The sequence below is a fragment of the Miniopterus schreibersii genome (genome assembly GCF_964146895.1).
Source record: "Miniopterus schreibersii genome assembly, chromosome: 8".
NCBI lineage: Eukaryota > Metazoa > Chordata > Mammalia > Chiroptera > Miniopteridae > Miniopterus > Miniopterus schreibersii.
In genome coordinates, this window is record NC_138109.1 from 4,678,636 (window position 1) to 4,745,738 (window position 67,103).

The 67,103-nt window shown below is 56.2% G+C and overlaps 4 protein-coding genes across 12 annotated transcripts; 2 read left to right on the plus strand and 2 right to left on the minus strand.

Moving 5' to 3' along the window:
- Positions 1-2,464: 2,464 nt before the first annotated feature.
- Positions 2,465-14,710, plus strand: MAD2L2 (mitotic arrest deficient 2 like 2). Of its 2 annotated transcripts, none has more exons than XM_081145475.1 (9): positions 2,465-2,652; positions 10,280-10,331; positions 10,431-10,549; positions 11,572-11,643; positions 12,186-12,286; positions 13,033-13,127; positions 13,419-13,492; positions 13,991-14,083; positions 14,328-14,710. In XM_081145475.1, the coding sequence occupies exons 2-9, from the start codon at positions 10,292-10,294 to the stop codon at positions 14,367-14,369; spliced, it is 636 nt and encodes a 211-aa protein (XP_081001601.1). In that variant the 5' UTR covers positions 2,465-2,652; positions 10,280-10,291; the 3' UTR covers positions 14,370-14,710. The 2 variants fall into 2 exon arrangements, with proteins under 2 accessions (XP_081001601.1, XP_081001600.1); XM_081145474.1 differs by lacking the exon at positions 2,465-2,652 and adding an exon at positions 9,498-9,829.
- Positions 14,711-14,783: 73 nt separating this feature from the next.
- FBXO6 (F-box protein 6) lies at positions 14,784-21,689 on the minus strand. 3 transcript variants are annotated; one of them, XM_081145461.1, is made up of 6 exons: positions 21,541-21,689; positions 19,042-19,429; positions 17,124-17,250; positions 16,533-16,628; positions 15,529-15,664; positions 14,784-15,370 (listed from the first exon to the last, which is right to left on the minus strand). In XM_081145461.1, exons 2-6 carry the CDS (start codon positions 19,304-19,306, stop codon positions 15,197-15,199), a joined length of 798 nt encoding a protein of 265 aa, XP_081001587.1. In that variant the 5' UTR covers positions 19,307-19,429; positions 21,541-21,689; the 3' UTR covers positions 14,784-15,196. The 3 variants fall into 3 exon arrangements, with proteins under 3 accessions (XP_081001587.1, XP_081001586.1, XP_081001588.1); XM_081145460.1 differs by lacking the exon at positions 21,541-21,689 and adding an exon at positions 20,747-21,028; XM_081145462.1 differs by lacking the exon at positions 21,541-21,689 and adding an exon at positions 20,747-20,831 and having other exon boundaries at positions 19,042-19,336.
- Positions 21,690-21,813: 124 nt separating this feature from the next.
- LOC308561019 (F-box only protein 44) lies at positions 21,814-27,371 on the minus strand. 2 transcript variants are annotated; one of them, XM_081145453.1, is made up of 6 exons: positions 27,262-27,371; positions 25,765-26,053; positions 24,326-24,452; positions 24,083-24,178; positions 23,841-23,976; positions 21,814-22,944 (listed from the first exon to the last, which is right to left on the minus strand). In XM_081145453.1, exons 1-6 carry the CDS (start codon positions 27,358-27,360, stop codon positions 22,762-22,764), a joined length of 930 nt encoding a protein of 309 aa, XP_081001579.1. In that variant the 5' UTR covers positions 27,361-27,371; the 3' UTR covers positions 21,814-22,761. The 2 variants fall into 2 exon arrangements, with proteins under 2 accessions (XP_081001579.1, XP_081001580.1); XM_081145454.1 differs by lacking the exon at positions 24,083-24,178 and having other exon boundaries at positions 24,355-24,452; positions 27,262-27,365.
- On the plus strand, positions 27,295-33,197 carry FBXO2 (F-box protein 2). 5 transcript variants are annotated; one of them, XM_081145459.1, is made up of 8 exons: positions 27,387-27,455; positions 27,921-27,944; positions 28,318-28,431; positions 30,971-31,345; positions 31,716-31,845; positions 31,923-32,018; positions 32,400-32,538; positions 32,762-33,197. In XM_081145459.1, exons 4-8 carry the CDS (start codon positions 30,976-30,978, stop codon positions 32,894-32,896), a joined length of 870 nt encoding a protein of 289 aa, XP_081001585.1. In that variant the 5' UTR covers positions 27,387-27,455; positions 27,921-27,944; positions 28,318-28,431; positions 30,971-30,975; the 3' UTR covers positions 32,897-33,197. The 5 variants fall into 5 exon arrangements, with proteins under 5 accessions (XP_081001582.1, XP_081001585.1, XP_081001584.1 ...); XM_081145456.1 differs by lacking the exon at positions 28,318-28,431 and having other exon boundaries at positions 27,295-27,455; positions 27,870-27,944; XM_081145457.1 differs by lacking the exon at positions 28,318-28,431 and having other exon boundaries at positions 27,402-27,455.
- The last annotated feature ends 33,906 nt before the right edge of the window (positions 33,198-67,103 follow it).

Consider the following 67,103-nt stretch of genomic DNA (forward strand, 5'->3'; position numbering starts at 1 on the left):
CATTCAATAGAACAAGTGTGTGCAGAGCACCTACTGTGGGTCAGGCACTGGGACCACGGGTGGAATGAGAACCAGCCCAGCCCAGGGAAAGTGAGGACCACGAGAGACAGGGAGGCAAAGGGGAGCAGGAGGGCGTCCCCCAGGAGGGGACATCTGACCTTGGCCTGCAAAGATGGGCAGCCTTCAACTGAACACAGGATGGGGGGGACATTTCAGATGGAGGGAAGAGCCCCAGCAAAAGCTCAGAGGAAGTCAGGGCATGGAGATGGTTGGCCCTTCATCACCGCTGAAACCCCAGGTGTGGCAGGGGGCAGGCAGTTAATTCGGTGGCAATACGGAGCCATGGAGGGTTTTAGGGCTGGGGAGAGGGGCGGATTGAATGGTGAGGAAGGCAGAGAAGGTGCCATCATTTTCATGTGGGCGAGGGACAAAGAGGCTATGAGTGAGGTTCCTAGAGGTTGCAGGGGCTGCTCAGCTGGCTTTCCCCAGCATGGCTATGGCCCAAGAAGGGAGGGGACCGAGATGGAGCAAGGCTCTCGGTTGCTAGAGTTGGGCCTGTCTGCCAGGCAGGATCATGAGCCGAGGCTGAATGGGGTGTGAGTGTGTCCCCAGTCCCATTCTTGCCCACATCCCTGTGGACAGCTGGGGAGGTATGTGATCGTCTATGATGACACAGACGATGGTCAGAGGGTTGGGGCGACTACACAGAAGGCCCAGGGTCCAGCAAGACGACCCCCTCAGAGGAAAGAAAATGGCTTGTGAGCTAGTGCCAGGGAAAAAGCAATCAGTGCCCAGGCAGAGGTTCAGCATTGGGGGCGAGTCACCTGGATGCCTCATGATAAATGACCAGCTGCCGGCAACACCGACAGCCACGAGGATGGATCTCATTTTGAAAGCAGAGGCCTTTTTTACCCTGATTTTTTGAAACTCTGATTGTAGGACAAACAGGAAGAGGGACAGAGAGAAGGGTCTGTAAGAGTGCAAATGCCTGTAGGGGTGGGTGGCTGGGGGGGGGGAGCGATGTGGGAGGGGGCATAATCTGGTTTCTCTGCAGTGTCTCTAACCTTGAAGTTTTTATAGATCTCCCCTTTCAGTGGAGCCCCCATCCCCACCCCACCAGGGGCTGCAGACTCCCTCCCCACCCGGAGTGCGCACTGCGCTGGCGTCCAGCAGGCTCTTTTCACTGACTCCCTCCCCCCCTCCCCCCCAGCTAGGTGCTGTTATCTCCGTTTTATGCAGGGGACACTGAGGCTCAGAGAAGTGCATCCCTTTGTCCAAGTCACTCCCAGCACATGTCTGCCCATCCCCTGAGGCATGGTACTGAATCAGGCCCTGGGCACTTTCTTTCATGCCACCAGGCTGGGAGGTGGGCAGCGAGGAGTGCGCTGGGCCGCGGAGACCAGACGGCGGTGAAGGCCCAGGGGGCACCCAGGGGAGGCCAGCAAGGAGACTTGGCGGGACACCTAAGAGCCCGCTAGGCTCAAACCGTGGCGCCCACAGAAGGCTCAGACCCCAGCTCGGAGACGGAGAGGACGGCGGTGGGGAGGGAAGGGGTTGCGCCCGGGGCGGACGAGGGGAGCTCAGCGCCGTCGGGGTCGCTAGGGCGCGGCGCTGGCCCGGAGCCCAAAGGGAGAACGCGGGGCCCACCCCGAGGCTGGCGGGGGGCGCACCCCGAGTCCCCTTTCCCTGCAACACACCTCAGCCCCCTGGGTGGCCTCGAGAGCGGCGGGAGGGCACACCTGCCAGCTCCGTCCAGGGCTCGGGGAGTCTTCCAAGCTTCTTGGAACGGTGGCGGCCTGGGGTCCCCGGCCTGAGAGACCAGCCAGGCACTCAGAGACAGAGAGACAAAGAGAGACCGGGCCCCGGAAGGGGAAGGCCAGTGCCGAGGAGGAGAGTGGGCGAGAGCCGGCCCCCGGGGAGGGCGGCGAGGGCGCGCGCCAGGCGGAGTGACGGAGCGTGGAAAAGTGCGTGTCCGGCGAAGGTGGGTGCACGAGGCGCGGGGAGCCGAGGGGAGACGCGGCGAGGAGCGCAAGCGGCGGACAGACGGACGGACGGGTCCGAGGGCCAGGAGGGCAGGGAAGAAAGCGGCACCCTCACCTCCAGCCTGAGTCCTACGAGCGCTCCGCCCCGGAGCGCGCCAGGTAGCCCACCTTTGTCCCGGGCGCCGCCAGGTGAGGCTGAGGGCGGGGCCGGAGGCGGACGGAGGCCGAGCCTTACCTGTCCGGCGGGCGGGGCGGGGCGGGGGCAGGGGGCGCTGGGCCGAGAGCCTGCGGGAACCGAACGCAGCCGAGGGCCGAACCGCGGAGCCGGGAGGTGCGCGGTTGTCAGGAGGATGTGCCCAGGCTGCGCGGGGCTGGAGGGAAGGGGGCGGGGGCGAAGGGGAGGGAAGGGGGCGGGAGCGCGGGGAGGGGGCGGAGGCGGGGCGGCGGGAGCGGGCTCCGAGGCCCCCCGCGGAGGGGCAGCCCCGGGCCTGGCCGGGCACCGCGCGCTCTCCGCCGGCGCGCCCTCGCCAGCTGCACTCGGCGTTCCCGGCCCGCTCCCCAGAGGCCTAGCCGCCGCCGCAAGGGCGCGGGGCAGACAAAGGAGGCAGACAAAGGCGGGCGCAGCCCGGCGGCCGTGCGGGCACCGGGCGAGGCGGGCCCGCTCCTCCCGGTGCGTAAGAGCCGCCTCGGCGCGGCCCGGGGCGCGTGGGACGGGCGGGGCGCGGGCAGCGGTGGCGCATCTGGAAGGCCCCGCCGGGAGGGGGGACAAAGGGTCACGGCAGGGGGTCCCTGGCGGACCCCAACAATGGATCTGAACTGAGCGCTCAGCTGCTGCAGCATCTGGCCGGGTTGGGGCCGGCGGGTCCCCAAAAGGATTATTCCGCCTAGGCTGTCAAACGGGACGGAAGAACTGCAGGGTGCGCGGGGGCGGGACCCGGCGCCGCGGGGCCTTTGTAGCCGTGGAAAGTAGGTGAAGCGGGAGGCGGGGTTCTAGGAGCGCGCTCCAGGGTGTAGGGGTGTGGGGTCCTCAACGCGCTACCTGGTGAGATTCCGGGGCGCTGAGGGCCGCACTAATTCCCCCCACCCCCCGCCCCGCCCCCAGGAAAGGAAGCCAGACGATCCTTCCACCCAGCGCGCGCGCACGCACACACACACGCACACACATTCACACGCACTCACACACACTCACACACACGCACACACATTCACACGCACTCACACACACTCACACACACACACTCACACACACGCACACACATTCACACGCACTCACACTCACACACACACACACTCACACACACGCACACACATTCACACGCACTCACACACACTCACACACACACACACACTCACACACACACACGCACTCACACACTCACACGCACAGGCGCACACACTCACATTCACACACAGTCACACTCACACGCACACACGCACATTCACACACACACTCACACGCACACACACACGCTCACATTCACACACGCTCGCGCGCACACACATGCACACACTCACATTCACACACACACACATTCACACACGCGCGCACGCATACACACACACACACTCTCACACTGTCAGCCTCTCGCCACGCCCTGTCCAAAGTCTGCCTGATGCTCCCAGCCCGGCCCTGCGGGGACAAAGCCGGCGCTGGGACTGGCTCATCCATCAGCGCGCGGGCGCCGTGTCCTGCAGACCCCGGGAGTCCGGGAATGCTGCGTGATGGGTCCCGCGGCCCCCATAACTCACGGCGGGGTCAGCGGGGCCACCGGCGCTGCCGAGATCAAAGAGCGGTGGGGTGGGACTGGCGGCGGGAAGCAGCAGTCGCGCCGGGCGCCTGGAGCTCCACCGCCGCTTCCATTCCAATTTTTTTTTTTTTTTTTTGCTTTCTCGAGAGTACGGCAAGTTATGGCTCCGAGGTGGAAGAGCTCTGCTCATTAGTCAGGCTGCATGCCTGGGCTCCTTCTGATGCCGTTCGCTGTCTCTTTGGGCAAGTCTCTTAACCTCCCCGAGCTCATTAGCATCCCTGACTCTCAGGGTTCAAGGATTAAGTGGGACGACCTGTGTACCGTCCTGGCGTCATAGGAAATGCTCTAGAAAAGCCGTCTGCTAGTGCTATGGTATTATTCTCAGCCTGATGGACGTCAGGGCTAGACTGCTTACTCACCGGCCTGTTTGAATCCCTTAACTCATAGACACCTATTGAGCACCTACTATGTGCCAGCTCCGTTCTGGGCATTGGGGCTACAATAATGAACAACACGAACCAGATTCCCTGTTCTCATGGAGCTTACGTTCTGGTAAAGGAGACAGATAAGCAAGTGAACAGATATCTATATTACATGTCAGGTGGTAATGAGTGCTACAAAAAAAAAGCATGGTAAGGAGAGAAAACATGAAGGGGAAGAGTTGTTTTACACAAGGTTCCCAGGAAAGGCCCGTTTGGTGAGGGAGTTTTTTAACAAAGAATATGAGGTAATGAGCCACGTGGCTGTGAGAAGAAGAGTGATGCAGGCAGAAGGTAGGGCCAGTGCAAAGGTCCTGAGGCAGGAGAGTGCTTGGTGTTTGAGGCAGAACGGCAAGGCTGGAGCACAGAGAGATGACGTCAGAGAAGGAGAGGATGGTGGGAGCATGCAAAGGCCAGAGTAAGGACTTCGATTTTTGGTCTGAGTGAGATGGGAGCCATTGGAAGGTTATGAGCAGAGCAGAGACGTGATCTGACTTGGGTTTTAACAGTGCCTCATTCTGATAGACTGTAGTGGGGCAAGGAGCAAAGCAGGGAGACCAATTAGGAACTGTGGCAGAGAAGAGGTGATGGTGACTTGTGCCTGGGACAGGAACAGTGGCCACGATTTTCCTTTTCAAGAATGAGCTGTGGCCAGGCATTCAGACTGGTTTGAGTGCTGCTGCTATGATCCAGCAGGGAACCTTCTGCCAGGTTGAGAATCTCTGTTCCTTGTGTTTGCCCAGAGCGATGCAGTGGGAGAGGTGGATGTTAGGGGAGGCCCGGACTCCTTTTCCACCAGGTTATAGTAACTATGGGCCTCCGTTTCCCCATCTGGAAAATGTGGTAGTTGAATGGCCAAAGTGGAAACAACTGAAACATCCATCAACCGATGAATCGATAAACAAAATGTGGTATATGCATACAATGGGCCGTTCTTTGGCCATCTAAAGGAATGAAGTACCAATACACACCACATCTGGATGACTCTTGAAAACATTATGCTAAGACATAAAAGCCAGACATTAGAGGCCACATATTGTATGACTGAGTTTATATGAAATGCTCAGAATAGGCAAGTCCATAGAAACAGAAACTAGACCTGCCGTTGCCAGGGCTGTGGGGAGGGAGGCTGGGGAGTGACTGCTAATGTATGTGGAGTTTTTTGTCTTTGGAGTGATGAAAATGTTCTGGAATTAGACGGTGATTGATGCCCAAACTTGTGACTATATGAAAATCCACTGAACTGCACACTTTAAAAGGGCAAACTTTATGGTTTGTGAATTGTACCTTAATAAAGCAGTTATTTTTTAAAAAGTGGCAGTTGAGCCGGATCAAAGATTTTTACCCTGTGGTCCAGGATGGCTTCAGAGGGCCTGGACACTCCTAAAATTGTGGAAGATATTTAGTGTCTCTGTGCATTTGGGCAGAGGTTCAGAGTTTAAGAAGAGATGATCTGTAAGGTCATCTTGACCAACAAGGGGTCAAGGACACTGGGGAGTCAGCTGAATCCTGCGGAGGGAATGGCAGGTTGCACTCTGGCCGGGCTGAAGTGTTACTGGCCTAAGTTGGGCTTTGGCTTGGGTCTGAGGTCAGCAGTGGACCCCAGGGTGTGGGGCAGCTGTGCAGGTCAGGCCTCAGACCAGAAGAGGGAGGAGAGAAACTGTCTGTCTGTCTGCTGCAGTCCCTTGCTTAGGCACCTCGGGCCATGACATGCATGTTCTCCCCTAGGGCAACTTGAAAGCTGCCTGGTGCCTTGGGAAATGAAAATGGGGCAGGAGGGGGCACAGCTAAGGCTGTTTTGGATGCAGTTTTGAAAATCATGATGGCTAGTCCAGAGTGTGTGCTTTAGGGGCTTAGATAGTATGTATCAATTTTAATATCACCGTCATAACAGCCATTAACTGAGCATTTATGTGCCGGGTATTGTGTACTTTATATTTTTGCAAACATTATTTCATTTCCTGCTGCTCTACCCTATGGAATCGGTACCACTGCTCTCCCAGTTTACAGATGAGAAAACTGAGGTTCAAAGAGAGGAGGGCCAAATAGTTGGTTCAGGGGCAGTGGTGGGAAAGAAACAGCAGGTTGGTACATGAGCAGACCTTTGGGGGCACCGCAGCGAGCATTCCACATCCTTTGCTTCTTTTCTTAAAAATACATCTTTATTGACTTCAGAGAGAGGAAGGGGGAGGGAGAGGGAGAGAGAAACATAAATGATGAGAGTAGTTGACTGGCTGCCTCCTGCACGCCCCCTACTGGGGATTGAGCCCACAAGCTGGGCATGCGCCCTGACCAGGAATCGAACTCCGATCTCCTGGATCCTAGGTCGATGCTCAACCGCTGAGCCACGCCAGCTGGGCCCCTTGCTTCTTTTCAAAAGCAGCTCTTCTCTGTGCCCCACACTAAGGCACTGACATCAGAGGTCTTCACTCCCCATCCAGACTGTTAGGACTTGAGTCTGCCATTGTTTGGTTCCTCGGTTCTTTCATTCACTTATTTAACACACACTCACTGAGAGTCCGGGTTTGGCCAAGTACTAGACTAAAATTACTAATGAAGCTGGGTCTCTGCTTAGGGGTTGTCCCAACTGGCTGGGTCCCTGAGCAGTGCAGTATCCATGACACTGTCACCAGGCTGTATGTGGCTGGCTCTGTGACCCCCCCACCTCCCTGTGTTTGGTGTCCTGGGAACCTTAGGCAGGGTTGGCTCCATGATTCAGCCTGTGAAGAGCCTGGTGGCTATGGGAGCCTTGCAGCTGTCTGGACACTGTTGTCTGTGGTTTCCCCCAGTTCCCTCATTGTGTGCTTGCTCGGTGAACCCCAAGAACCCTCCTTTGCCCATGCAGGCTTTAGTCTTTGCAAGACTTTGTTGCATCTTGCCTTCTCTTAGTTTCCATTTAAATGTCCCCTGGGAGTGATTTTCTCTCTGTCCCCATTGCAGACCCTCAGGGACCTGCTCCAGTTGGCAAATAAGCTCTCCCTCCTCCTAAACACCCACCCTTCCCTCCCAGACACCCTCCTACATATTGTTATGGTGAAAAATATGCAAATAACTTTGAAAAAGTCTCCCAACAAATGGGTATTCAAAAAATGTAACAAATTAACCCCATAATGTAATCTGGGTCCCTCCACCATCCATCATGCTGATGTGATTAAGGTATGAAAAACCAGATGCTGCAGAGCCCTGTGGATGGAAATGACAGATGAGTTTTCATAGAGCTCCCCTACAGCCCCCTGCCCCTGCCCCATCCCAGCCTCTTGGTCCCCATGGAACCCACTAGAGGTTTAGGGAATATCTGTCCAGCCTGTTCATTTCACAAATGAGGAGAGGCCTTTTTGGGGTTAGGGGTCAGATTAGTTCGGCTCCCTCATCTGTCTCCCACCTGCTTTCCTCTGCTTATGGCTGACTCTGAATCCAAAGCCCCAAGCCAGGCATTGTTTTAAAAAATATATATCTTTATTGATTTCAGGGAGAGGAAGGGAGAGGAAGAAAGACACAGAAACATCAATGATGAGAGTCATTGATCGGCTGCCTCCTGCACGCCCCCGACTGGGGATTGAGCCTGCAACCCGGGCATGTGCCCTGACCGGGAATTGAACCGCGATCTCCTGGATCCTAGGTCGATGCTCAACCACTGAGGCATGCCTGGATGGGCAAGCCAGGCATTTTTATCTATGGGTTTTGACCAAGCAGGTACCCCAGTGTCAAACAAAGACTGTTGGCACCTCAGTTTCCCAGTTGGAAAAATATAAGTGTTGGGTTGTATGTCCTCCAAGGTCTCTGGAGTTTTTTAGCTGTGTGTCAGGAGACCTTTGGGTGGCTTGCACTGCATCTTCTCAGGGAAGGGGGCCTGGTGTGAGCCCCTGTGCTGCTCACACTATGCCCTGGAGGCCACCCCACAGCAGTATCTGGGCTCTGAGCTTCTCTACCCATTTTATGAAATGCAGACTTTCCTAGGGAACAGTTTAAACCGGTTGTGGTGATTCCTACACTTTCTTGGGCATCAGGGCCCCTGGGGAGCTTGTTAAAAAGCCAGTACCATGCTGTGCACACAGGCTGATCTGGTAGGTCAGGGAGGCCATGGTTCCCAGTGTTTAATGGGCTCCCCAGGGATTATGATGCAGATTTCCCAGGACTCCTTTAGAGACCTGCTCTGCTGGCATTCCTGGCTTAATGGGCCAGGTTATGTATTCTCTCCTCTGCCCCCACCCCATCAGAAGTGTGTAAATGAAGATTTGAAGGCTTCTGGGGTGAAGGGGGGCTGCAGGTCTCCAATATTCCTTGCTAGATCTGTGTACCCACAGATGAGCATGACTCCTGACAAGATCTTGGAGGTCATCGACAAAGTCTCCCGGCTTCTGGTCCTGACTTGTTTCCCATAACTCCACAGCCACTTCTCTGACCTTAGTTTTCCCACCTGTAAAATAAAGGGGCTGAAAATAAGTTGAAGTCCTGGAGTCAGAACAGAAGTCAGAACGGGGTTTGTATACCACAGGTGTGATTTTGGCAAACTGGAGAACACCTCTGTGCCTGTTTTACCATCTATAAAGTGGGGCTGAAGAATGGGCGCTTAGCTCCTAGAGTTAATGAGGGAATTAAAGAAATCAATGCTTGACACATAATCAGTACTCAATCTATGCTAGTAATTATTTTAGTATGAATATCATTATCTCCCTGGGGTCTCTCAGCCCTTCCAGAGTCCGAGGGGGGCAGGGAGGGGATGACTCCAGAGCTGTAAATCCTATTAGTGGCAGAAGACACCTCTGCCTGCCCCTTTCTTAACTGTGTGACGTTTTACTTCACCCCTCTAAACCTCTCTGGCTCATTTGTAAAAGGGGGACAGTTACAGTAACTGTCGCGTAGACCTGTTGTGAGAATTTAGTGAGATAATCCACGGACACACTTAGCCCAGCGCCTGGCACACGGACGGACCTTTGTTAAGGCCACCTATTGTAAGGATGCGTGGGCCCGGGAGGTTTTAACTTCTTCGGAGGTTAAGCCAGGCTGTAGAGGTTCTGGGTGGGGGGTGGGGACGTCCCAGGTGCACCCTCGCCCGCCCCGCCCCCGCCCCGGGGCGGGCGGATTCGCTCTCGGTCGGGCAGCTGAGCCCGGAAACCGTGACCCCGGAGCTGGCAGCAGGTGTCGCTGGCCCCAGTTCCCAGCTCCGACCTCCACCTGCTCCGCACCAGCAACGCGTCCCCTTACCGCCTCCTCACCGCGCCTCCTGAAGCGAGAGAAATGCCGCGGGGAGGGAGATTCGTAGCGATCCCACGTGCAAACCAAAGTTGGCTGATTTTCCGCGCGCACCCGAAACTGGAAAGAGGCCGCGTGGCGCAGGCCGAGCGCCCGGAGCCCGGACTTCCTGCGCGGAGGCCCGGCCCCGCCCCTTCTCTCAAGCCCCGCCCCTTCCCAGGCCCCGCCCCTCGGCGCCGCTGCCCTCCCGCTTCCGCTCCGGCCGCGGGGAAGGGGAGTGGGCGTGGCCCGAAGCCGGCACTTAGCACCGCCCGCGGCGGCGCGGACGTCACGAAGCGGCGCGGCTTGAGCTGGAGGCGCCGGGGGCCGGGTCCGTGGTTCCCCGCGCGGGGGCCGGGCCCCGAGCCGGGAACCGAGGCCGGAGCGGGTACGATCGGAGGGGCGAGGGGCGGGATCCCTCCGGGGAGGGTCCAGGGGAGGGACCCAGCCAGCCAGGGGGTGGGGCCTCGTTCCAGCCTAGTTTCTGTGACCGCGCGCACGGCTTTACGCGCCCGGCCCTGCGCGTCCGCTGTTCCCTTTGCGGCCCTTTTTGCCCGCACAGCTCTGGCCTTTCCTACCCGCACCGCCTTAACTCCCCCCCCCCCCCGAGACATCGGGTGAGGTGGCCAGTGAGCAGAGGCTGATCGAGGCGCAGCTGATGCCCCGGAGCTATGACGCCAGCGTGGGGGGTCGTCCCCAGCTGCCCCGATTCTGTGTTTGGGGGGGGTCCTGCTCCGATCTCCCCCCCCCCGGCGGAGGGGAGGGGCGGCGGAGGCGGGCGGGCCCCGTGGCTGCCTGGACCTCTGGAACCAGCCCTCGCTTCTGTCCCACCCCCTAGGTGGCGGGAAGGATGACTACGCTCACGCGACAGGACCTCAACTTTGGCCAAGGTAGGGAGGTTGGGCCCGCGCGCCCGGGGGAGGGGGGAGGGGGCGCGAGGGGCCGTGCGGGCCGACCTCGCGGAGCGCACCCGCTTCTGCCCCCCGCAGTGGTGGCCGACGTGCTCTGCGAGTTCCTGGAGGTGGCGGTGCACCTGATCCTCTACGTGCGCGAGGTCTACCCGGTGGGCATCTTCCAGAAGCGTAAGAAGTACAACGTGCCTGTCCAGGTGAACCCCCCCCCCGCAGCCGGGCTGGGGCCACTGGGTCACCCCCTAATCACAGAGTGGATTTTAAAACTCGATTCCACCTTCAGGCCCAGCCCCCTCGTTCTCCAGCCTCCCAGGCCCTGGCAGCTGCTGGGAGCATGACAGTCTCCCACCCCTCACTGCAGTGGCTCCTTCCATCCCGTCTGAACGGAGAGTCTCCCTCCAGAAGTTAGGGACCAGGCCTTCGGGTTAGAGTTGCCCCTTGGGCATGGTTGTATTTTAAGAGTTCCTGAAGGCGGTCCAGGGTTGGTTGGGGAAGGGGATTTCTGTAAACCTCAGGCACCTTCTCTCTGCCTTCACTCTCCCCAGTTGTAGGTTAAAAGGGAGACAAAGCCACAAGCTACTCTGTTCCCAGTCTCTAGAAGGGCCTGCCCCTTACAAGGCACCCAGTAAACATTAGAATAAATGGCTGAGTACGGGAAGGTGGTGGAAGCTTAGGGAATGGACAGGGAAAGGAAGAAACTGCACTTACCAAGCAACCGCTAGGTACATATCTCATTTAAGCCTCACTTTTTTTTTTTTTGAGATCTTAACAGATGAAGTTTATTTAAAGCTCAGCGAAGTGATGTGCCTTCTTAGTTCCTTAGTTCCAGGAACTAATGCTCCTTAGTTCCAGATTCTTAACTTTTGAAAACTGATTAAATTTCTGGATCCCTTCTCTTGAAAAATGCCAATATACTCAAGTAAACACAACTTAGGAGTTTCTCAGATTCTGAAGGAGCCAAAGGCCCCCCACATTAGGAAACCCTAATGCTGTAAGTGCTGATGTTGCGCCTGAATTCTTATCTTCTAACTTCTCCCCCTCTGTGGATAACTCAGAGTTCTGAGCTCTGTGATGGGAAGTTGGTCGCTTGGGTAGGAAGGCCTAGGAAACTGCTGGGCCTCTATGCAAAGGCAGACAGGGCTGGGTTCCTGGAGGGGACGTTGGGTGGTTTCCCCATCAGTGCTGCTGGCCTCACCAGCCATCACGGCATTGCTTGCAGATGTCCTGCCACCCGGAGCTGAACCAGTATATCCAGGACACGCTGCATTGTGTTAAGCCGCTCCTGGAGAAGGTGAGGGCGCGGGGCCCTGAACCCACCCCCCGGCCCACCTCACGCCTGATATGGGATGGGGGATGCTGGGACCATGCAGCTCCCTATGACTCTCACATCCTGAAGTCTGTTTCTTGCCCTGGGACAGGCCCTAGGGCACGTGGGCCATGTGCAAGGTGTGCTGGGCCCAAGAGCCCTGGCTAGTGGATGGTTCTATGAGTGGGGCCTGCCCGGAAGGATTCTGGGTTCTTCTCACATCTGTTTCTCTCCCCCCACCCCTGTCTGGGCTTGGGCCCTCAGGGTTTCCTCCTCCTATCTAGTCCTGTTCTCTGGGATGTCTTGGGATACCCAAGGCTGCCCAGGTAGGCTCTCCCCTTAGCCTATGCCACTCATTTCTGGGAGTGCCTACTTGAACTTCTCAAACCTCTCCCCAGGCTCTCTGGGACCCTCGGCCTAGAGGCTGAGCAGGGTTGTGAGTGTGCCCTTTCCCATCCTTCCTTGGGCATGGTGGATGGGGTGGGGCACCCAGTTCTGGAGTAAGGAAGGGATTCCTGTCCTTGCAGAATGACGTGGAGAAGGTGGTGGTGGTAATTTTGGACAAAGAGCACCGCCCAGTGGAGAAATTCGTCTTTGAAATCACCCAGCCTCCGCTGCTGTCCATCAGGTGAGCTGCCTCTCTGCCATCCACCTGTTAGATGGTGTGAGGTCCCTAGGAACACCCCACCTTCACTCCTTTCAGGCAGCTCTGAGAGTACCTTGGAGAAATGCAAGGTGTGCCAACCTAACAGGCCGCCAAGTGGTCTCCTCTGGACATCACACAGGTTACATGGAGACCCTCCTATGTCACACTTGGAAAACCACAGCACCGGTGAATGGCTAGTCCCAGCCTCATTTTATACAGATGGAGAAACTGGTCCAGAGATGTGATGTGAACTACCCAGGGTCACCCAAATGGTGGCAGAGCCAGGACACGACCCCCCCAAGTGTCCTAACTTCCCAGTCAAGCAGTGTAGTCCATAGTCAATTAGAAGTTGACCTTGGGAGGTATGTTGGCTGGTCAGCTGCTAGCTTCCTTTGATGAGATCAGGGCAATAGAATCTGTCCCCACATGGCCTTGGGCAAACCCTTTCCCCTCAGGCCTGGGGTCCTGGTTCTCAGACTGGGGGGGACGTTAGCATATTAGAACCACCCATAGGGGCTCCCTATACCCCTTTCCCCCATCTTGACTTAACTAGTCTGGGATGAGGCTCTGCATTGGTTTTAAACTCCCCAGACGATAGGTAGCGGCACTTAGAAGCCAACACTCAGAAGCCTTGAGAGGCTTGGGACCCCCATGTCTGCTTCCAGGGTTGACTGCTTGCTGGTGGGAAGGGGACACCAGGTGATGGGAGACCTTCCTCTCCTTCCTAGCTCAGACTCCCTGCTGTCTCATGTGGAGCAGCTGCTCCGAGCTTTCATCCTGAAGATCAGTGTGTGTGATGCTGTCCTGGACCACAACCCCCCAGGTGTGCTCACCTTCTACCACCTCTTCCCTGGGCGTTTCCATTGCTGCCTTGGGTTGGTCTGTGTTCTCAAGTTCCTGTTGGGTTGCACTGAGCTTCATCTCTTCCTGCCTTTTAGAACTTTGAAAGTCCACCTCTTCCAGGAAGCTTCCCTGATGACTCCACCCTGGCTTCCGTAACCCTGTTGACTGTCTTAACACTTGGCTTACACTCTGATCTGTGGGGCTGCTGAGCCAGCTAGGGAGGTGGCAGGCATGGTGTGGCCCAGCCTTGACCAAACTCTTGCCTCTTCAGGTTGTACCTTCACAGTTTTGGTGCACACGAGGGAAGCTGCCACTCGCAACATGGAGAAGATCCAGGTCATCAAGGTGAGATGAGACTGGTCAGGGCTGGTGGGCAGGGAGACAGCTGGGAGGCTCTGATAAGCGGATGCCACAGTTCCAAGTGGGCAGAGGTGCTGCCTGTGGCCACTGCACTCATAACATGGCTTATGACAGTGCCTGGCACCCAGTAGGTTTTTGTTGTGTGTCAGCCATGCATGCTACCCCTGGGCACTCAGCACTGAGGAGGGTGGGCTGTGTGCTGGGGCTGCCAGCTCAGTGGAGCTTCTCTAGGGAGAGACCTTCCCCACAGTTTCAGAATCAGTGCTGGGGCGTATTAAATTACTTAGTGCCCAGCCCAGCTCTGACCTATAGACTGGGCCTGTCTAGAGCAGGAGATGGGAATCTGTCCTTCCCTGGTGATTCTGATGCTCCCCAAAGTCTGGAGGGGATCGCAGGGCCGGCTCTGGAGGGGGAGGGGGAAGCACAGGGCCGGTGGGCCAGGGTGCAGCCTCCTCCCACCCAGTCACCGTGATCCATCCCTAGGACTTCCCCTGGATCCTGGCAGACGAGCAGGATGTCCACATGCATGACCCCCGGCTCATACCCCTCAAAACCATGACGTCGGACATTCTAAAGGTGAGCTGCATGGGGAACAGGTCTGCTTTGTTTAGGGTGTACTTGAGGCCTTGTGGACAAGGCTTGGGAGGGGATTACCAGGGAATACCTGGCGTAAGGTTCCTACCACCTCCCCTTTCCCTTAATACCTGGTTGTGGCCACGCAACCCAACCCTTGGCAGAGATCTGCCTGCCAGGGGCTCGCGGGCCCTCCATAGGTGCCCTGACTGTCCACCTGACATGGCTGTTTGTTCCTGTCCATTAGATGCAGCTCTACGTGGAAGAACGAGCTCATAAAAGCAGCTGAGTGTGTGTCTGCCCCCATGGATGCCACAACTGTCAGACTTTGGGGGTCCTCAGCCTCGGGCAGCGCTGCAGGGCCACCCTGATTCCAAGTGCTCTTATTGCCTCTGTGTACGGACTGCTCACCCTCCAGCCCGGGGCTCCTCAGGTCTGGTTGCCTTCGTGGAGGAATTCCCCCCCAGGAGGGCAGGAAGGGTGCTGGGACCTCAATTTCTCAGCCTCCCGGGGTTCAGCTGGTCGACACTGTCTCCAATACTGTGCTGTGAGTTGTTTCAATAAAGGGCCCCAAGGGCTGATCTGGGCTCTCACCAACTGCAGTGGGAGGGACAGGTGCAGCCAGATTAACCCTGGGGAAGGGCTGCTTCTCTACTAAAGGGCCCGGGACACCCTAACCCCACCCCTAGCCCAACCCCAGGCTGGTTTTACTGAAAACATTTATTATGACGAGATGTGAGAGCTACATGACAGTAAATTACTATCAGCTGATACATTTGCGCAAGGTTAGAACTGTGGCAAGAAGTCCCGGGGCAGGGGGCCTCCCTGCCCCACCATAGGCTCATCTCTTGCCTGGAGGAGACCTTTGGCACTTGCCTGGCAGGGACAGAGGACAGGTGAATGGCTGTCAGATACTGTCAGGGGGGGGGTGTCGAAATCAGGTGGGGAGGGTAGGTCGTCACCCTCCTGCTCCTTCCCCTGCCTCTGCCCTTAGAAGCGTTTGTAGAAACGAAGCAGGGAGGGCAAGTAGTCAGTGCACTCCTTCCCCTTCCCCTTCCCCTTCCCCCTCCCCTGACCCTGCCCCCCGCCCCCACTCCTGCTCCTGATCGGTCAGGGTCACCGCTGAGCTATGGAAGGCGTTGGGTTCCTGGTCATCTTAGGGCTGATGATGATGCTGCTGTTGGTGACGCGGGGCCCATACCAGCCTGCCCAGAACTGGGTGTCTTTGCCCCCGTGCTGGAAGAAGACATGGCGGACGCCTGGAGGGTAGTCTGAGAAGGTATAGGAGACCTGGAAGGAGGGGAGAGGAAGTGACCACCAGGACTGGGGGGGGCTGAGAGGGGGTGACCACTCAGCTGGAGAGGAGAAGGAAGAGTCCCAGGTGGGAGAGCTGGCAGCACTCCAGGCCCTGGGGGCAGCGGATGGCAGGCCAGCAGCTAAGGCCTCACCTCTGTCCACGTGGCATCGCTCCACTGCTCGATGGTCACAGGTGGTGGCTCGAAGGAGGCCAAGGGCATGTTGTTGGCTGAGAGCAGCTGTACTTTGATGTTATAGGTGCAGCCACAGTCTGCTCTGGCGGCAAACCTAGGGGAGGCTGGGGCTCAGGACTGTGCACCCCAAGGCAAAGAGTGGCCCTGGCAGTGGGAAGGCAGCAGGCCTACAAATTGGAGCTGAGTTTCATTTTCCTGTGCAGCCTCTGAGGCCCATCTTCTGTGTTCCCTGAACCCCCAGGGTAAGCAGTCTGTCTGTACTGGGCCTCAGTTACTCTGTCTGAGAAAAGGGTAACCCTTTTGGGTATTTCAGAGATTTCACCTTAAAAAGAAAAAGGCTCTCTACAGAGATAAAGGCCCGGGCTGTGGATTCAGTGGGAGATTCCAGGGGTGGCTTGTGTGGCAGGGGCTGGCACAGAGCTCACTCTTTGCTCAGCCCTGCTGTCCCCCCTCCCAAAGCTCTGCATACCCCTTAAACCTCACCCCTCCACCCTGAATCATGGCCTTGGCTGAAACCAGGGTCCTGCTTCTGCCATGGGCCGAGGCAGAGCCTGGCACAGCTCTGCAGAGAGGAGCTTGAGGAATAGCCGTGGGATGAATGGTGAAAGGGGGCAGAGGAGGTACATGAGAAGGCATGTGCACATCTGTGAGGTCCAAGAAGCCTAGGTCTTAGTTGTCTGTAGGCCTAGTGCCTGTTCGTGACAACTCATCTGTAGGCCTCAGTCTCCCCATCTGTAAACTGGGGTTAAGGTTTCCTGCTGATACGGTGGTGGGGAAGCCAGGAGGTGCTGCTGGGTAAACAAGTGCTGGGTCTGTCCACGGGGGTGGGAGAGCCAGCTGGGTTGGCCTGGCTTTAAGAGCCACCTTTGCCTTAGGACACTGCTGGGCACAGAGCAGGCACTCTCTCCAGGTGCTCGCAGGAGAAGGGAAGGATGCAGAGTATGGGACCGAGTCTCACTCACCAGTCCTTAACCACAATGTCAGGCCGGAACACGTCCATTAGTTCCTCCCAGTAGCCCTTGGCTTTGAGGTCCACCATCTGGGACTTGAGGCATAATCTGGGGACCAGAAAGAAAGGCTTGTATTCCTAGGTGGGCTCTGCATAGCCTGGACCCAGGGAGGTGGCTCAGGGGACCCAGCAGTGTCCCCTGACCACTGTAGGACAGCTGCTGGCTGGTGCTGACTCTGGCTCCTGCCTCAGTATAGGCCCATGAGAAACATGCAGGGAGTCTGACTCCCTTGTACCTGGGTGGCACCTGATCCCAGTCCATAGGCCCGTCTCCTGGGCCCCAAGGAACTCCGTGCCTAGGTTATGGACAGCCCGTGGACACCCTGAGCCTAACTGCCCCATGGGTTCCCAGCCTCCTTATGTTGATCCCCACCCCCCAGTCACTGAGTTTACTTCTGCCCCAGGAGGCAGTAGCCTCTGAGCTGGTGTTGGAACCATCTCCCTTGAGCTTCACCGAGGCCCTGATGTAGGTAGGCCTAGGATTTGGTGGATGGTGTCCTGACCCTCTTCCTCCAACACATCGTGCTCGTTCAGTTTGTCTTACTCATAGGATGTGACAAAGTAGTTCCTGACTTTGGAGTCAGGAAAATCTTTCCCATGGGCTCCAGGTAAGCTCTCCACCTTCCAACAGTCCCCTCCATTCTCGTCGATTTTCCAGGATCTCATGCCCTCTAGGAAAAATAGAAGCCGAGTAAATATAAGTGTACAGCCTGGTCCTCCCCACTGGCCCTGGGAGGGAGGGAGGGATGGAGGGTGAAACACAGGGCTTGCTCATGCTCAGATCCCAAGGTGTGTACCCCAACCTTGCCTTGGAACACCCCGACAAAGTTCAACTCCTCCAACCCTTTCCCACCCGTCCCCACCATATCAGCTCTGACCTCTCCTTCCCACTTTGTCCCTGACTAGCTTGACTTCTAACGTGAGCTGGGGAAAAAACCAACCCTTCCTCATTCCCCGTTGCTGAGGATCTCTGGGAAATACCCAGGTTTCAGTTCTCAGAACACTGAAGTATGAAGGGCCTGTGATGGTACTTCCATTCTTACTGGCTAATGTGAATTTGTCCCCATGGGGACCACTAAGTAAGTAGACAACTGACATCCCCCCACCCCCGAACATCCTAACTATGTAACAGATCTGAGGGGGTGTGAGAACCATTCACAGGTTTGCTGGTGGTCATAGGAACCTCTGCCCTGGGTGGGAGGGGTAATAACTGGGAGAGTGGGCGCCTTCTGGTTGGTGGTGTGTAGTAACCCCGTATTTGTGGGAGGATCCCCACCAGGTTGGCTCAGCAGGTTCCTGCCTCCCTCTTCAGACTGAGATGAGAGGACCTTAGAAAACAGCAGAGTTTCTCATCAAGGCTTTCCAGAACAATCACCAGGGGAGCTTTTCCAATTTACTCCCTTGCCCCCTGTACAAGGAGCTCATACCTATTCCAGGGTGCCCACGGTCCCCCAGTAGGGAACCAGGTGGGTAATACAGAAATCCAGGAGCTGGGCTGCACCAAGCATGGGCCCAGTGCCCAGTACGCGGCTGCAGGGGGGCTCTGTCAGGCTGTGTCTGACCCAGCTGGGCAGCTTCTGAGGGGAATCGGGGGCCAGCAGAGATATCTGACTATGGGGCTTCTGAGAGGCGCCTTCAGGCCTTTAGCAGCTGGGCATTTCTGGATCTTTGGACAAAACACTCATTCTGCTTGGGGCCTAACAATCCCATCTATAAAATGGAGCTAACCCTACTCATTTGGCCAATTCCTGGGATTCATATGAGGCTAAAGAGAAAATAGACAGGGTTCTAAATATTACAAACAATGCCTCTTAATCAGCTGCTGCCACAGCCCCAATAAGGAGCAGGGTGCCTGCTATTAGTAGGTACTGAACAAAGGGAAAAAACCCTGGCAAATACCAGAGAACTTGAGCTACTCAGGTGCCTTAAATGACGTGCTTGCAGTTGCCTCTCAAAATCCTGTTTTTCGTCTGTCTAGTTGGGATAATGGGAGGATAATTACATTTGTGGAGAGCTCAGGCTAGTGCCTGGCCTGTACAGAGGAAGCCCTCTATAAATGACAGGCAACTTGCACTGAGCTCAAGGGGGAAAGGTAGACCTGCAGTTTGTTTATTCATTCAACAAATGTATATTGAGCACCTGCTATGTGAAGGTATCATTGTGGATACTGGATATAGTGTGGCAAGTGAGATCCATCAGGCCCCTGGAACTTGCACGTAAAAAGAGAAAAGGGTAGTTCTAGGTTATGGAAAGTGCTATGAAGGAACTAAGTGATAGGACTGAGGTAGGGAGCACTGTTTTTAGATGGACTGGGGCAGGTCTCTGAGCTGAGGCCACAAGAATGAGGTGGAACCAAGGGAGCGTGGTGGGTGTTAGGTTTTGAGAGAACATTCCAGGTAGCATGGGCACAGAAAGCGCAAAGGCCCTGGGGTTCCAAGAAGGGAGGAAAGGAAGCAGCCCACCTTCAGCACATGGGTTGCGTAGGAGGTTCCTGCGGACGCTGCATAGAAAGTAAAAAATCTTCCAGTCGGCCACAGGCTGGTCCCAGTCCTCCGGGATGAAGCCCTCACGCAGGCATTTGCGTTTCCAGAGGGTCACGAGGTCTATGAGGTCGCGCCAGAGGGTGCAGACCAAGCGGCAGCGCAGCAGCAGCTGGCGGGCGGGCAGGTATGTGAACACCTCCAGCAGGATGTTCTCAGGCAGTTCATTGATGCTGACCAGGGCCATAGCTGGGGTGGGTGGGGGGCACACACAGGCCTGGGGGCGGCAGCAACAGTGGTTATAAGCCTTTACCAAGGAAGTGGAGTCAGATCCCCAGGGTCCTGGGCCAAGGACTTCTTAATCCTGCTTCTGTTGTAAAACAAGAGGGGTTAAGACAAAAAGCATTTGAGCATCTTTCCAGTACACAGCAGGCCCTCAAAATACAGATTAATTTTTTAAGAGGCGTTTTCTGCCATTCAGAAAATAATTGCTTAGTTTTCAGTTGGCGGGCCTGGTGAACAGTAAAATCCAGGCCACGGTGTTGTCTGTGAGCTCTGTAAGGGTTTGTGGCGATATTTTAGTGTGTCAATTCACTGTTATAAAAATCTTTATTACATCCCCAGACTATTACAACTTAGGCAGGGCTTGTATTGAGGAACCACTTCTCTCCAAATTGCTTCCTTTGGCCTGGAAGCCAGACGTGATGAAACAACCAAATTAGGAGCCCCTCTCCCCCCAGTCCTGGGGGGTGTGTCAGGCCAGAGCCCACTTTGTTTTTAACTTCCTTATTGGTATTAGAGGAGGGGGGAGAGAGAGAAAAAGAGAAACACTGATTGGTTGTTCCACTTACTTATACATTCACTGGTTGGTTATTGTATAGGCCCTGACCAAAGATCGAACTGGCAACCTTGGCCTATCCGAGGATGCTCTAACCAACTGAGCCACCCGGCCAGGGCCAGAGCCCACTTTGAAATGCCCAGAAACTGAAAAGCAGTTTGAGGGCCCAGGATGCTGTGAAAGGGAGGTGATAACTGTCCCAACCTCGGAGGGGCTGGGGTGGCTGAGGACAGCGTTCAGCACAGGACATTACTGTGCTATCAGGAGAGCAAGAGCGAAAACAAAAGCGAAAGAATCTAAGTCGCCTACGCTTTACTCCCTCTACATCTAAATTGTAGGAGGGTTTTGAAGAATCTACAGCCCACCCCGGCAGCGGCCTGGATCTTGCCTGGGGGGCTCCGGTAGCGCAGATCGCCAAGCCCTGGAGGGACATTTCCCCCCGAGACCGGGCTTCCCGCGCGCCTGGCCCGAGTCGCGCGCGGGCCCCGACTCCCAACGACTCCTCCAAACACTTACTGAGCCCATTCCTCCAGGGCAGAGCGCGAGGCTGGGGACGGGCGCCAAAGGCAGGGTGCCAGCTCCCAGCGCCCCCCGGCGAGGGTGTGGCCCGCGCTTCCTGGGCGGGCCCCCTCCTCGGCCCGCGCCCCGCCCCCCACCCCGGGAGACGGCCGGGCGACGCGAGTTCCAGGGCGGCGCGGGGACAGCCCCGCGCCCCGAAGCACCCCACCCCGCGGCCTCGGGAGTCCCGGCCCGGCCGAGACGGCGCCCCAGGGAAATGCCCCGGGTCCCCTCCCGCCCGGCGCTGGACACTCCCCCCTCCCGCGCCTGTCGCCCCCGCCTGTCCTTCACCTGGGCTGCGACCTGCGCACCGGGCAGGACACCCCCGTGGGACGGGATCTCCGCGTCTGCCCCGAGCCAGGGGCCTGGTCCGCTGTCCGCCCCGCCCCGCCCCGCCCCGCCCCGCCCCGCGGTCACGCGCGGCCCTCGGCCGGTTCCCTGGAAGCTGCGCCACCATCTAGCGGCGCTGACGTCAGGACACCGGGCTCAGCGACACGCGAGGGAGTCGGGAGTCCTCGGGACCGCGCCGCGCCTGGAACCCGGGACGTGGCCCCCCGAGCCCGCCTTTCCCGCAGGCGGCGTGCGGCCGCGGCCGGGACCCGTCTCCTCCCCGTGCTCCCCCCCTGCCCCCGGGGAGCCCAGGCTCCTCCTAACCCAGCCCCAGCACCCCGCCCCTGCACCAGCGCGGCTCCGACCTCCCCACCTGCTCCCCAAGTAAGGACCCCTGGGCCCTGCCCTGGAGGGCGATTGCCGGCCGTGAGTCAGCCTTAGCCTGGCTCCCTCCCTCTCCAGGGCTTGACCGAGGGCGGGCCAAAGGTAAAAATATCTCTGCATGTTTGTCCCATTAAATTCATTAATCCTTTCTTCACTCTACAGTTAATTATGGTGCACCTGGTACTTCAGGAGCAGGCTGTGCCTGGCCAGGTCCCAGGAACTCGTTAGGGCTGCGTCTCCTCCAAGGAAGGGTGTCCTCTGCTAACTTGCCTTACAGCCAGTGAGTGGGGGTCCCTGCCCTGGTGGGGGCCCTAATCTAGCTCACTGTTGAGTAAGATAAGTAAGTTTTCCAGTATTTGTTGAGCACTTACTGTGTGCCGGGCACCATTCTGAATGCCTTGGCTTCAGCCCTCGCCTGGCTTTCGGCCAAGCCACACAGGAAGCTAGCAACCTGGTGACTGCTGGGGCAAGGTGTTTACAGCTGAGAGGTCTGTCCCATACCCTGGCTCCACAATGTTCTGGCTCCTGAAATGTCAACCCTTCTCTGTACCTTGGACAGAAGCCACACATGTTGAACCTTCTGCAGGTCTGGGGCCTCCTCTGACGTCTCCCCCCCCCCCCCCCCAGAACCACAGGGCACAAGTTGGGCTGGGAAAACCTTTTATTTGGTTGCATGCAGCAGGGCAGGATCAGAGCCCTGCTGCCCTTTCAGCAGGGGGCAGAGACATAGGGCAGGGTGGGGAGGTCCTGAGAAGGGCAGTTCCAAGGATGGGGTGGGGGTTTGGAATGCTCTCCAAGCCACAGGGAGCCTAGTCTAGGTGGGTCCTTGAAAATCCCCACCCCACTCATCCTGTGCTCACACATCGTAGCTCTCAGAATCAGAGCCCAATCCTGCACCCACCTGCCCTGGGTTACCACACACAGGATTCCCGAGGTCTCCTGAAGAGCCCCACCCCATTTGGCTTCTGGGCTTCATTGCTGGTGAGGACAGTCCAGACCTGGCATGGACTCCACCCCACCCTGGGCCTGCCCATCTCAGACCAGGCCTGAGCCTCTGGGCCACAGCCACCTCTCTGAGTAGGTAGGCAAAGGGAGAGCTTGGGGGCAGCTGAGAATGGGACAGAGGACAGGCCAGCAGAGCCCTCCTTCCACTTCCAGATCTGCCTGAGCTACAGTCACCTTCCAGCATCCGCAGCCACAGGCTTGCCAGATGTCCTCCACACTGTCCCTGCTCCAAGGGCCCCCCAAAAAGACAGGGTGAAAGGCCCAGGAGGGGGAAGTAGAAATGCAGACTGAGGTTACCATCCGAGCTTGGAGACCCCCATCAGAGGAGTGTGGGGGGAAGGAACCTGGGGAACATCCTGTTCCTCCCTAACCTCAGGGGCCCCCTCTCTTAAAGGTACACCCAGCCCTCCCCCATCATTATTCAGGTCAAGCCCTCGGGCAGAGAGCTGACTGTCCAGAGCATATGAAGGCTGCACCAACGGAGAGGCTCCCCAAAGGGGCGCCTGGGGGGCAAGGGTGAACTAGGAGGTCTGGGGAAGCCTCGCCCACCTCCCCTTCTCAAGCCCAGCCTTTCTCTGACAACAGTTTTACCAGTCAGGGTTCTGCGGATGGGGGCTCGGGGGCATCAGGGCAGCGGGGGGCCCGATGGTGATACTGCTGTTGGTGACCCTCGGGCCGTACCAGCCGGCCCAGTAGTGAGTGTCCACGCCGCCGTGCTGAAACCATATGTAGCGGACGCCAGGTGGGTAGTTGGAGAACGTGTGGGAGACCTGGGAAGGGGCAGGTAGAGGGAGGTAGAGAGGTCAGGGGAGCTGACCCTGAGGGTGGCGCTGCCTGAGAGGCAGGGGGCAGGGAAGGGGCTGCTATCTTAGTGCTGGACCAGGAGCCAGCAGAACTCAGTTCTAGTTCTATCTCTGCGATCTGGGCAGACCACCTCCCCTTTCTATGCCTTCGTTTCCTCATCTGTAAAATGGAGTAAAACCCATAGGATTATCTACGTGTGGTGCAGAGCAACTGAAGGAAATTTCACAGGCTGCCAAAGGATGTCCAATACAGTCATCACTGGGCACGTGTAGCTATTTAAAATTAATTAAATTAGATAAATTAAAAATTCAGTTCCTCAGCCACACTAGGAACTGGCTCTTAATAAGTGTTTGAGAATCAGAGGTGGCTACTGGCAGCCACACCAGACAGGCAAACAGACCTGTTAACTGCAGGAAGTTTTACTGGAGAGCACTGGTCTAGATCCAGATTTGGTAAACTATGGCCTAGGGGCCCCCTGCCTGTTTTTGTAAATTAAGTTTTATTGTAACAAAGCCACGTTCACTTGCTGAAGCTGCCTTCTCAGCACAGCGGCAGAGTCGAATACTTGAGTTGTGACGGAGACAGCAGAACTTCCAAAGCCTGAAATGTTTCTGTCTGGCCTTTTAAGAAAACGTTTGCTGACCCCTGGTCTAGATAAGAGTGACAACCAATATTAGTAATTAGTAAGGCTCAACCTTTTTGAATGTGACTTTACCAGCGTCACTTCACTGAGGTCTTTCAGACCTCAGAGCAGCCGAAGCCCAGGTGAGAAGCAGCAGAGCTGGGATTTGAACCCAGGCCTGTCTGGCTGTAGTCTCAGCCTTGGGCAATGAGCCCACTGCCTCCCTCCTGTCCCACACACCTCCCTCCACTTGGCATCGCTCTTCTGCTGGATCGTTGCTGGGTCTGGCTGGAAGGTTCCCAGAGGCGCATGCGCTGACGACAGGAGCTGAACGCACAGCTGGTACTTGGACCCGCAGTCTGGCCTTGCTGCGAACCTGCAGGCAGAGGGAGGGCCCATGAGGGCCTTGGAGAGGGGGGGCAGGGTAGGGGTGGGGCGCCTGAGTGGCAGGCCCCCCCCAAACCCTCGCCCCAGGCACTCACCAGTCCTTGACCTTGATGTCCGGCCGTGTAGTGTCCATCAGCTCCTCCCAATACCCTTCGGCCTTGAGGTCCACCACCTGGGACTTGAGGCAGGTGCTGGGGGCGGGTGGAGGGTGGGAGGTGCTGGGGCTCACCACTGGGGCACTGGGAGGCTTGGACTGCACTCCCAGAGCAGGAGAGACCCCAGGGTGCAGTGACTTGGGCTTCCCCCTCACCCCGAGATCCCCTGATCTTGGATCTTACTAATAGGAAGTCACGAAGTATTTCTTGACCTGGTCATTGGGGAATTCCTTCCTCTGGTCTCTAGAAAGATCTTCCACCTTCCACTCATCGCCTCCATTCACATCCAGGCTCCAGAACTCAAATCCCTCTGGCAGGAAAGAAAGCACAGTTCACATCAAAGGGAAGCCCCTCAGTGGTCACCTTCTCCCAAGGGCCCCTTCCTCCCGGTTCTTCTCCCTGGATCCTAGCAGTTGCTCTCAAGCCCTGTGCCATGGAATGTTGCAGATCAACAGTGCCTGCCTCAAAGTAGGTGCTTCCTGTGTCAGGTGCTTCCTGTGTCAGGCACATGGTAAGTAATTTCCACTGGGAATCCTGAGACATGTGATGATATGAATCCAGACCCCTCCTGTGATTCAGCATGCTCTGCTGCTGGCGAGATCTGGGGCTAGTCCTACCTCTACCAATACTGGGCTGTGTGACATTAGACAAGTTGCTTTCCCCCTCTGAGCCTTGGTTTTGTCCTCTAGAAATGGGTCAAGAATAGGGACTGGCAAACTCTCTGTAAAGGGCCAACATACTTTAGGTTTTGTGGGCTATATACTATCTCTATCACATAGTATTTTTTTTTAAATAACCCTTTAAAACAGTAAAATCTATTTTTAGCTCCTGGGATCAGGAGATCGAAGTTTGATTGCTGGTCAGCGCACATGCCCGGGTTGCAGGCTCGATCCCCAGTCGGGGGCATGCAGGAGGCAGCCGATCAATGACTCTCTCATCATTGACGTTTCTCTCTCTCTCTCTCCCTCTCTCCCTTCTTCTCTCCAAAATCAATAAAGATATATTTAAAAAAAACACCACAAAACATGGCTGTTGGGGAGTCAAGTGAGGCGGGCATCTGAAAGCTCTAGAGAGCCTGGAGTTGTCATTTTGCTCCAGAATTTATCCAAATAACAGAGCATGAGGCTCCCATCCCACCCCATCCCAGTGTCTAGCTGACGAGTTACAGCAAGGGAACAAGGGAGCTATGGATGACTGTAGAAGTCTTGTTGAAATGTGATGGAAAGAAGACAGGATCTCTCATTCTTCCATAAGCAAAGCCCCCTTTGACCTCTGGGACTGTCCTAGTAGGCCTAGCCCTGGAGTCTGGAACTAGGCCAACAAAACCTAGCTGACTTCCTGCTCTTATGCCTGGGGCAGAATTAGTCCTAACTGCCCAACATTCCCTCTCCTAGGAAAGGTCACCGGGGCACTCATCTTAGGGGCTGAGGAAGAAATGCCACTCTTGGCCTCAGTCTGCTTATCTGAGAAATGGATACACTTACCAGTACCTATCTTTTAGAATTATTGTGAGAGGATTAAAGCTGTTAAGCCATTCAAAGTACCTAGCTCATAGTAAGTGCTTAATAAATGTTAGCTGGTATCCTGACAGTGTTTGTGTCGGGGGCACCTCTGCACCCCACCTTCAGCACATGGGTTGTGTAGGAGGTTCCTGTGGAGGCTTCGTAGGAAGTAGAAGATCTTCCAGTCGGCCACAGGCTGGTCCCAGTCCTCAGTGATGAAGCCCTCACGCAGGCATTTGCGCTTCCAGAGGGTCACCAGGTCTATGAGGTCGCGCCAGAGGGTGCAGACCAAGCGGCAGCGCAGCAGCAGCTGGCGGGCGGGCACGTGTGTGAACAGCTCCAGCAGGATGTTCTCAGGCAGCTCGTTGATGTTGCCCACCGCCATGTCTCCCCGCTCCTGGCCACTCTCCTGTGGGCATTGAAAAGCTAGGCTACAGACCGGGCCCTGTCCCGGGACCTGGTATTCGCAGCACCCCATGGTGGTGGAGGTTCCCATTCCAGGTCTGTCCTTTACTCTCAGGAAAGTCACTGTGCCTCTCTGAGCCTCAGTGTCCTCCTCTGTAAAATGGGGCCAGGGAGAGCACTTACCACCTACCGGGCAGGGTTCAAGGAGCTTGTGACACAGCAGAAGCTCAGGAAAACGTGAGCTCTGTGTCTTTTTAAATTTTTTTTTTTTCCTGGTACTTCACAATAGCCTCTAAAGGAGGCTACAGAGGTCCGCGGAGAGGTGGCTGGATCTGCCCAAAGTCACACGGACAGGAGCCCGAGTCTCCTCTGCTTCTCGAGTCAGCCCTTTTCCAACAGGCCAGACGGTTTCCAGAGTGGAAGCAGCAACGCGCTCCAGCCAGGCCGGTGCCTTGTCCCTTCTCTCCCGAAAAGGGGGGATGCTGGGGGCCGGGATAATTACTGTCTCCCACCGAGGTCCAAAGGGCTCAAGTGACTTTCTCAAGACCGATGTGGAAATGACCTGCCCAGCTGGGCCTGGCGCTGGGGTGCGAGCAGGAAAGGCCTTCCCCGTGCCCGCACCCCGATTCCCGCGGCCGGGCTCCAGCTCCAGGTCCCCTAGCGCGACTCCGGCCTCCCATTCCCCGTCGTGACTTTAAAATGACCCCCAAAGTCAGGGCTCGGAGCCCTGCGCATCGACGGAGACCCCAGCCCGGGTTTCCGCTCGCACCGCCGCGAGAGACCTAGCCGCGCAGGCCCCCTCCCCCCCGCTGCGCGCCCCCCGCCAGGCCCGCGCCCCCGCCCCCCCGCTGCGCGCTCCCCGCGCCCCCGCCAGGCCCGCGCCCCCGCCCCCCCGCTGCGCGCTCCCCGCGCCCCCGCCAGGCCCGCGCCCCCTTCCCCCCGCTGCGCGCTCCCCGCGCCCCCGCCAGGCCCGCGCCCCCGCCCCTCCGCTGCGCGCTCGCCGCGCCCCCCGCCAGGCCCGCGCCCCCTTCCCCCCGCTGCGCGCTCCCCGCGCCCCCGCCAGGCCCGCGCCCCCTTCCCCCCGCTGCGCGCTCGCCGCGCCCCCCGCCAGGCCCGCGCCCCCGCCCCCCCGCTGCGCGCTCGCCGCGCCCCCCGCCAGGCCCGCGCCCCCGCCCCCGCCGCGCGCTCCCCGCGCCCACGCCCAGCGGTCACCTGCGCTCGGCCGCCGCTGCGATGTCCCTCTCGGTCGCGGGAGCTGAGCCGGCCTCGGCCTGCGTCCGCCGGTGGATGTGGGGCCGCCCCGGCCCGCATGGCTCCGCCCCAGCCCCGCCCGCCCAGCCCGCGGCCCTCCCAGCGCGGAGCGGCGCGGGGGTGCACCGAGCCTGGGACGCGCCCCCCATCGCCAGGTAGGAAAATTACCCCGGGCGGGGGGTGCCGGGAGGAGCCTCTGCCCCTCCCCTTCGCTGGGCCGCTCGCCCCGCACCCTCCGCATGACCCAGACTCTTCCCTACCCTGTTGCCCCCCCCTCCCGGCGGCCACCCCACGAGGGAGCTGGGAGCAGGCTCAGATCCGACCCCCCGCCCCCTTTAAGAAAACAAAAAACAAAAACCGACTCTTGACCTTTCCCGGCCTCCTGGGTCCGCGGAGGAACCTGCAGCCTCAGGCCTCGGACCCGCTGCTCGGGACTGCGGGGCGCCCGGGCGCGCGGCCAAAGGCGGGGCGGGGGCGGGGCGGGGCGGGGGGCCTTTAAGAGGCGCCGCGGGCCGGGACCCGACCCAGTCGCGGGCAGCACCGAGACTGGCCACCGCCGCGGGACGCAGGCAGCCCCGCAGCGCTCCGGCTTCTCTCCCTCTCGCGATCGCCCACCGCAGCGATGGACGGAGACGGTGACCCAGGTAGCCGCCGCCGCCCGGACCCACGGGCTCCGCCGGGAGGGGAGACCGGCACCCGCGAGCGAGCGCTTGGGAGATGCGGGGGGCGGGGGCCCAGCTGAAACCCAGCGCCGCAAACTTTTACCTAAGCAAAGTCCTTGAGACAGCCTCCAAAGAGCACGGCCCTCTGTCTGGCGTTTTGGTCTGGCGGGAGGCCTCAAGAGGTGACAGCCAGGGAGGGAGGTCTCCTGGGTCCCATTTACCCAGGAAACAGCAAAGGAGTAACCCCACGTTGCCCCCTCCCAGCTTGCTGAGGGGCTATCGGGGTGGGGTCTGGAACGCATCTGGGATACAGGAGGCTACAAGCCCTTTTCTTCCATCATCTTCTATTTCCCAGCTCTGGTCCGTGAGCTGCCTGAGTCCCCCATGGATTTCTTGGGGTTACGGGCCTCTACCCATCCCATCCCAGCCTTCCTCCTGGGTTCCCTTGTCTGGAGGGGCCACCCTTCATGTGAGTGGCCAGATGCCCAGTGGGGACCAGGCCAGCAGCGAGGGAGGCTTGGGGCACCAGCTCTTGCCAATGCTCAGGGCCCTCAGACTGCCCAGTCATGTTGTCTGGCACCAGAGACCCCCCCCTCCCCATCCTCTGAGCTGGCTGGGCCTGTAGGGGTTGTCAGCTGAGTCAGGGTGGGAACAAGTCCTGCCTGCAGACTCCCCCATCCCTTCCTCAGTGGGCCCGTCTGAGAGTGGGCACTGCTTGGGGGAGGCACAGCACACCGATGCCTGCTTACATAACCAAGCCCCCTTCCAGCCCCGAAAACCCCAGCTCCTTCGGCCCCCGCTCCCAATCCTCTGTGGCCCCCTTGCCACACCTTTTATAGGGCCCCAGATTGGGCTCCTGCTTTTTCTCAGGGCTCAGCTATTCCCTGGACTCCAGGGCCCAATCCAGGTGAGTGAATCAGCCTTGGAGGCAGCTTCCAGGGGCCAGATAACTTTCCGACAGCAACAATGTGGGGAGTTGTGTGTGCTTGAGCGGCCGGTGGGGGGGCCTGTAATCAGATCTGGGGCCTCAAGTGCCAGGCCTGGGGCCAAGAGAGGGGACTGGGCGAGGTGCACCTTTCGGGGGAGCATCAGGTGTCCACCAAGGCCAGGGCAGGGCAGGGGGAGGGGTGGAGAGGTGAGGACACTGGGCCCTGCTCCCCAGAGAGCTGTGGGCCGCAGGATGGGCAGGTGATATGGCTGTGGGGCCTGGCATTTTCCTCTCTCACTTACCACTCTTCTGCCGCGTGACTTGGGAGAACCCAGGAAGGGTCTCTGGGCCTTAGTTTCCGCTTTGCCAAAAGGGGAGAGGTAAAGTCCCACATAACAAAGATGTGACCAAAAAAAAAAAGTTAATAATGAAGGGAACAGACCATGCTGAATAGTAAGATTCACTAAATAAGATCTACTGAGGACTCACTGTGTGCGCTGGGCTATGAAGAGGTAAACTCTGATACAGTTATTAAGGGTCTGACTGTGTGGGGGGAGGGAGAAAATGCTGCATGTGAGGAGGTAAAGGGCTGGCAGGCTGGGGTCCTGGCAGCACCCAGACTTGGGTCCAGCCCTGCCTGTTCCCTCCCCAAGTGCCTGGCCTATTTCCACCACCTTGGCTCTCCAGGTTTCAGACCTTAGGAACCCCCCATCCTAAGTCTGAGAGCTGTGGCACCCCCATCACCCAGAGTGGCCCCGTTTCCTCCCCACTGTCTCTCCCTCCTGCAGAGACACTGGGCACTTGGTATCTGCTTACTCAAGGCTTCGATGGCCTAGCTGAGGCCAGCTGGGATCCAGAAGATAGCCCAGCCTGTAGCTCCTGATATCTGTCCACCTCCTTACAATTCAGAATGTCCTTGCCCCTCCTCAGGGGATTTGAACATCAGCACTGTCTGAATGGCCCGGCACCAGGATTACCCCCATTTTATAGACGAGAAAACTGATGGCCAAGAGTGAAATACCCTTCCTTTCCCAAGCACTTATTACATCTCCCTGTCTGATACACGCACACTCACAAAGTGTTTTTTAATGAACCCCCTCCTCCATCCCCAAGTCAAAGACTCCTGTTCCCTTCCTTCCCCTCAGGCCTCAGATTCCCATGTCCCCTTTACTAATACTAGCAGTGTGACCTTTGGCAAGTCACTTCACATCTCTGAGCCTGAGCATTTTCATCTGCAGAATCAAAATCATAACAGTGCCTCCTAATTCAATGAATTATTTTATTGATGTGTGACGGTTAAAGGTCGCTCTGGGGCCAGGCTACCTGAGTTCGAGTCCAGGCTCCAGCCACTCATTTGCCATGTGATCCTCAGGTGTTTCACTTCTCTGTGCCTCAGTTTCCTCATCAGTGAAACAGGGACAGCAACAGGAAAAACCTCAGAGATGCCGTGAGGCTTTAAAGAGTAAATGAACGTAAAATGCTCAGAATAGGCCTATACTTGCAAAGTGCCCAAGTCAACATTCGATGCTGAGGGAGTGCCAGATGCCAGGCACTGGGGACGAAGCAGTGAGTTTCCCAGACCTTGTTCCTGCCCCCATGTCCTCAGTCTAGTCTCAAGAAAGGTGTTTTATAAGCCATCACACATTAGGACAAAACCTGGGAAGGACTGGAACTCGGGGTGAGAGGATGTAACGGGGAAGTCCAGGAGGGCTTCCATGAGGAGGTGACCGGAGCAGGGATCTCAGAGCGTGTTTGGAAGGATTAGAGAAGTTTATGCGTGAAACCTGAGGCAATCCTGTTACTATTACCGGTTGCTGTTATCTGCTCAGGGATGGGGTGTCCTGGCTCTGCAGGGGAAACAGGCCTGTGAGGCTGGTCTTCCGCACTTGGGGCTGGTCTGTGGGCCTGGTCCCCTTGGTTCTGCTCCACTTGGCACCTGTTTCTGGTCAGAGACTCTCTGGCCCCAGCTGCTGAACGTCCGAGGGTGGGTGGCCGGGGGGATACCTGATGCATCGCGGTTCTGGGGCTTGCAGGGGGGCGGTCTGGGGGAGTGACCGCCTCCCCCCTGCACCCCCCGCAGAGAGCATGGGCCAGCCTGAGGAGGCGAGCTCGGATGAGCAGCAGCAGGAGGAAGGGTGCCCGGGCGCGGCGGAGGAGAGCGCCGGGGACGAGGCGGAGGCGGAGGAGGCGGAGGCCGCCTACCTGGCCGAGCTGCCCGAGCCGCTGCTGCTGCGCGTGCTGGCCGAGCTGCCCGCCTCGGAGCTGGTGCAGGCCTGCCGCCTGGTGTGCCTGCGCTGGAAGGAGCTGGTGGACGGCGCCCCCCTGTGGCTGCTCAAGTGCCAGCAGGAGGGGCTGGTGCCCGAGGGCGGCTCGGAGGACGAGCGCGACCACTGGCAGCAGTTCTACTTCCTGAGCAAGAGGCGGCGCAACTTGCTGCGCAACCCGTGCGGGGAAGGTGAGGGTCAGGCCCTATTACCCCATGGCTGCGGCTGGGGCGGGAGGTGGGGAAGGGGCTCAACTCAGCTTCCCCCTCTGGAAAATGCGCCACATGCAGTGCCAGCCTGCTTGGAGGGTTAACCGAGATAAAGCGCTTGGCACAAGGCCCAGCACGGAATAGCCCCCAAGAAACTGCATTATCTCCCCGCCCGCCTGCTCCTTGGGGGTCTCTATCCCAGGTCGTCCCACCACCCTCCCAGGGGGGGAGAATCTGGGGCAAACAGGAAATGCCTGCCTTTCACCCCACCGTGCCCGCTGGCCCAGCCCCGACGGCGGGGCGCGAGCAGCGGGGCCTGGGCGACTCGAGCGTGGCTGTCGTGTCCCTGCAGAGGACCTGGAGGGCTGGTGCGACGTGGAGCACGGCGGGGACGGCTGGCGCGTGGAGGAGCTGCCCGGAGACTGTGGGCTGGAATTCGTCCACGACGAGAGCGTCAAGAAGTTCTTCGCCTCCTCCTTTGAGTAAGGAGATGGGGGGGGGGGGGTGGACGGCGATGGGGAGAGGGCGCCGCCACTCTCTCCTAACGCGCTCTCTCCAGGTGGTGTCGCAAAGCGCAGGTCATTGACCTGCAGGCCGAGGGCTACTGGGAGGAGCTGCTGGACACCACTCAGCCGGCCATCGTGGTGAAGGACTGGTGAGCGCCCCCGGGCAACTTGCAGGGGGCAGAGGGGGGCTGGAGTCACTACCCTGCTTCAGGGTGGTGGCCACGTGGGCCGGGCCTCCAGGAGAAGGTGAAATCCACCTTTGCTCCTGAGTTTAGGTTTTAGTCCGTCTACAGTCCAAACCAAAACATGTCTTGGTGGGCCGGCTTTGGGCCCAAAGGTGAGTCGGGCCCACCTGGGTTTCGGCCCTTGGGTTTGGAGCTTGGAAAAGTCACTTTCTCTCTCTGACCTCAGTTTCCCTGTCTGTAAAATGGGGACGCTGGCAGCCGGGTCCGCAGGTTTACTTTCCATGGAAGGCCCGGCCCCCCGGCTGAGGCCTGTCCCCGCGCGCGCTCCCTCCCTCCCCGGGGCAGGTACTCGGGCCGCAGCGACGCCGGCTGCCTGTACGAGCTGACCGTGCGGCTGCTGTCCGAGCACGAGGACGTGCTGGCCGAGTTCAGCACCGGGCAGGTGGCCGTGCCGCAAATCAGCGACGACGGAGGCTGGATCGAGGTGAGCGCGGGGGCTCCCAGGCGGACCGGGTGCGACGGGTGGGGCTTGTGGAAACCGTGCCCCCTGGGCGGGCGCGGGGCTGGAAGGGCCAACGGGGGTGGAAGGGGTGCGGGTGGGGGGCTGAGGAATCCAGGGGGCCTAGGGGCGAGTCAGTGCGCCCCGGGCGGTGCCCAGGGAAGGCCTGGGGGGGGGCCCAGCCTGAGCCTTCCCCTCACCCCCCCAGGTCTCGCACACTTTCACCGACTACGGGCCCGGCGTTCGCTTTGTCCGCTTCGAGCACGGGGGGCAGGACTCCGTCTACTGGAAGGGCTGGTTCGGGGCCCGCGTGACCAACAGCAGCGTGTGGGTGGAGCCCTGAGTGACCCCTCCTCCAGCTTCCCCCAGCTGCCCTGGAGGGGCGAGGCCTGGGGTCCATAGGCCTTAGTGGTAGCCCCCTCACCTTTCCCATCCCGTGCACTCCCCCCCATCCCCACCCTCGCCCCTTCCTCCAAGCCCAGCCCCCACACAGGTAGAAAAGGGCTTTGTTGGCATAGTTTTGCACCTGGAAAATAAGATAGGTGAAGGCTTGGGCCTGGACTGGGGCGTCCCCTGATTTCCCCACCTCTAGCACAGTGCCTGCCATAAAGTGGACATTCAATAAATATTATTTGTTCAAGGAAGACATGACTGAACACATGGATGGATAAACACCCTTCCTTTGCATCCTTCCCTGTCTCCGGAGGGCCCTGGCTCAGCCTGGAAAAATACTTGGTGGGGCTCCAGCTGCTTTGGTTTCCAGGGCCCACTGGGCCGGTGCAGAGCCAGCCAGGCCCGGGCTGGTGGACAAAGGCTGGGATTGTGAGGCCAAGGAGTGGGGAGCTGGGCCTGGCGCCTGACTGACACCCAAGCTGCCCAGAGGCCTGAACAGGGGCCCCCCCGGGGGGGGGGGCTCTGTGTGGGGGGCCACCCTCCAGGCCTTTCTTGATCTCCATTCTCATTTCTTTCTGAAGGCAGGATGGTGGGTGATGGCAACACCTCATTCAGTGTACCAGTTCTCCTGGGCCCAGGGATGGATGCCCTGACCTGGGTGGGGGAGCATGGAAAGGGCAGCTTGGTGTCCCTCTTCAGTTCGTGACCACTTTGTGCCTTGCTCCCTGGCTTGCTATTGGAGTCATTAGCACCTGGTCTCATTGGTCATTTTCTAAGCCTTGCCCAGAGGCTGGCCCCTGGTCCTGGTTTGAGGGGAAGGGAAGAGGAAAGGGTGTGGTATCAGGCTCTGTGCCAGGCACCCTCTTTCTGGCCCTCCCAGGAGCTCTGAAACCCAGCCCTTCCCCAGGACTCTCAGCTGCTGGCCCTGGGCCGTGGAAGGTCCTGAGACATCTGCTCTCTCCCATGTGACCAATAAAATCCCCGTGTCCCTCCCGCTTTCCTTTGCTTCTGAGCCCTGATGCCACCTGCTAGTCAGGTGGGGTTGCGGGGTTTAAGCTGGGGCCTGCCTGCTCTTGTTTACTGGTTCATCCATTCACTCATGATTGCTGAAGTCCCCATCATGGGCCAGGCCCTGTGCAGGGCCCTGAAGTGGCGGTTGAATGAGACACTCCTTGTCCCAGGAAGAGTTAACATCCTGGCTTCATTGAGGAGGGGGTACCCTTTAAGGGGGGGGGTCTCCAGTCTAATGATGGAGGTATAATCCCTGCTCTGGGGACATCCTCAGTCTGAAAGGGGAGGCAAAGCCCTGACCTCGGAGAATGCCCAGTCTGAAGGCGGAGGCGTGGCCCCTGCTCCCAGTCCTTTCTGGATTTCTGGCGGGGAGGGCACCATCCACACCCACCTGAGTTGCCAATCGGCCAGGGGAAGCAGTACCTTGTCCTGGGGGCCGTTTGATGAGGACTTGTGAAGGAAGAGGGTCACCCCGTGAGCTCCCAGGTTTAAGTATAGGAGTAACAGGCAATTCAAAGCTTTGGGGTGAGGGACTAGGATGGGCATGTGGGGAGCCAGATGGGGATGAGCTGGGAGAGGACCAGAGCCCTCCTTGGGCTGTGGGAGGAGGCTGGGCTGAGGCAGGGGCCCAGGACTGGGTGCCTGCGAGGACTGGATGTCAGGGCGGGAATTTGGGTTGGGGGGGTGGAAGGTGGTGTAGATAGGGGAGCTCCCCCTTGGGGATTCAGGGGTTTACGAGGTGTCTGGGGTTCTGGGTTGGAGATAGAGGAGTTGCAGTGTATGTAGCCAGCAATCAAAGCCAAGGGACTGGTGAGGGCCGGGAACAATTGTGAAGTGAGGCAGGAGAGGGCCCAGAGGGCCCAGGGAAACTTCGGTCTCAGGGGCCGTGATGGGGAGACACAGCAGCCAGAGAGGGCGGTGGGGAGGGTAAGAGGGTGCAAGTCCAGCACGTCCCCCTCCGGCCAGCTGCTTGCTCTCAGAGGAAGAGCCAGATGCACAGAGAGCCTGCAGAAGAGACCTCGGGGTTTAGATAAGGGGGTGGTCCACACCCACTGTTCCCGTTTCTGTCGCTGGAAGGACCATTGGATAGGCTGGCAAGACAGCTGCTCCTGAGTTGTCAGAGGGCTGACGCTGCGGGGGAAGGTGGGCCTGCAAGGCTCCCTGTGCCCCGGGCACGCCCTGTCACACCGCCCCAGTCCCTCAGCTGGAGGTGGGGGAGGGGGAGAGGGCATTGTCATCTCCCTTTTTCACTCGGACAAGACTAAGGATGGAAGACTTTCCTGGCAGATGACACGCAGAGTAATTGGAGAAGCACAAGGTCTAATCAGATGCATCTTGCTCCAAAGAGCTTGCTCTTAACCCCTCAGCTTCATGGTCTCTGCTCTAGAGGGCAGAGATGGACCCCCAGGAATGATATAGTTACAGGATTGCGGGCATCAGCTTCCTTCAAGGGACACCTACACACTGTCCAACAGGGGGCACCCTCTCGGGACAGTGAGGAGTGTGGAGGCCAGAGATAGCCCACAGGTTATCCAGCCACATTGCTCAATGGCCCATGGACACTGGGTAAGGAAAGAGAGGCATGCCCGTCCCCCGAGATCCTTTCCAATTAATTCATATTTATTGAGCACCTACTATCTGTCAGGAAGGGTACAACAGTCAAGGACTCTGACCTCCTGGAATACACTCTAGATGAAGAAACATAAACACACAAGGCTGAATGAATGAATAAGAAAATTACTAACATGCTATGGCACGTAATATCCATGCCAGGCACTACTCTAGGAGCTTAATACGTATTAATTCATCAAAATAACCTTATGAAGTGGGAACTGTTATTACTTACAGTTTTTACAGATGAGAAAATTGAAGCACAGAGAAGTGAAGCAACTTGTCTGAGGCCACACAGCTAATAAGTGGTGGAACTGGAATTCTCTTCAGCCACTTAGGTTCTTGACCTCTATAGTACAGCAGACAAAGTGGAGAATGAGGGCAAGCAATGCTATCAGAGAGGACCTCTCTGAGGAAGTGACATTTATTTTTATTTTTAAAATTTTAGTTTTAATTAATTTTTAAAAAACCCTCACCTGAGGATATTTTTTTCCATTGCTTTTCAGAGAGTGGAAGGGAGAGAGAGAGAGAAACATTGATGTGAGAGAGACACATCAATTGATTGCTTCTCACATGTGCCCCAACCAGGGCCGGGGGTCGAGCCTGCAACTGAGGTATGTGCCCTTGTTCAGAATCAAACCCGGGACCCTTCAGTATGTGGGCTGGCACTCTATCCACTGAGCCATACTGGCTAGGGCTGATAAAGTGACATTTAAATGATAAGGAGAAACTGGCCATGCAGAGAACTGGGGGAAGAGCATTGTGGGAGCAGTAAGTGCAAAGGCCCTGAGGTAGAGATGGACTTATTTACAGAGCAGAAAGGCAGCCAGCATAGCTGGAGCTCAGTGAGCAAGTTGGGGAATGGTTTGGCATGAGGTTGGACATATAGGCAAGCTATCCTAAGAGTTTCCTGAGCACCTACTGTGTGCTTTGTCTTATCAGGTATAAATGCTATAGGAAGCAGATATGATATCAGTGTCCTTTAAGGAAAAACCTTGCTTTGTCTAACAGGAGCTGGGATGGGGAGTTAGATACCAGCAGCTGACAGTCTAGTTGATGAAATCAAATTTCCCAAGAGTAACAGGTTGAACGGTGATGATGACAATGATGATGGTGACAATGTCAGGCATTTGATGAAGCCCTGCAGGTGCCAATTCCTGTGCTGAGCACACAGGCGCATTTAATCTGTGCAGTGGCCCTCTCTGGCAGATACAGATATTCCTATTTTATAAGTGAAGGAGCTAAGACTCGGAGATGCTGGGTACTCGTCCAGGGTCACCCAATGAGTAAGTAGTTGAGGCTGGGTTTCCAGCCAAGTCCTAGTCACTTCACTATGGTACATGCTCAAAGATGGGCACATGCCAGGGCACAGAGCAGAGGCAGCAGGGGCTCCGAGATGAGGAGGGTGGAAAGAACTGGAGACGGCAAGGACCGTGGGGCTTTAGGGCATCTGTGCATATTATTGCCCCAGGAGGAGGAGCTAAGTGCTTCTGGGCCACTAAGGGGTCAGGGGGGAAAGGAAGAATTCCCTTTTATATTTTTTGGTGGAGTCTTCTAACCATTTTGCAGTTGAAAAAGGCCCCCTTTCCTCTTTCTGGTTTGTTTACTTTGTAAATCTGGGTTTTTGTACGTGTGGTGCCGTTTGGTTGTGGAACTAGAGGAAGGAAGGACTGGTTCCTCCAAATATCACTAGGTGGCAGCAATGTCAAGGGAGTACCCAGAATGGGCTGGTCCTGCCCAGTTCTCCGCAGAGAAGGGGGGTCTCAGAAGGCTGAATTTGAACCCAAAGTCTGGTTCCCCGCCCCCCCATTGCTTGGGGCTAAGTCTGGGTCTGCAAGGGCTGGGCCCCCTGCCCTGCTTTGGGGCTGCTCTTACGCCAGAGGCTCCTGAGAAACATTTAGGAAGATGGGTCTTCCGAGGTCTACGTCTTATATGACTAGGAAGGGCTGGTGGTCTCCCGGGACCCAGCCCCAAAGAGGCCTGGGTCCTGGAACCCCAGTCCACCCGCCTAGGCGGAGCCCAGGCCCACAGTGAACGCAGGCCACCCAGGCAGATCCAGTCCTGATCGCCTGGTGAGTAATGACTTTGCTATTTTCCCCATCAATTAAACCTAATCTTGTGTGGACTGTGCTGAGCCAGAAGAGGAGATGGTATCCTCCTCCAACAAGGGCCGAGGGACTGTCAGCAGGACGGCTGCCCTGACCCAGGAGCTCTGCAGACAGGGCAGGCGGGGCTGGGGTCTGCAGCAGGAAAGATTCCAGCTAGATGTGAGGAAGAACTGCTGGGTGAGGGAGGGCGCTGGGGTCAGGGAGGGGGGCATGAAGAGCATGGATCCCCCCCCAGGTGATGCACAGAGGGAGGCTCCGGGGGGAACTCCTGAACCCTGCACTGCTGGGCATTTGCTCTCTGAGGCCCCTAACCTTGCCCATCTCCGCCCAGGCTCCCTGGCATCCTCTGCAGCATTCTCTCCCTCAGGGGATGTCCCTGTGACCTGTCTCAGCCTCATGAGCCCCCCTCCAGGGTCACCTTTGATCCATGAACCAGCCTCCTCTGCACCCTGCTCTCCCTCCTCTCTTCCTCTCCTAGGAATCGGGGAGGCCACACGCCCAGGGTTAAGAGCATGGATTTGGGGACAGAAACACTGGGGTTTTTCTTGGCTCTGCCCCTTGTCCCATCTGCAGCCCCCCTGCCAACCTGCTCTGCTGTTCCCAGGAGCTGAAGCAGTGCCCAGGGGTCCAGATGCAGCTCCCAGGTTTTCTGCACAAGATGGGAGGCGAATGGGCCTGCTGACTGCTGCGGGGCTGGGGGTGCTGCTGTTGAGAGGCAGCGGGAGGGGCTCCCGTTTGCGATCTCTCACCCAGTCTACGTGATGTCATCGACTCCCCATGGCAGCCCAATTTTGTCAACTCAATTTATGGAAGAGGAAGCGGAGCTTCGGGGAGGAGGGCCTAGTGGTCAAGGTCACAAAGCTGTAACCTGCAGAGCCAGCTCGCTGGGGCCTGGGTCTGAGGGGCCCCAAGGCTCGCGCCCCTCCCTGAACCCGGATCCCTTCCTGCACGTGAAAGGCCCTTAATATGCACAGGACGTGGGAATGAAACACTCGTCAAGTGCTGGTCCTGATCTAGTAAGTCCCTGTGTCAGACTCTCCCACATCTTGGTAACTCCCAGAAGTAAGTGGATTGTGTGTGATTTGCAAAATCCTCCTTGGTAATTCTTGGCCACTCGCCCGACCCGCCTCGACTGTTGAGAGAAACCCACCCTTCCACCCACATCTCAGAGCTCGCTCCCTTACCTGGACTGATAAGGCTTTGTTCTTTCCTGAGCCTGGCAAAAGCATCCCCAGCGTCTGTATTTTACACCTACTGTGTGCCCACTGCGTTCGGGGCGTGTTCAAAGCACCGCTCACACGTGGTTTTACTTAATTTTCCTAGCACAGGTATTTACTGTTACCATCACCGTTTGAGAGGCTGCGACCAAGCCGAGAAGTGCTCAGAGCAGTGCGGTTTCACCCAGGGTCACACAGCTAGGACTTGGCAAGGCTGCTGTCCACCCGAGGCCTGTCTCGCTCCGGACCTGGAGTTCTCCCCACGCCAAAGTGCTTCCCCGCACCACGTGACTTTCACGGGGACTCCTGTCCTGTGGGAGGGAGCGTTGGTGGAGGGCATGGCCCGAGGTTTCAGTGGGACCCGTGGGATTTGAAGCTCAGCCTTAGGGATAGACCTGCGGTTTGCATGTGAAAGCGCTTAGTGCCCGGGCATTTACTGAGCACCTTCTGTGTCCGGGACACCTTGTTGTGCTCCCGGGATACAACAGTGAGCCGAGCACCTTGGCCCCTGGCAGCTCACAGGCTAAAGGAAGAGACGGATCTGGATTCCCAGCCTGACCCTCCCTGCCCGCGCGACCTTGACCAGGTCACTTAGCCAGGAAGTGCCTCAGTTTCCTCATCTACAAAATGGGTAGATGGAGCACAGGTGCCGCCTTATAAGGTTGTTATGCATTTAGCGTTATTGCATAACACCGTATGTTAATATTTGTAAAGCACTTAGGTTGGGGTCTGCACATAGAAAGTGCTGCATATGAGTTTGCTTAATAAATAAAATGAACAAGCTGGGCAACTACAGTCCCATAGGAAAAGGGCTGCGAGAGGGAAGCCTCTGTATGTTGGGAGCCCAAAGAAGGGGCATCTAACCTGGACTGTAATCAGGGAAGGCTTCCTGGAGGAGGCAGTGAGTGGACACGACCTGAGGAAGAGTAGGATGCTAAATTGCCTCGCTAGCCAAGGAGGCTTCCTTAGCTTCCTGCCCATCAGTCGCGGCTGTGGTACTAACTGGCCATTCCCCAGGGCTTAGTGACGTAATTTATCAACGTGCTAAGGACCCTAGTGGCATCTGAATTCAACTCGAAGCCTCTGTCCTCAGGGGGCCATGGGCGAGGGGGCTGGGCGGAGAGGGTCCCAGGATGGCAGAGGAAGACCCGGGCAGGTGGGCAGGCGCGGGGAAGCCTCAAAGCCTCAAAGCGAGCCCTCAGAGTCTGTGCGAAGACAAAGATGCCTGAAAAAAAGCCAAAAAGCAAAAAAAAGGGAAGGGAGAGGCAGGCAGGGAAATGATTTTTCTCAGCTGGCCTTCTCGGGAATTAAATCTTGTTTTTTGTCACCACCGAGTGGAATAATCCAATATATTAAAGCAGAAGCCCCTTCCTATTTATTGCTCTGACTTTGGTCGAACAGTCTTGGGGCTGCATTTGGAATCAGCCGGTCCCGGGTGGGCGGGAGGCACCAGCCCCCCGGATCAATTACTCTCCTCTCCGACACCGGAAAAATGAATTATTCCCCGAAAAGCAGGCTCCTCATCCGATGAATTCTGCACTGCGGAGCTGGCAGAGTTAGGCCAAATTGAATTTGGTCTTTGAGAGACATTTAGAGCCAGGTGGAACGTGTGGGTTGGTGGGGGTGTCTGACTGCCCCCGGGGGCTCCCCCGCCTGGCTGGGGAGCCCCCCGGCTCACAGTCCTCTGGGTTGGGGGCAAGAGGCAGCCGTCCTGGCCGCCGAGGGGACACCTGCACCCTGCAGGGGGGAGACATTTGTTCTTAGCCCAAGGCTCAGAGAAGTGCGGTTGCCTGCCTGAGGCCACACAGTGACATGGTAACCAGGGCAATCTGTTACCTTTTTGTCCCTTGTCCTCTGGGTCCTGCTGAAAATGGCCTCAGAGGACGCCCCTCCCACGAGGGAATCTTAGGTGAAATGAGTTGGGGTTGGGAGCTTTGCACTCTGAACACTGGTTCTGCCCATCCATAGCTGTGTGGCTTGGGGCAAGTAGCTTAACCTCTCTGGGCCTCAGTTTACTCATCTGAAAAATGGGGTTTTCTAAAATCCTAATACTGGTTGCCACTCTGTCAGCTACAAATGACAGAAATGCAATTCAAAGTGGTTTAATTAAAAAGCAAATCTGAGGGCTCATGTAACAGAAAAGTCCAGTACAGATTTATTTCAGGTACAGCTCGATCTAGAGGCTCCAAAGGTGTATTCAGAGCTCAGCTTTTCTCTTTGTCTCTCAGCTCTGTGTGGCTTCATCCTAGGTAGGCTCCCCCAGAAGGGGCCAGGCACCCCCAGACCTGTGTCTTTCCAGAGTTAAGTCCAGTGGGCTCACATGCCCACCTCTGAACCGTTACTGTGGTGAGAGGGATGGTTGACGCCCTGATGGGCAAGGCCTGGGGTAGAGTTGCCCAGTGAGAACCACAAGGCTGGGAGAAGGGGACAGACACTGTGGGGCGTGAAGAAGGATTGGGTGCTGGGACAAAAAGCTAACACAGAGTCCCACTGGCAGGGATGAGAGAGTGTTTGGCCCAGCGCTTGGCACAGGGCAAGCTGTCAGCTAACCAGGGCCCGACAGACAGCGATTGCTCCAGGGTCCTCCTGGGCAGGATCCGAGGGGCTCCCTCTGCCTCCCTCATGGTCCCCGGCTTCATGTGCTCCCCCAGCCTACTCCGAGGCCAGGTCCCAGCCTCCAGCCCTCTGCCTGCCTGGGGGTCCCCAGGGAGGGGGCTTCGCCAGCCCACGTGGCCCCGGGAGCTGCGGAGGCTGCATTTTCACTAATGATGTGGGGAAGAGAGGAAAAGAAGCCTGCGCTGGAGCCCCTCCTGGACTTGGGCAGGTTTTCAGGGCTAATGAGCTGGGGCCGAGGGAGATGGGGAGCGGGCTGCTTCTGGTCTAGGCGGGGTTTCTGTAGGGGCTGGAGAGGGGGAGAGGTATGGGGCCTGAGGAGGGGGCAAGGGGGGCTCTGTGCCCCTAAGCTGAGAGGAGCTCACCCCTGCCCTCCTCATGGCCCCCCATCGTCTAACCCACTCCATGTAGGAGATACCCCAATGGCTAAGACAATTTTGCCAAGCTCGGTTATCTCTAGCCTGTATTGTAGAAACGCTGTCTCATTCCCCCCAAATATCAAGTCAGGTTATAATCTTGCGATTGCCTTTGTATGTTACAAGGCCCACCTCCCGCCCGACTGAGAGATTCTCACCCACTCTAGCCATTGGCCACCTGCCCCAGGGACGAAAAAAAGGGAGCAGGAGACAATGGAGAAGATGAGTGTCCCGTTTTGCACCCACCAGAGATGGGGGCACCGCTGGCCTGGCCTGTTTAGGGGTTGCTCTCCAGGCAGCCCCTCCCCTGCCCCTTTCCAGTTACAGATGAGGAAACTGAGGCCGCATTGCGGGCGGGAATGAATGTGCCTCTTGAGAGTCAGCATAGTTGGAAGAGAGTCAGCTGGAACCTGGGTTCGAATTTGACTTTTACCATTAGCAAGCCTGGCAGCCTCGGGCAGGTCATTTACCTTTCTGCACCTCAATAAAATGTTGTTTTTTTTTTACGTGAACATAATAATGCCTACCCTTAGGGTTAAGTTTCTTCTACATAAAGCATTGGGCATTCACCCAGGTGCTCACTAAGGACTTGGGCATTGATCTGGTTTTGCCATGTGCAGGGAGGGGCTTAAATCCCCTACTGCGTCCAACACAGAGTAGAGAGGTGGGGGGGCTGCAATTGGGGCCTTGTTGGTCACAACGGCCCCCAGAAGCTGTGACTTGGCGGACAGAGGGCAGAGACTCGGACTAGAGCTGCTGGAAAAGATGAAAGTAGATGAGTCGCCTGGGAAGATGGCGCTTTCGCGTCACCTGAGGCCAGGTGTGCCCAGCCTGGAAAGTGTGTGGGTTCACACACCCATCCGCCTTCTTGAGGCCGCCTGGATCCCTGTAGCTTCAGCTTCAGGCCCCCGTAGTTTTCACCTAAGAGGACATCGGCCCTCCCTGTCTTCTGCCAGCTCCCCTTCCCTCCTGGGTAAGGTGGCCTGGGGCGTGAGCACAGGGAGAATGGGACTGCCCGAGTCCAGAGGTCATGCCCAGGTGCTGTTGCTTTCTCCCGGGCGGCCTTGGGCAGTTTGCTCCACTTCTCTGAGCCTCAGCTTCCTTCCCTGTGAAATGGGACCATAGCACTCGCCACACAGAACTAGCTGCTACCAGAGCCAATGAGGCGAGTGGTTGAGAAAGTGGGCTCGGCAGACAGGGTCCTGCTGGAGTCGAAGACTTTTCTCCCTTATGGTATAACCCTCCCTTGGAGGCCTGGCCACGCCCCAAACACGCAGCCTCACGCCCCCGCCCAGCCGGTTTCTCGCGTCTCTGGAAGACGCTCACCCGGTCTGCTGGTCGCAGGGCCCGCTGGAGCTCTAGACCTGCCCCCCCCACTGAATGGGTTTGGAGTTTCTCTGGGTCTTTGTTAGCTGCCCTGCAAAGTGGGGGTGATAACCTCTGCCTTCTCTCTCAGCCCCTAATTCCACCCAATCAGGACCTGATCTGGGGGGGCAGGCAGCCCATGCAGATACACCCTAACTGGCCACTTGCAGCGTCTCCAAAGCCACCTTGCCCTGAATGCTGGAACCAGCGCACACTGGCTGGAGGAAGCGGCCCATCTACACCCCGTCCAGAACCGAAAAAGGAGAGGGGGGGTCAACCTGGAACAACAAAATCCTCAGGAACAACCTCTCAGAGCCCCGCAGCCAGGCTTTTACTTGGCTGAAGGTGGGGATTTTCTGTGTCAACATGGGCTGGGGGTCAGGGTCCAGCCGTGCTGTTCCTTTGGGTCCCTCTGCTCCCCACCCCACCCCAGGGTTTACTCACTTTGGAATACGGGGAGGCAGAACCTTCAGGGAAAATTTAGGCCTTTGTCACCCAGGTCACCTGCAGTGGCTGCCTTGGCTGGGGTGAGAGTCTCCGAGCAAGCTGACTGGGCTGGGGGCAGGGAGATAACCCATCTGGGACTGAGAGCAAGCGATTGGCGTGGTTCAGCACCGTGCACAGCACCCCGCGGGCCTCTGAGACCAGAGAGCCCAGGAGTGGACATCCTGGGTAGGAGAGCTGCAGGTCCACAAGTCTACGGCAGGGCGGAGGAAAGGCACGGGGTTACGGGGTGTTTATATCAGCGGAGCCAGTGCCGGACACTAATATTCCAGCTCAGCCTCATCTTCACTTTCATTTGACAGCTGAGAAAATGAGGCTCAGCAAGGTTAAGTAAGTTGCTCCAGGTCACACAGCTAGTTAGCAGTAGAGCATCGACCTTGATCCAAGTTTTTCTGACTCCAGAATCTCTTACCGTTTCTCTGATCGCATGGGAGAGGCCCAGCCTCTGCACACTGGTGGCAACGATGGCCCCAAAGACAGGAGTCTGGTCTGTGCTTGCCTGTGTGGCGTGCGGCGTGCGAGTGCCTCTGGGCGTGCATGCGGGTGAACCCAGTGGAGTGTGACTGTTTACAGGAGTGTGTGTGAGTCCCCTTGGGGGCCAGATGATGAGAGTTGGTGTCACATCTTGGAGAGTCCTTCCTCTCTCTTCTTGGAAAGAGATCTAGAATTCACTTCTGGCCTTTTTTTTTTTTCTTCAGCACTTAAAGAACAGACCAGAACTGATAGCTAAATTAAACCTGCTGAGCGCGCCTGTTTAATTGAAAATGCCATCTGTAATTTAAATGTCAGAATCGGGATGGTTATTACGGCTGCCTTAAAGACTAGGGCTCATTTCACAGTTTCAAAACAGACCAAGAAAAGCAGCAAATGGACCATGGCCTGCGGCGTCGTGGAGCGATTAATAATTTCTCTGGTCCCGCTGAGCTCCAGCTCCCACCGCAGCCCCCACAGAGGAGTCTGGCTGGGAGCTAGGAGCTTGGGGCTTGGGCTCCAGGACTCAGCTTTCTGCCTTGTCCCTTCTTCTCCAGGCTCCACTCAGCTTCAGGGCGACCTTTCCAAAGTGCAAGGCTCATTTTGTCTCTCTTCAGGATCTCCCTGGCACATCTGGGATGAAATCCCAACCCCTGAGTGTGGCATTCAAGGCCTCAGGGAGGCAAGGTCCTGCCCACCTCTCCGGCTTCAGCTCCTGTCACTTCCATCTGCAGGATGCCCCTGGGCCTTTGCACAGGCTGAGCTCTCTGCCTACAAAGCCACTATTGCCTCTCTTGTCCACCTGGAGAGCACCACTTATTGTGTATGACTCAGCCCTAGCGGCATCACCTGCAGGGAGCCTTCCCTGACTGCCCCATGCAGAGCCAGACAAGGGTAAGTGTGTCCTTGGTCTCCCATGGCCCTTTAGTCACCCCCCTGACTTTCCACTCACCATTATTTCCTTCTTAAAAAGTGCTGTCTTTCCCCCATTCTCTTTATATTATGAGCTCTTTCAAGGAGCCTTGCTCATCCTGAGACCTGGTGCCCTGCCCTGAGCAATCACAATAGCTAACATTTATTGAACACCTACTATGTATCATGCACTGTCATCAGTCCCATTTTAGAAGTGGGAAAACTGAGGCATGGGGAGTAACTGTCATAAGCCAGGTGGCTCCCAGTGGCGGAGCTGGGCCTCGGATGGAGGCAGCCTGCCTCAGAGGCCAGGCTCTTAGCCACTAGGCTATAACGCCTCATGCTGGGCCCTCAGCTTCGAGGACGTTTGTTCATCGAGCGCATGAGGAGCTTGTCAGGTGTCCAGTCTCTATCTCAGAAGGAGGTGCCAGAAAGAAGCTATTGGGCACACTCCAGAGGGATTTAAGCCAGCCCCGGGATGACCCTCCCGTCTTGGAGCTCAGGCGCTTCCTCCTCGCATGAGGGGCCTGCAGCAAGGGGTACCTTTTCCCCAGGCCCCCATGGCTTCAAGGTGGGAGTCCTTGTCCCCTCTTCCATCCCTCCATAGGCAACTCTCTGCCTATCTGTGCCCTGCCTGTGATCCCCCAGTTGCACTGAATGAAGAATTGGGGTCCAGTGGGAGAGCCAGGGTTGGTGTCCAGCCTCCTACTTACAGCCATGGGACCCTGGCAGGACATTTCACCTCTGGGACCTCACTGTCTTCATCTGTGAAATGGGGTCATAGAAGTACCTAACTCAGAGTGCTGAGGATTCAGTGAGAGATGGAGGCATAGTGCTTCACAGAGGCACATAGCAGAGGTCCGAGGTACGGTAGACCTCCCTCCCTCCCTCCCTCCCTTCCTTCCCTCCCTCCTTCCTTCCCTCCTTCGCCCATGTCCAGGGGGAGAGACCATGCCTGCTGTGTGTCCCCGGGTTGCCAGCTTCCAGCTCGGGGGGATTTTAAACTGCTCATGGAAAGAGAGTTTCCGAGATCACATATTTGTTCCGTGGCTGGCGCTGCACCACCATGCTCCGGCCATGGCCCCCAGTCTCTCGAGCCCCTCCGGCCCACACCCGCCCGCCGCCCTGTCCTGTCTGCCCTCTGCCTGCTCAGGCCCCTCACCTTCTCTTCCCCAGGTCGCCATGGAGCCATTTGTTCCCGCAGCCAAGAGCAACACAGAGAAACTCATTCCTAATTAGACGGGTTTCCGTCTCCCCAGGTCTTCACTGCTTGCATGTCCTCAACTTGTTAGAGGAAATCATATATCGACACCGGTATTGATTTGCATAATTCAGATATAATTAGGAGAAAGATTTGCCCAAATGGCAGACAGCGGGGCCGGCACTGTGTATCCTGCTGACCTTGGGAAGAACTTGGACCTGGGCCTTAAACTCTTACCAAGCGCACGGCTCCCATTCCCTGCAAAGCCCTGCAGGCACGTGTCCCTGGAAATGTGCTCCTCCGTCAGGTTTCAAGGCAACAGGAGAGCCCCCTTGCCCCCAGAGTGTCCCCTTGGCTGGCCCAGCATCTGGATTCCGGCCGTGAAGGCTCCCTCGGGGGCCGGCGGGGAGGCAGACACTGTGCTGGCCAGGAGGTCAGCGGGCCCGGCCAGTTTGCTCAGGATGCCCACCGTCTGGACGGGGAGAGAGGACTTCGGGGCAGTGACATCCTGACGGCAGGAGGAAAGGAAACGACACCGAGCGGGGCTTGAAGAAGGGGGCTAGAGACGGGTGTGAGCCAGCGAGTTACGTTGCCGCTGCGATGAAAAGCGGGGGAGCAGCCTTGGGAAAAGGAGGAGCCTGACGAGGCAGAGAAGCGGACGACAAATGCGCGACCTCGCCCGCTCTGTCCTGTCGCCACTTGCTCGTGCCTTTGTTGATTGACCCACTCACACGACAAATGTTTATTGAGGGGCTATTATGTGCCAGGCCAATAGCAAGGAATTAGGTGTCGACACTCCGGTCTGTTATTCCTGCAATGGGTGGGCAGATAGGCTTCCAGCCCCTCCAGCCTAGGAGGGTGGATTCTGGTCCAGGATTTGGGGCCTGGGTGCGGGGGCAGGGCCCCGAAGACCGTGCGGAGCTTCCTCTGAACTGGGCGTTTCACCTGTGAGCTGGTTCTGTCTCAGGGGCCGTGGGGTGGGGGCACTGCCAATCAGAGGAGAACCTGGGACGTGACAGCACAGGGGTGGGGTGGGGGTGGACTCCCCAACAGGTGAGCTTCATTGGAAGCGAGAGGATGGGCAGGGAGCTTGTCCACACCTGCCCCCTGCCCCCACTCCTGCTGCCCCAAAGTGACCCCCTCCTGCTCCCACACAGTCACTCTACTCCCGCTCCCCTGCAGAGTGGCCCTCACCAGAAGCTACATCCAATTTCCCCAGGGAGCGATCTCCGGGCCCCTGACTTGCCCGTTAGCTGTCACCGCGGGCGCTGAATAATAAAGCGGAAGGGATATTAGAGGCTGGGATGGGAAGGGCTAGGGCACGGTGATATTAGTTTCCTGGGCATTTGCTGCGATTAATCACAGGGCTGTCTCTAACCGGCGCTCACACGCCACCGCAGGCTCATCGCAGGCCCCAAGACAACTCCCCAGTGTCCCAGGGGCTGCTTGCCTGGCAGCCCACCATTCGGGTTGCCTGTCACACGTGTGCGTGGGCTGAGAGAGGGAGAAGGCTACCACCCCCCATTTGGGGGGGACCCCGATTCATTCATTCGCTCATTTGGCAAACACGCATTAAGCATCTGTGCACTGGGCTGGGGGCTGGGCACACAGGGGTGGACCAGCCGAGCGAGCCGGCCCCTGCCCCGGGAGCCTAAGTCGTGCTACACCTCCCATCCCTCTGCTACCACTCGGTACGAGACTGTTCTGGGCGCTGGCTGGGGGTGGGAGTTCATCCCTATGTTCTCCTTCCGGCCCTCCACCCCCGCCTCAAGCCCACCCATTCTGCCCAGATGGTTAAACGAGACAGCCAATGCCTAAGTCCTTCGATGATATTTCCCAGCTTTGCACCAGGACTCCTCTGCTTTCCTCGGAGGGAGAAAGAAACCCTTATTTTTATCAGCACCAACCTGTGTCAGGCCCTTCCAGATGGCGATGGTTACTCACCTCTCATTCAATCCTCTCTGCACAGATGAGGCAGCTTGCCCAGGGTCACACCTAAAGCAGTGATGTGCCCGGCAGACTCTTCCCAGCTTGGCCTTAGCTGACGTCAGGTGGGTAGTTTGAAATTGGCCACAGTGGGAGTATTTACACCATGGAAATTGGCAGATGCTTCAGTTCAGGGCTTTTCCCCCTTTGGAGAGCTGGTTGTTAAGCATTTATCAGCACGCGACTGCAGGGAGTTGGGCTTTTCGGCCTCTGTCTGGCCACTTTTCAACATCACAGGCCGTTTTAGGAATCAGGTGCAGTTCCCACTACCCTCCCCTCTCACATCCAGGCTAATGATGGAGTTAAGACCTTGCAGTTAATTGAGGTCTCACTCAAGGTTAATCAGAGCTTTTATAGGTGTGAGTAATAGCTCTTTGCTTTGCTGTGAGGATGAGGCAGGATTCTGGCAGGGGGTGGGGTGTGCACTGAGGCCCCTCCTTGGAGATAAACACAGACACGTCCTCTGGATTCCCGTTTTGTATGGCTGGGGTTTCTCCCCTCATCCTTTTGATTTCAGCTTAACTGTCATCCCCTTAAGGAGACCAGACCATCCTAACTACAGCGCATTTCTCTGTCCCCACAGTTTTCTCTTTTAGTTCGTTTTGGTTCCTTATTTCTTTGTTTCTTTCACTAGAATGCAGGCTCCATGAAGACGAGAAACCAAGGCAAGAGGGCCTCAGCAATTTCAGATGCTTCTCATTTCTCATCAACGCATCTTGTTTCCCGACTCCTGATCTGGGGGAGACGTTACTCGTAGCTGTGTTTGTCACTCAGCTTGGGTCAGCATTGGGTCCCCGGCTCTGCATCAGAGCCCTGACTTGTACCCTGGTTTTGGTGCTCACTAGCTGTGGGGTCATGGGGAGGGAACAGAAAGGACAGCCTGGAACAGAAGCTGTGGGAGCCAAGGTCGCCCATTCCCCCAGGCCCCTAGCCCAGCACGCTGTGGCTCCATTCTCCCAGGCACAGGTTTCCTGAGCACTCTAAGGTCTTCCCTGCTTTAAATTATTTACATATTTTTTACTTTTGATACTATAAAAATAATGCTTTCCAGTGGAGGACATTTGGAACATGCAGAGCAACATTAAGACAAACTAAAAGTCAATTTTTTAGATCAGAGAATCATGTCAACTTTCCTGAATTAGCCCTGCCCACCTGAGCACAGGATCCAGCTCCTCCAGCAACTATAAGTAATATGAAAATTGCCCCTGGACCAAGTTATTACTTCCAAGAATCACAGTCTCTGTTACTACAAGGAACTAATTAACAGCATGCAATGAGGGGGAAACATTCAATTAATTAGTGGCTTAATGAGCACCTGCAACCACTCTGGCCTTGGCTTGGGAGTCGGGGTGTGCAGGGGATGAAGACCTCCCCAGAGGACCAGGGGTGGGGTTTGAGGGGGGGAGCACCTGGTTTGGGATGGGGTTCCCAAGAGGCTGTGAAAGTGCTGTCCATAAGGAAAGAACCCCATTTCTGTTTCTGCCAGCTCTTTGCTCTGCCTCCTGGGTTGAGGCCTCAGGTAGCCCGGTAGTGTGGCAGATGGTCTTAGTCTCATCCCCGGGTGGTGGTTTGGTGGCTTCAGGGGAAGGAGGTAAGACCTCTTCCTTTGTCCCGTGGGCTGCGGTGGGGAGGGGAGGTGGGCACACAGGTCCCCTCTTCTCCCTCACAGCTCCTGCCCCTGGAGCTCCCACCCCTTCAAGTCCTCCCATCTCTCCGCCAGAAGTGTGGAGTCACCCCTGACACTGTCTTTCCCTCAAGCCCCACCTCTAACCTGTCTGCAAACCATGTGGCTGCTGCCTTCTAGGTGGTTCTCTCGCTTTCCCCACCCACCCCGTCCCCCCTCTCCAGTCTCCAGGGGGCTCTTCCCGGGAACTGCAGTAACTTCCCAGCACCAGGTCCTCCTTCTCCTCCTGCCTGTCACCACCTGCAGCTGCTGTGATCTCGCCGTTGGTGGACAGGATGAGGTGGATCGCACTGGTTCGAGGCCCTGTTTGAGCTACAAGGCCCTGCCTGGTCTGGCCTGCCCCCCTCCCCAGGCCCACCTCTGCCTCCATCACTCCTCCAGGCTCTCTGTGCCCCAGGCACCGTACCTGCTTTGAGCGACTTCTACGGGGCAAGTGTGGATTTGCCACAAGCTCTGGCACTCAAGGCTCAGGGCTCCACTAATGTAGACTGCAGCCCGCTGTCTCTGTTCACTCGGACTTCTCTGCCTTCCCCGCCCTTGGGCCATGGGCAGTTTTGGAACCCATCCAAGGCAAAGCAGAGTGGGGGATTCATTTAGTGAGGGTTCAGTGGGATTTACATACAAGGTTCATGGTTAAGAAGCATTCCTACCCCCTGCCCATGACTCACCCAAGGTCACGACATGAAGACATAGGGCCAAGTGACTGTGTCCTTCAGTGCCCAGCCCAGGAGGTTTTGACATATGAGGAGTGGGAGCCAGTCATGGGATGTGGAAATTTTTAAGTGGAAGATTTGGTTTTCATTGAGGCCTTATCAAAATAGGAGTGTGTTCTGTCCAGTCAGAAACACACTTGAGAAGGTATCATATACAAATAAATTGCTGTGTGTGTTGTGTGAGTTTATTTTTCCATGATAATCATGTGAAACAGGATAGATCAGAATTTGTATGTTTGTAGGTGTATTAGTTTCTTGTTGCTGCTGTAACAAATGACCACAAACTTAGTGGCTTAAACAATACACATTTATTATCTTAAAGTTCTGGAGGTCAGAAGTTCAAAATGGGTCTCAAATCAGGGGCTAAGGTCTAGGTGTCAGGACTGCATTCCTTTCTGGAGGTATTAAGGCTCCCTAGCCTTTTCCAGCTTCTAGAGGCTGCCTGCAATCCTTGGCTTGTGGCCCTTCCTCCATCCATGTCCGGCAGAATCCTCCTCACGCTGCCAGCCCTCTGCTTCTCCCTCCTCTCTCTCCCTCTTCCACTTTTAAGGGCCCTCGTGATGGCATTGGGCCCACTTGGATAATCCAGGATAATCTCCCTAGTTTATGGTCAACAGATCAACACCTTTAATTCTACCTGCAATCTTATTTCCCTTTTCCATGCAACCTAACACGTTCACAGGTCCTGGGGATTAGGGCATGGACATCTCTGGGGGCCACTATTCCGCTGACCAGGGTGGGCATTACCTTTCTGCCTTCTCTGTAGAAAATGATGCTACAAAATCTTGACATACGGAGAGGGAATCCAAGAGCACACAGCCAAAAATGGAAGAAGAAAATGTAATAGAGCTGTGTTCAGCAGTTAATAAAAATATTTTCCCCTGGATATTGTGATGCCTGTTCTATTTTTTTTAGCTTTAAAAATTGTGTAATTTGTAACACTTTTTTATTCTAAATAAACATTGAGTTTCAGGCCAATTTTGCCTTCTTTTGAATGAGGAATTCAAGTTTGCATCTTTTGCATTCTTTTTTAAAAAGCCCCTGCTCCCACCCAAGTTGTATAAACTTCAGGTCCCATAAAACTAGGACCCCCTGCTGCTCCTGCCCCAGGGCCTTTGCACATACCCTTTCCTATGTTGAGAGCTCTTTATGCCTCTCTCTCTCTCACCCTCACCTCTTGGCTCATCCTTCAGACCTCAGCTTGAGCTTTAGTTCTTCACATACATAGTCTCTCACTGCACGCTCCCCTCCCCAGTCTGGTTGGGCTCCTGGGCTTCTCCGTTGTGGCCCCTCTGCAATTATAATCAATTATTCGTGACATTGCCTGCTCACGTCTGTCTCCCCCATTGCCATGCCAGCTCCATGACCTTGGGGATCTTGCTCACTGCTCTTTCCCGCAGTGGTTAGCACAGTGGCCCTCAGTCTGAAGTTCGTAACAACGAGCAGAATTCGAGGATGGATGGAGGGGTGAATAGATGGTCCTCTTGGGCTGGGGGGGATGGCAAATACTCCTGAACACAGATACCTGTCGGAGGTCGTGCCTGTCTTCCTGAGATGAACTGGGATTCAAACCCAGAACTTTGCCGTGTCACATATATCCACCCACACCATACATCTGAGGCAAAGGCCATGTAATGGGTGCCCATGTGGTGGGTGGCAGAGGTGTGTGTCAGCTGTTCTAAGGCAGGAAGCTGGTGAAGAGCTGGGCTGGATTAGATAGTGGGGGTGATAGGGAGCCACTGCGGGCTCTGGAGCACCGGGGCTGTCATGGTCTGTCCTTGCAGGAGCCTTCTCTGGAGAGGGACCCCTGACCTGGCCCTGTCAGCCTAGGCTGGTTGCACTGACCCGCCTTCCCAAGGCCCCTCCATTAAGCCTATCAAAGGCAGCCGCGGTGGGCCAGCCGTTTTCAGAGGAGGCCGATAAGGCAATTATTGAATTTATGATTTTAATTTATGACAATTCTAATCCTATTATGGATTCCCTTTTGTCTGCAGCCTGTGTGGTGATGGAGTTTAATTACAGCCGAGCAAGACTCCCCCTGCTCGGGGGACCTTTCCTGACAGTCCCGGAGGTCCAGCCACAGTTGGTGAGGGAGCCGGTGGCCCAGGGGCCGGGGCCGGGGCGGGAGGAGGGGCGCCCTGGCCGGTGGAGCGGCGGGCCAATGGCGACGCCTGGCGAGTGACGGTCATGACTGCACACGCGGCGGTGCCAGGGGAGCGGTGCACAACCTGCACGGCTGGTGGGCAGTGCTGGTGGCACCCAGAGATAGCAGGGCCCTAGGGAAGGAGGGAGGGGAACTCAGGGATCCGCCAGGACCTGTATATTAAAGGTGCTGAGAAAATGACTCTCTGGGGGTGGCTCTCAGGTGATCAGGGTCCCCGGAGAGAGGGCCAAGCAAGGGGAATGGTCCCAGTGGCGTCTCAGAGTTCCTTCTTGGCTTCTGTGTGTGTGGGGACAATGCAGAGTGGAGCGGGAAACACAGTGAAGCGGGGTCAGGGGTCAGGGGTCAGGTGCTGGTCTCAGCTCTACCAGGAGCAGCTGTGAGCCTGGGTCACATTCAGCCTCTGTGATGCGCCTTCTTCAGCTGGGAAATTAGGGGAGAACCAGGCCCTGCCTGGGCCGGACGGAGAGTGTCTCTGTGGTGGGTGTGAAGTGGGCGGGGGGCCAGAATGAAGGGCCTGGATCTCAGAGGAGGAGGGTCGACGGGGCACCAGGCTCAGGCTACCTGAGGCCTGTGCCCAGGCGAAGGCGAGGGGCGCCCAGACCTGGGCCTAAGCTCGGGGGCTAATAGGAGAGTGAGGGATAATCAGAGAGAATCGGCCTTGGCTGGTGGGCAGGGGGACCTTGGAAGTGACAGCAGCCTCGTAAGTTGCAAAGACCCAGGGTCTCACCTCAGTTCCTTCATCTGTCAAATGGGTATGAGAACAGCACCAGCCCTCCCTCCCCCCACAGGTAGGAAGGGGAGTGGAGACCTTGTTGGTGGGACAGGGCTCAATGACGGGGCGAGGGGGGAGCAGCATTTCATGGCTCCCTCGGCCTCAGTCTCTTCACCTGTAACTGCTGGTCAGGGCCAGATGACCTCCAAGAATCCGTTCAGCTCAGCTCAGGCGTTTGCAATGCTGATGATTAAACAAGGAAGGCTTCCTGGAGGAGTTGGTTTAAAGGATGGAGAAGAGTGGAGCTTTTTGCAGATCTGCTGGTCTCAAGGATCCTGAGTCCTTAAGAACCAGGTGAGGGTGGAGGAAGCACAGGGGAGGAGGCAGCGTGGTGGAGGAGTTGATAACTCAGACACCTGCCGGGTGGAACAAGTCACTTACATGAGCCGGGCAGACAGGGTGTAATACAATAGGGGGTGGTGGGGACTGTGGCTAACTGGAGTGTGCATGTCCCACCTAAAGGGGCAGCCATTTTTCTGTTCCTATGATCAATGCCAGGTGAGGATGCTGATTTTGGTTGTCAGGTGGCCTCAGTCTTTGCAAGCACCCCCATCTGTAAAATGGGCACAAGAACTAAATGGGCTAAGAAATGCAAGGTGCTTAGAACAGTGCCTGGCGTGTAGTAAGTGGCAATTACTTGTATTGACAATAACTACAATTGTTATTCTCTATCCTCACGAGAGACTAGGTGGCTTCCTTCTCTGACCCCCAACGCACTCAAGGTGGGAAGGTGGGGGTGCCTAATCATTGTGGTCCAGTTGTTTGGGGTCTTTGGAGCAATGAGCTTCCCTGGCTGTCCTTGACCTTGGCCTGAATGGCTCCTGTACACAAGAAATCATTGTGATCTGGGGAGAAAGCAGATGCTGGGAATGCTGCTGTGAACAGAAGCCTTTGAGTCCAATGGAGTCGCTTCATAAGGGTTTTTATTTTATTTGGGAAGGTTGTGCGCCTGAGACATACATGTTGCTGGAAGGATTTGTTTGGCTTCGCTGGGCTGCGACGGAAAAGTTTGAGGAGAGGGGAGTCTCGTGGCGAGGAGAGGAAACAAGGCCCGTTGGGGAAGGAGCCTAATTGTGAGCCTAAAAGAGATTCCCAATTGTGTCCAAGGACAAGAGGGAGAAATTAGGAGTGGGAGTGACAGGGTAATTGTCTAGCCAGTCCTCTACACTGCATGCATTCCTAATTCTGCCAGTGCTGCCAGAAAGAGAGGGTGTGAATGTGTGTGTGTGTATACATGCGTGTGCACGTCTGAGGCATGTGCACGTGTGAGGCGTGTGTCCGTCTACCTGCTGCCCCACCTCCTCCAAGCTCCCCCCCTCGTCTGGATTACACCTTCTCCCAAGTGTTGATTTCCAGTCCTGGATCTTTGGATAACCAGCTGTACGTCCTTGGGTAAGTCATTTACCTTGATGTGCCTCAGTTTACCTATCTGGAGAGAGGGATGACCATTGGGGCCCTACCTGCTCCAAAGCTGTGTCGTCAGGCCATCGGATGGCGGTGTTTTCGAAGGACAGTCTTTGGGCTGGGATACGCCTTCTCTCTTCTGTAGGGCCCTCATAGTTCAAGGCTTTTTACAGCATTATCATGTCTTATCCGTGCCAGACCCTGTGAGGCAGGGTGGGTGGACGCAACCCAGGTTATAAATGGGGAAACTGAGGTTCAGGGGTGCTTTAAAATACAGTTTTATTATGATTTAGGTGTGGCAAGACCAACAGATCAGGAGGCAACAGCCATTAATAACACAGTTTGTTACTCACAGGTGCCCGAGAGGAGGGGGTGCGGTAATGAGAGGAAAGAACTCGGGACAGCCAGGCCCAGTCACCCAGCCACCTGTAGACTGGGCATGAGATGACTTGTCAGGTTTTCATGGCTTGGGCATTCTGAATCTAGTCTCGCCCCTAGAGCAGACTCAGCCAGATAGAGGGGCCCCAGAGGGGAGCCGGGGGGAGGGCGATGGTGATGGCACCTACAGTTGGGGCAGGGGGGAGGGGCTCAGCCCACAGGAGCCAGCGGGCAGCTGAGTTCCCCAGCCAGTCTGGTGGGGTGGGTGTAAGAAAGCAACCGCTCAGGAGGGGAGGTGGGTGATGCGGGAGAAATGGGAGAAACCGCAGGATGACTCCAAGATTCCCTGTCACTGCCATGGCGGGGAGGCGCCTAAAAGTACAGACCCCATAGCTTCTCTTTCTGGCTCAAATCCCAGCTCAGTCTCCTCCCAGCTGTGTGATCCTGGGGAAGCCACTCCACCTCTCTGTGTCCCATTTCCTCCATATGCAATGAGGGATGTTAATAGCACCTTTCTCGGGGTCCTAATGAGGACCGAGGCCCTAGGACAGTGTTGTCCGAGCGCTTAGCCACTGTTGGCGTTGCTGTTGTACTAGTAGGAGGGCGTCCCGCGTGGTCGTGAGCAGGCCTCTGGAGGCTGAGCTGCTGACCGGCCCCGTGACGTCATTGCCGGGCCTCCCCTTGCCTCTGCTTCCCCACTTCTTGAAGGGTAGCAGTGCCCGGTTCATTGGAGTGAGTCTCAGTGAGTTTCCAGGCGGAGGGCTCAGCACAGCGCCCAGCCTTGGAGGCACCCTGAACACGGCAGTTCTTGCGGCTGGTGTTAGTATTAATAGAGCTCCACGGGGCAGGGGGAGGTGGGTACTGGCCCCCCGGGAGCCCCGGGCCCAGCCCAACTCTGCATGCTTTGGTCCAACCCTCCGCCCTCCTCATGTCTGTGTCCTGGTATCAATCAGGCGCTGAACTTGGAGCCCAAGGCCTGGGTTCAAGTCCCAGGCTCGGCCCTGGCCAGGACTGGCCCTCGGCTAGCCTGGCCCTCAGTTTCCAAACCCGTGACGTGTGGCAGTGGTGTCCTCTTTGCCAGCAGGCTGGGGGGCCGAGAGAGGCGGCTGTGCAAACCGAAGGGGCCGGCGGCACCGTGGCCCGGCCGGGCACGCACCCGAGGGCTGGGACCTGCTTGGCAGCTCTGCCGCTCGCTGGTGGGCGACCCGGGGCAAGCCCTCAGCCTCCCCAAGCCTGCCTCCCTCCCTGGCCAAAAATACGGGTTATCTCACGGGGCTTCCACCTCCTGTCTCCACTCGCTGCCTCTGCTCTCCCCTCCGGCTCCTGGCTTCCCGTGCGGTTTTGGGGGCGCGGATATGACACGCCCCTGCATGTCTCCCCTGCCAGCCTCGGCCCCGCCTGACTGCAGCTCTTGATTCCCCGGCTGTGGTGGGTGCTCAGCCCCTGTCCCGCTCCTCAGGCAGCTCCACGGGGAGCGGGTGAGGGTGTGGGTGCAGGTGTGGGTGCGGGGGGGGGCTTGTTTCCTGCGGATCCTTTCTTCCTGCCTCCTTACCACCCTGTGACCCCCCCCCTTCTCCTGTGATGTTCAAGATTCTAATTAAGTGCAAAAGGCTTTTTACCCCTTGCCATTCTCCAGTTATGAATAATGATACTGGCTCACAAATGAAAATTGCTTTACTATTTAAATTCTGTGTTGTTGTGTGTTTTTTTTAAAGAAGGTATGAAACCAGGGCTCCTGGGTCATTTGCAAGTTATTAATTTCAAGCGGAGCTCTTAGCTGGCTTATTAATGGTGAGGGTATTGCAGATGAGTTAAATGAGCGGGATATTAATTACCTCGCCGGCGGTTATGTACGGGGAAATGGCTTATTTCCGTGGCGGTGGGTGGTCTAGGGGGAAAACACGGTTCTACTTCTGGGAGGCCTGAGAGGAAGTGGGTCCTGTGGCGATGCTTGCTCGGTGGACACTGTGTCCCATGACCTGGTGCTGGGACCTTTTCCAGGGCCTAGAGGGATTCTGGGGCAAGGTGGCTGGACATGCCATGGTGCCTGGGCCACATGTCTCAGAGCCAGACACAGGTGGGGGAGTCACATTTCTTCCCAGCACACAGGACATGTCCCCTTGGCCTTCACTGAGGACAGGCCAGGTGGAGGCGGGTCAACATAGAGGCAGGTGACATTTCGATTAATCCTGTGTTTCTAAAATCTTGGTCATTTCACTTCTGTTTTGGCCACATTGACATGCTGCTTGTTCTTTAATTTACTTACTACTTTGATTTCCATTCGCTCACTTTAAAAAAACTTAGATTTAGTTTAAAGGGAAACTTTATATCACCGCAATAAATGGCAAACTGGCATCCCTAGTCATAAGTTCAAAGCAACGTAAAAATGAACACGTGAGCATTAAAATAAAAAAACATCCATTTGTGCACCACCCGAAGTGACTCCCACTTGGGCAGTGGTGCTTTTGCCACATGGCAGGAAACCAAGAAAGGACTTCCTGACCTTGTGGCCCCTGGGCATCCCAGGGTGGGGGTCAGGAGACATATGGGGGGAAAGGACAGTGGGCAGGTGGGCGGTGACCTGCCCAGAAGAACCAGTGCTCTCTGCGGCCCTTCCAAACAGATGCAGCTCAACAAGGAGGCTGCAGGGGAAAAGGTGGATCTGAGGAATTTCTGTAAATTTTGAACTTTAGGGAACAGCATATAAATGATATGCAAATTTCACACCAGCCAGTGTTTGTTCTCTTGGGCTAATGACTCAGGGGTGTTGGGTTGGCAATGTGGCTACCCTACCTGGGGCTTCTGCTCTCATCTAGCCCTTGGGGTTCCCAGGAGCCACAGCAGGAGTGAGGGGACTGTTCAGAGAGCACTGGCCTGGGAGTCAGGATGGAGGTAACCAGGCTCTGCTGCTACATTGCCATGTGACCTTGGATAGACCACTGGGCCTCTCTGGACCTCTGTTTCTTCATCTGTACACAAGGGGGGGTTAAACAAGTTGCATCTGGATGATTTATTTTATGTGTAAACTTGGTTGGCAACAGGATCCAGATTATTCTGGCTGTTTCTGTGAGGGTATTTTGGGGTGAGATTAACATTTAAATCGGTGAACTTTGAGTAAAGCAGATTGCCCTCCATGGCGTGGTGGGCCTCACCCAACCAGTTGAAGGTCTGAATGGAACAAAAGACCGACCTCCCTTGAACAAGGGGAAATTGTGTAGCAGGTTCTTTCGAACTCGAACTGCAACGTGGGCTCTTCTCTGGGTCTTCAGCCTGCTGGCCCATCCTGCAGATTTTGGACTTGCCAGCCTCCATAATCATGGGATCCTTTTCCTTAAAAAAGCTCATATTTTATATATTCACACACATCCTATTGGCTCGGTTTCTCTGGTGAACCCTGACTAATGCAGACCTCCTTTGGCCATTGACCGCCTCTGGCATCAGGTGGAACAGATAGATGCTCGGGGAAAGCGTCCATTTCCCTCAGCTTTTCTGTTGTCCTTGAATAAATGGAATAGAAGAACTCGGTGCGTAGTGGGTTAAACCACTGAGGAATGAGCCCTCTCTCTCTCTCCCACCTGCACATAGCTTCTTCCATGTACCTTTTCCACTTGATTTAACCCCTGCCTGCACCTCTGCTCTGGGACCACCCGTTGGATGGCATACCACAAACACTTTTTGGGTTCCTCCTCTGCAGTGGCCCTGAGTACTTGGGCGTGGAAGGGTCCAGACTAAACACTATTTATAGGGTTGGCTCTCTCCCTGCCTCAGCTCAGCACTCAACACCATCAAAGATCTGGTCTTTTTAAAAAGTGTAATTCACGAAACATAAAATCACCACTTTAAAGTGTGTAATTCAGTAGTTTTTAGTATAGTCACTATGTAACCATCACCACTCTAACTCCAAAACATTCCACCCCCAGGAAAGGAACCCTTACCCGTTAACAGTCAGTGCCAATTCCCCCCTTCCCTCAGCCCCTGGCCACCACAAATCCGCTTTCTGTCTCTATGGATTTGCCAACCCAGGTATTTTGTGTAAATGAAATAATACAAGCTGTGGCTTTCGTGTCTGGCTCCTTTCACTCAGCATGTTTTCAAGGCTCATCCGTGTCGTCGGGTGTGTCAGCGCTTCATTCCTTTTCATGGCTGAGTAGTATTCCGTTGTGTGCATGGACCGCACGTTATTAATCAAAGGGGCCTTTTAGAGGCGTGGGTCCGCTGCTACCACGTCCCGCCTGTGGCCCTCTCGTGGCACTGACCCCCCGGCTCCGTGGCCAGCCACCTCCTGTGTGCCTGACCCCTCCTGGCTTTCGTGGCCATCGCCCAGCAGGCTCCAGCCACGCTGACCTCCTCGGGCTGGCCGGCCTCACAGCAGCCTCGGGGCCTTGGTAATAGCTGACACCCTCTGCCTAGAAAGCTCTCACCCTAAATCCCATTTTCTTGGTTTGTTTTTATTTTTTATTCTGAAAAACTTTCAAACAGATACAATAGAAAAGAGAATATAATAACAATAAACCTCCCCTCCATCCATCACTCAGATCCAACAATTACTAATTCATGACCAGCCTGTTTTATTTATAGCTCTACCCACCCCTCCACGGGATTATTGTGAAGCAAAACCCAGACATCTTGTCATTGGATCTGTAGATATTTTAGCACTATCTCTAAAAGATAAAGAGGCTCTTCCCCCAAACATAACCACAGTGCTATCGTCACACCTGAGAAATACACTGTATTCCCTCAATCCCATCCAACATCTAGTCACTGTTCAAATGTTCCCCACTGGCTCATACATTTATTTTTTAACAGCGACGTTTCCATTTATTTTTATTGCATTTTCACTCGGAACACCGTGGGTTCCTGCCCCTCTCGATTCGGGTGGCTTCTCACTCCGGCTAAGTATCTTTTACTTTACCCCTGGTTCTGACTTCTGCCCGTTTGCTCCGTTTTCTTTGAGAACACGCGTTATATTTGGGTTCAAGGGTTAGTGATGTCTGCAATCACTCGGTTCTCTCACTGTCGCCTCCCTGAGCTCTTCTGCATCCTTGGAGGACCTTTTGGGTGGCTCGGTTTAATTTCCCATAGTGACGAGTCTGCTGCCCTCTTCTTCCATCCAAGCCTTGGTCATGCGTCTTTTAAAAGTTTGTAAATAGTTTGTGAAATAACTTCCCAGGATAATCTGAGCATTGCCGTTTGTCGATACGTCTCTTGAGCCTTCTCGCAGGTTAGCGCCTCATTCCTCTCTCTCCATCTCCCCTGCCTCCCTCCTTCCCTCTCCATTTCCCTCTCTCCTTACAACTGATGCGGTGAAGAAACGGTTGTGTGTATTTTAGAGTTTCCTGCTGTCTGGAGTTCTCTGGCTGCATCTTTAATGGTTGTCATCGAACACGGTCCCTGTCCCTACAAAACGGAGGTTGATCCAGAGGCTTGATCAGAGTCAGGGAGATATTTCAGCAAGAAAATGTCAAAGCTCAGCTCCTGTCTAGGGATTGGAGGGGGTTCCCAGGATGCAGGACTTTGGGTCTTAAAACCAGGACAGTCTCGGGCACACCGGGATGGTAGGGTCACCTACTTGTCCCGTAGTAAGTGCTCATTAAATATGTATTGAATGCACTCATGCAAACTGGAGGTAGGTCTGTCTGGTTTCATCCACACGGCATCCGATTAAATGTACTTTAATTAGGTAACTTTCACAGACCGGAGTATCTCGTATAAAAATCTGGATTCCTGCTCCCTGGAAAATGAGATGAGTTACCACCTGAGGCCTGCATTCCCACGTGGCAGTCGTCAACGGGAGCAGGATTTGGGCCATCTGTGCGGATGGGCCTGTGCTTGCTGACTCCCAGCAGAGCCCACTGCCAGGTGCCGCCCCTCTCCCCACCTGCTCCGCCCTGACAGGTGTTTGTGTTTTGGGGGCCTGATGGCCGAGAGGTGGCCACGTGCCCTTCGGAACTAGAAAGACCTGGATGCAGACTGGGGCCGGACGCCTGCTAGTTCTACAGCCTTGGCTGCCCTGCCCCGGGCCTCAGTGTTTCCTCTCTCCTGGGGTTAAGGCGTCATTGCTTCTAGACACTCCAGTTACCATGTGAAGGTTTTACCAGACTGGAGGATGTATTAATCCATTATTCCCCCTTTTCTGACTCCTCCATCTAAATCAGAGAGCTGAGTCCTAGAGGGCCAGTGCCCCCCCCCCCATAGCCTTTAGGGGTCACTGAGCTCCGTGCGGCTCAGCCAAGGCTGGAGGTGCTGTGCAGGCCCCAGTGAGCTCCAGGCTAGTGGCAGGGGCTGGAGCCCCATGTGGGGTTACCATGGTGATCACCCCAAAAGACAGTTGCTGGGGTGCTGGGTCTGCAGGCCAAAGGAAGGGAAGAAGAGGGCGCCGGAGGAGAAAGGGGAAAGGAAAGCCTCAAAAGGCAGAGCTGACATGGGGGCGGGTCTTTCCTTCCAGGCTCTGATCCCTCTTAAAATGCAAATCCCTCGGGAGGCCCGGCTGCCGGCTGCCTTTAGTTTCTCATGCTGCTGTGAAAAGGGGGAGATTTGAGGCCCTGGCAGCCGGAAACTGGGGACTTAGACTCACTCTGTGGTTTCCTCTCCTCATTGCCCCTGACCACGGGCGTGCTGCAGCCCATCGCAGGCCCCAGGGGTCCGGCTTCCCTGTCGCAGTCCATCAGGGACACCCCTGCCCGCCTGGAGTCCATCAGGGACACCCCTGCCCGCCTGGAGTCCATCAGGGACACCCCTGCCCGCCTGGAGTCCATCAGGGACACCCCTGCCCGCCTGGAGTCCATCAGGGACACCCCTGCCCGCCTGGAGTCCGTCGAGTTGAGGAAGGGAGGCCATAAGTGCGGCAGGTTCATTACCTGGAAAGTACACTCCAAACCACACAAATGAAATTCAGCTGACTGGCAGAATAACAGTTTTCATTGCTTTGCTCTTCACGGGCTAGAGGGAGGCCTCTGCCTCCGTCCTCGCGTGTATTTGAGCATCTCCCCCCCCCCCCCCCCCCCCCCCCGCCACTGTAGCCTCTGTTGGGCTTGGCACTGGCCTTGGCCTGACCAAGTGTGGTTCTAAAACGCCGCTGCTGGGGGTGGGTCAGCTCTGCAGGGTACACTTATGGCTGGGTGGGCCCCTGGAGAGCAGGATGGGGACACTGAGACCCAGGGAAGTTCAGTCCCTTCCCTTCCTCAAGGCCACGCTAGTTCTTTGGGCCTACAAGCTGTTTTGTTTTTTTTTTTAAACCTTACCAGAGGATATTTTTTCTATTGCTTTTTAGAGAGAGTGGAAGGGGGAGAGAGAGAGAGATAGAAACATCGATATGAAAGAGACACATGGATTGGTTGCCTCCCTCATGCGCCCGGGACTGGGGCCAGGGATCAAGCCTGCAACCGAGGCACGTGCCCTTAACCAGACTCGAACCCGAGACCCTTCAGTCCGCTGCTGACGCTCTAACCACTGAACAAAACTGGCCAGGCCTGGGCCTATAAGCTTTTAAGGATCCAGCAAACATATCTGAGACCTTAAAATATTTATTGGCTACATCATGGGAAGAGCAAACTGTGAAATTGAAATTAATAAATGTTAAATGTCTACGAAATGTAACATTAGGTCAACTGCCTGAATTACTACATTCGGTATTAATAAAGATGTCATTACCCGCGAGATCAAGTTGTCGGCTGTATTTTCTCCCCTGGTAAGAAATCCCTGGTAGGCAAGAGAATGCGTGGGAAGTCATAGCCCACTGCCAGGTAAATCGGTGCCTGGAAGCCAAACAATTCCAAGAGCAAACTTGGCCGTGCCTGAGCAACTCAGGCGGGAAACAAGGAAGGAGCAGCAGGTGTGGAAGGAAATGCAGATTTCTGTTTTGAATTCCCATCCTACGGAGCATTTCAAGCAGGCATCTGGATGTCTGAGGCTGGAGGTATGAACTCAGCTGATAAATGTGAGGCCGGCCCCCCTGCTGGTCCTCAGGATTTGCTGCTTTGCCACCAACGTCTCTGTATCTTCAGTGCTTCGGGGCAGAAGCCACTCAGAAAATTGTTGAGGAATGATTAAAAGCATAAATACCTATTTCACGAATTCATTAAAAATATTCGCTGAGCGCTTACTCTGTGTCCGGCTCTGTTCTAGGTGCTGGAAATAATCGGGAGCGAGACAACGTTCCTGCCCTCTGGGAACTGATGCTTCAGTGCGTGAGACTGGCTGTAACCAAACAGACAAATATATAACGTAATGACGAACAGTGCCAGGGACTGGGAAGAAAGATTAGCAAGACTCGGAGATAAAGGGCTCTGGGGGTGATTTTTAGGAGGGAGGTTGGGTGGGGGTCTCTTTGAGGAGAGGACATCTGAATGGAGACCTGAGTGAATGAGATAAGCTGTGTGCATATCTTGGGGGAAAGCATGCAGGCAGAAGGCAAGCATATGCAAAGGCCCTGAGGTTGGTGCACAGATGCCCCTGTGCTGGAGGCTAATGGCACCTCAGGACAGACACACTTGGGGGCTAATGAGAATAAGCGAGCACCTTCCTGGTTCCCATGCTCATGAGAGGTAAATTCCCTCACTAATGGCTAGAGATAGAGGCTGGAAAATTCACTGGTAGCAACATTTTTTCCCCTTTCCTGTAATTTCTAGGTGCAAGAAGGAGCCAATGCTTAGAGGTCAAGAGCCTCTTCTAGGGAAAGAGGAAAGGAGGGTCCCACCAGCCCTCAGGCAGGACGCTCAGCCCCCCGGGTTTGCCCTGGAACCCCTTCCTATCTGTCCGTGGGGGGAGGGTGCGAGGTGAGTTCAGCGACACACCATGGAGCACCTGGTTGATAGGACTCACAGACGGCACCTCGATGCCACGCTGCCTGGCAGCTGGACCGCCTCGCCCCAGAAAGCTTCTGCCCCAGTCACGTTATTTTAGCCTCGCAGCATTCCCACTCAGAGGTGGGGGACAGGAGCAGCACCCCCAGTTAAGCAATGTTGACTTCAGTGCGTGGAGAGGCCTACAGTCAGAGACCCCAAACTCCCGGCTCTGGCTCTTCCTCCTTCCCCAGCAGCCTCCAGGTGTTTCGGGGAAACTGAGGTCGCTGTCAGCTCCGAATCTCAGGCAGATGCTTGGCTCATTTCTCATTTGCTCTAAGGCCCATCCCCCGTCGCCCAGCCTGCTTCCCACAGCTGGTTTGGCTGGAGGGGCTCTGCTCAGACATCTGGACAGAAGGCAGCGGGTGGGAATGAACGGGTGTAGCGTCAGCAGGGTGGGGCTGGGGGACAGGGCCTCCAGGCTGCCCAGAAGAAAGCATCATTTTGTCTCTTGGTGACTGTGACTCTGAAAATGCTGTCCCAACCCGGTGTCCTGATGTCCCCCTAGTCATGCCTCTCCAGGAGCCTCTGTCCTTGGCTCTCTGTTCACAGCTGGCCTCCCCTCTGACCCTGCCCTTCCCACCCCCGGGCCGGGTATCCTGAGGGGGGCTGGACACTCGGGCTGGGAGAGACAGCTGCTCCAAGTGAAGTGATGGGATTCACAACCAGGGACACAGTCCGCCTCTCCGTTAGATTCGTCAGGCCAACAGTCATAATTAATTTTACCACAACTCCATGCAGTTGGCACTGCTATCATCTCCATTTTACAGATGGGGAAACCGAGGCACAGAGCGATTGCTGTGACACAGCTAGTGAGTGGCACAGCCAGGGTTACCAAGAAGGCGGTGAGAAGATGCTGGATAGATCCCTTAACTTGGGGGGAAAAAAGAACCTTGTAGAGCCCCTCCACCTTTGTTAATGACAGCGGTAATGATGAGACTAAACACAGTGTCATTTACTGAGCACCAAGCCCCACCCACTTGTAGTGACTCCAGGTCCCTTGTCATGTGCCATCTCCTTTGAGGTAATCAGGGCTGGATGGGGTGCAGGAGGGTGGCCTGTGCCCCTTCTCAATGAACCCTGGTTTTTCTGGACAGAGCACTCATTGCTGTGACTTGACCTCAAGGTGACTTGGTGTCTTTCCCCTGCAGAACAGTGGGTCTCGAAAGCGTAGTCAGCGCCTGCTTTCTCGCAGTTGTGTCTTTACTGCTTAAACGACGGAACTTAATTCATATCTGTTGAGTAAATGAGTAAATGAGCCAAGGAATCCGCTTCTCGGGGACCTCTGACAGGCTCCCTCGGACCTGGGAGTGGTGGTTCCCATGGGAGCCCAGAGGTCGAGTTTAACCCACATTAAACTCAGAAGGAGGGGACTGCGAACCCTGGTCTCCCGCCGCTTTAGCTTTCTGACAACTCCTCTGCCTTCTTTTAAGAGCCAGTTATATGATGATTATAAATTGCTGCGCAAGAAACTGCCCCCAAATTTAGTAGCTGTATAAGTCAGCTCTCCAAGGAAACAGAACCAATAGGATATATATAAGAAGATTTATTATAGGAATTGGTATTATTGACGTTCACATTTCTGTGGGTTGACTAGAATCAGCTCGGTGCCTCTCCCTTGGGGACTCGAATGTGTTTACAGCCAGATGGTGGCTGGGGCTGGAGTCATTCAAACGCTTGACAGGGCTGGATTCCGAGATGAATTCTTTTTTTAAAATTTTTAAATTTCATGTTTTCATTGATTTTAGAGAGAGAGGAAGGGAGAGGGAGAGAACGAAAAACATCGATTGGTTGCCTCCTGTGACTGGGGACCAAACCCACAACCTGGGCACGTGCCTTGACCGGGAATCGAACCCATGACTTTTTGGTGCACGAGACGATGCTCAACCAACTGAGCCACACCGGCCAAGGCCCAAGATGGCTTCTTCATGCTCTTGTCTGGTGTCTCATTTGAGAGGCTGGAGGAGCCGGGGCTGCCCGGCAATCGCTCCTTTATGCAGACTCTCCACATGGCTCCTTGGGCCTCCTCACGGCGTGGAAGAGAGCTGGGCTGCTTCACGGAGGCCGACCTTCCCGGGACCGAGTGGTCCAAGAGTCCTGGCTGGCAGTGACACGGTGTCTTGTGACCTCACCTTGCAAGTCAAGCGGCATCGCTTCTATCGCGCTCCATTACAGTGAACCGCAAGTCACGGGGGTCCATCTCTGGAGACCCCCTCCTGCAGGGCCGAAGAGATGTGGAATTACAGCAGGCAGGTCTCTGCGCTGGGGGTCAGAAGACCCAGCCCTGGTTTTGCTGGTCACCCTTGGACAAGTGTCTTGACCTTTCTAGCTCTCAGCTTCCCAAGGTGTGAAATGACAGAAGTGGACTGGATGGTCTCGAAGGTTCCCCTGGCACCCACAGACCTGGGCTGGGCTCCCTGCGGAACAAGGCTGGTCCTCTCTCCAGGTGGGCCTCTGGTGAAGTAGGTGAGCGGGTCGCCCACCTCCAATCCCAGAGCCCGCGACCCCCAGCGGGGCTCCTAGGCTTGGTTCCTGAGAACAGCTGGGGCTCGAGGTCCCCAGCTCCAGAATAAAAATCACCCTCCCCGGCCGTCTCTGGGCACATTATTCACGAGTTCATTCCTGCTTAATTTAATCACCAAATGCCATCCAAATGCCATTTATTCTGCCTTCTCACCAGAGAGTTACCTATTTGTTTTACATTTCAAATGAATGGTTCATTATTCTGTCATTTGGGGCTGTATTTTGTAATTTATTCGGCAAGTTCCGACAAGTTGAAATGATGCT

What these genes read in the sequence shown, in the direction of transcription:
- FBXO6 (XM_081145461.1), bottom strand. Translation starts at nt 19,306, where the DNA reads ATGGCCCTGGTCAGCATCAATGAACTGCCTGAGAACATCCTGCTGGAG. An exon ending in TACTTTGTCACATCCTATGA is followed by an intron (nt 16,629 to 17,123) that starts GTAAGACAAACT and finishes TCTGGTCCCCAG; the next exon opens with ATTATGCCTCAAGTCCCAGA. An exon ending in GCGATGCCACGTGGACAGAG is followed by an intron (nt 15,371 to 15,528) that starts GTGAGGCCTTAG and finishes CCCTCCTTCCAG; the next exon opens with GTCTCCTATACCTTCTCAGA.
- MAD2L2 (XM_081145475.1), top strand. Translation starts at nt 10,292, where the DNA reads ATGACTACGCTCACGCGACAGGACCTCAACTTTGGCCAAG. An exon ending in CCTCCGCTGCTGTCCATCAG is followed by an intron (nt 12,287 to 13,032) that starts GTGAGCTGCCTC and finishes TCTCCTTCCTAG; the next exon opens with CTCAGACTCCCTGCTGTCTC. An exon ending in CCTGGACCACAACCCCCCAG is followed by an intron (nt 13,128 to 13,418) that starts GTGTGCTCACCT and finishes TTGCCTCTTCAG; the next exon opens with GTTGTACCTTCACAGTTTTG.
- LOC308561019 (XM_081145453.1), bottom strand. Translation starts at nt 27,360, where the DNA reads ATGCGGGCCGGGGCGGCCCCACATCCACCGGCGGACGCAGGCCGAGGC. An exon ending in ACACAACCCATGTGCTGAAG is followed by an intron (nt 24,453 to 25,764) that starts GTGGGGTGCAGA and finishes CTTTCCTGCCAG; the next exon opens with AGGGATTTGAGTTCTGGAGC. An exon ending in TACTTCGTGACTTCCTATTA is followed by an intron (nt 24,179 to 24,325) that starts GTAAGATCCAAG and finishes ACCCGCCCCCAG; the next exon opens with CACCTGCCTCAAGTCCCAGG.
- FBXO2 (XM_081145456.1), top strand. Translation starts at nt 27,359, where the DNA reads ATGGCTCCGCCCCAGCCCCGCCCGCCCAGCCCGCGGCCCTCCCAGCGC. An exon ending in GACGCGCCCCCCATCGCCAG is followed by an intron (nt 27,456 to 27,869) that starts GTAGGAAAATTA and finishes CGCGGGACGCAG; the next exon opens with GCAGCCCCGCAGCGCTCCGG. An exon ending in GCCATCGTGGTGAAGGACTG is followed by an intron (nt 32,019 to 32,399) that starts GTGAGCGCCCCC and finishes TCCCCGGGGCAG; the next exon opens with GTACTCGGGCCGCAGCGACG.